The 72,089-nt window shown below is 49.1% G+C and overlaps 2 protein-coding genes across 2 annotated transcripts; both read left to right on the forward strand.

The window, feature by feature from the left end:
- The first annotated feature begins 3,401 nt into the window (after positions 1–3,401).
- Positions 3,402–39,629, forward strand: LOC116969004 (oocyte zinc finger protein XlCOF6-like). Its single transcript, XM_033015979.1, has 7 exons — positions 3,402–3,451; positions 8,354–8,651; positions 10,029–10,523; positions 10,599–10,889; positions 10,971–11,058; positions 12,672–12,877; positions 38,280–39,629. Exons 1-7 carry the CDS (start codon positions 3,402–3,404, stop codon positions 39,426–39,428), a joined length of 2,577 nt encoding a protein of 858 aa, XP_032871870.1. The 3' UTR covers positions 39,429–39,629.
- Positions 39,630–41,873: 2,244 nt separating this feature from the next.
- LOC116969005 (zinc finger protein 239-like) lies at positions 41,874–42,600 on the forward strand. Its single transcript, XM_033015980.1, has one exon. The coding sequence runs from the start codon at positions 41,983–41,985 to the stop codon at positions 42,598–42,600; it is 618 nt and encodes a 205-aa protein (XP_032871871.1). The 5' UTR covers positions 41,874–41,982.
- Positions 42,601–72,089: the final 29,489 nt, after the last annotated feature.

The raw sequence follows: 72,089 nt of genomic DNA on the forward strand, positions 1-72,089 counted from the left end.
TTTTTCAAAACTCTTTAGATTCTGGAGTAGTTCCTGAGGATTGGAGGGTAGCAAACGTAACCCCACTTTTTAAGAAGGGAGGGAGAGAGAAAACGGGGAATTACAGACCAGTTAGTCTAACATCGGTAGTGGGGAAACTGCTAGAGTCAGTTATTAAAGATGGGATAGCAGCACATTTGGAAAGTGGTGAAATCATTGGACAAAGTCAGCATGGATTTACGAAAGGTAAATCATGTCTGACGAATCTTATAGAATTTTTCGAGGATGTAACTAGTAGAGTGGATAGGGGAGAACCAGTGGATGTGTTGTATCTGGACTTTCAGAAGGCTTTCGACAAGGTCCCACATAAGAGATTAGTAGTACAAACTTAAAGCACACGGTATTGGGGTTCAGTATTGATGTGGATAGAGAACTGCCTGGCAAACAGGAAGCAAAGAGTAGGAGTAAACGGGTCCTTTTCACAATGGCAGGCAGTGACTAGTGGGGTACCGCAAGGCTCAGTGCTGGGACCCCAGCTATTTACAATTTATATTAATGATCTGGATGAGGGAATTGAAGGCAATATCTCCAAGTTTGCGGATGACACTAAGCTGGGGGGCAGTGTTAGCTGTGAGGAGGATGCTAGGAGACTGCAAGGTGACTTGGATAGGCTGGGTGAGTGGGCAAATGTTTGGCAGATGCAGTATAATGTGGATAAATGTGAGGTTATCCACTTTGGTGGCAAAAACAGGAAAGCAGACTATTATCTAAATGGTGGCCGATTAGGAAAAGGGGAGATGCAGCGAGACCTGGGTGTCATGGTACACCAGTCATTGAAAGTAGGCATGCAGGTGCAGCAGGCAGTGAAGAAAGCGAATGGTATGTTAGCTTTCATAGCAAAAGGATTTGAGTATAGGAGCAGGGAGGTTCTACTGCAGTTGTACAGGGTCTTGGTGAGACCACACCTGGAGTATTGCGTACAGTTTCGGTCTCCAAATCTGAGGAAGGACATTATAGCCATAGAGGGAGTGCAGAGAAGGTTCACCAGACTGATTCCTGGGATGGCAGGACTTTCATATTAAGAAAGACTGGATAGACTTGGCTTATACTCGCTAGAATTTACGAGATTGAGAGGGGATCTTATAGAAACGTACAAAATTCTTATGGGGTTGGACAGGGTAGATGCAGGAAGATTGTTCCTGATGTTGGGGAAGTCCAGGACAAGGGTTCACAGCTTAAGGATAAGGGGGAAATCCTTTAGGACCGAGATGAGAAGAAACTTTTTCACACAGAGAGTGGTGAATCTCTGGAACTCTCTGCCACAGAGGGTAGTTGAGGCCAGTTCATTGGCTATATTTAAGAGGGAGTTAGATGTGGCCCTTGTGGCTAAAGGGATCAGGGGGTATGGAGAGAAGGCAGGTACGGGATACTGAGTTGGATGATCAGCCATGATCATATTGAATGGCGGTGCAGGCTCGAAGGGCCGAATGGCCTACTCCTGCACCTATTTTCTATGTATTTATGTATCTATGAGATCTATTTTGAAGTTAACAGCTGATGACGTCACAAGGTGAGCTGCGCAGTTTTCAACGCGCCACCCGCTGCGCGCTGTTTTCAGGAGTGACGTCATTACCCTCCCCCTCCCCCCCCTCGGTTCTTCAAAAGATGCAGAAAGAACGAGCAAGTCGGCTCTGTTCTGCAGATCCCGACGGCTTCCGAAGGCGCTTCCCTGACTTTCCGAGCGCTTCTGAGGTCAACACATGCTAGCCTCAACTCGGCTTTCCGGAGAGTTGTTTACTAGAGTTGGGCCCTGTACTTGAGCTCTCTCTCTCCCCGGGCTCTCTCCGCTTTTCGCAGCACCCTCGCTCGCCCGGCTTCCATTCTCCTCTCCCCCTTCCTCTCCAGCCTCCTCTCTACCCCACTCCTCGCTCCCCTCCTCTCTTGCCCCCTCTACCCTCCTCTCTCTCCCTTCTCCCTCTGCCCCCCTCCCCACTACTCCCCCACCCCCTCCTTCACACCCCTCCCCGTCCCCCCCAACCTCCTCCCTTTCCCCCTCCTCTCTCCCCTCTACTGTCTCTCCCTTCCCTTCCCTCCCCTCAACCCCCCTTTTATCTCCCTCTCCCCCATCCCCTCTGCCCCCCTCTCTCTCCCCATCCCCCTCTGTCCCCTCCCACTACCCTCTCCCCACTCCCCCCTCCTCTCTCCCCCTCCTCTCCCATCTACTCTACCACCTTCCCCTCCCCCTCAAACCCCCCTCACTCCCCACTCTCTCCCCCCCTCAACCTCCCTCACCCCTCCTTTGTCTCCCTTTCCCCTCCCCCCTCTGCCCCGCTCCCCAAGACCCCCCTCCACCCCCTCACCCCTACTCCGCCCCATTCCACTCCCCTCCCTTCCCGCCCTCTCCCACTCCCACCTCCTCTCTACCTCTCTCCCCCCTCCTCCCTCCTCTACCTCTCTCCTGTCTCCCGCCACCTCTCTCCCCTCTACTCTCTCGCCCTCCCTCCCCCTCCCCTTCATTTCCCCCCTCTCCCACTCCTCTCCCTCCCCTCCTCTCTACCCTCCTCCTATCTCCCCTCTACTCTCTCTCGCCCCCCCCTCCCCTTTCCCCCTCCCCCTCTCTCCCCCTCCCTTCCCCTCTCCCCCCTTTCCCACTCTCCCCCTCACCCGCTTTCCCCCTCTCTCCCCCTCCCCTCTCGCCACTTCCCCCCTCTCTACACCGTCCTCTCCCATCCCTCTCACCCGCCTCCCCCCCCTGTGTGTGTGGGGGGTGGTTAGTGTGTGTGTGACGCCGCTGCCCCCTCCCCCCGGTATGTAATTTATTGTGCGTTTGTATGTAATTTTTGTATGTAATCAACCTCTCTCCCTCTCACTCTTTCCCCTCCTCCCCTCTCTCCAGTCTCTCCCTCCCCCACCTCTCTCTCTCTCCCTCTTTTTTTAAATGTACCAACATTTTTTGTACAGCATGATGTCCCAAGCCTTGTACTCAATGCTCTGACTGATGAAGACAAGCTTGACAAACTGCTTCTTCATCACCCTGTTTATCGCTTTCAGACAATCATGCACTCGTACTATTCGGCGGTCTCTGTGTCCACCTACAACATTCTCTGGGGCTCTGCTGCCATTTACAGTGTAAGTCCTGCTGCTGCTGCTGCTGCACTGATTTAACTTCCCACTTTGCACTTGTCCAAGTTCAATTCAACCTGCCATTATTCCTTGGCCCACATTTCCAATTGATCCAGATCTGCTGCAATTTCAGAGAGTAAGTCAATCGCTTTAAAGTCCTGTACATCACCAACTTTGCTGCTGCTGCTGTCTACAAACTTACTGAGAGAGAGGGGGGGGGGAGAGTGAAAATAGTACGAGTGCATAATTCTCTGAAAGCGATAACACACAGAGAGACAGACAGACAGACAGACGGGGTGATGAAGAAGCAGCAGCAGCAGTTTGTCAAACTTGCTCGCCTTCATCATCAGTCAGAGCATTGAGTACAAGAGTTAGTTGGGACATACATCATGTTAGAGAGAGCTGTACGAAAGATGTTGGTGTGTGTGTGTATGTGTGTGTGGGGGACAATACTTGGGGAGTGTGGTGTGCTATTCTGGTCCCGAAACTACTAGAAGCATTCATTGTGAGAAGCGGTGGCAAAAAGATTCATATTAGTGCTGGAGTGAGTGAGCGCTTCTGTGTGAGTTTCTTAACAACGGGAACCTGATACCAGTAGATCGTCCTTCGCAACAGAAGCCTGTTGGCATTAGGCCTTCCTTGACACAGACTAGGCCTTCTCTAGGAACAGAAGCCTGACTCCAGTAGGCCTTTACTTGCCCATAACTTAGGCTAAAGCCCAGAGGTTAGGCCCGAGGCCTATTACATTGCCATGAGGCCTACAAAACACAGGCTCTGAGGCCTAGAACATAGGCCAAAACAAACAACTCAGGCCCATGGTAAAAAAATACAGGCCTGGAGCCTATAAAACAGGCTAGGAGCCCACAACACAACCCTGAAGCCTACAAAACAGGCTTGGAGGCCCAGAACGTAGGGCAAAGCCCACAACTACACTGAATGGACAGTGAACACCATCACTCTCGTGAAGAAGTCACAGCAGCGGCTATATTTCCTGAGGTCTCTGCGGAGAGCAAACGTTTCACGGCAGCTGCTGATGTCCTTCTACCGGTGCGCCGTGGAAAGCATCCTCTTGCTTGCCCCCTCCTACATTAAAGTCTTCTCACTCACCACTCCACCTCCAGGTCCCTCAGATCGGCCGACTTGGGGCAGCTGAATATCCCGCGGTCTAGGCGTAAGCTTAGGGGCGACCGCGCCTCTGCGGTTGCAGCTCCTAGACTGTGGAACAGCATCCCCCTTCACATCAGAACTGCCCCCTCCATCGACTCCTTTAAGTCAAGACTAAAAACTTATCTATACTCCCAAGCCTTTCCTAACATCCACTGAGCGAGGGCTATATGTATGTAGTTTGTTTGTTTATACTATTCTTATAACAAATGTAAAGCACTTTGGCCAACGAGAGTTGTTTTTTAAATGTGCTATATAAATAAATGTGACTTGACTTGACTTGACTGGCTCTCCTATGGCATCCTGGTGTGTTTTGCTAGCTGCACTGTGGCTGAAAGGAAGGCACTACAGAGAATTATTAAAACTGCACAGAGCATCACAAATGCTCAACTACCCTCCCTGGAAGACATTTACAGGGCCCGATGTTTATGCCGAGCCACAAACATCAAACAGGACACATCCCACCCTGCCAACCACCTTTTCACTCTGCTGCCCTCTGGGAGGCGATACAGGTCTCTGAAGGCCCGCACTTGTAGACTAATTAACAGTTTCTACCCATGTGCCATTAAAGAACTAAACTCAGATAGATAACACTGCGGGCAACACAACACTATTCGTGGTGCAATATAAAAATTTGTTTGTTGCAGTGTGCAATATAATGTGCAATATTTTTATATTTCTATTATCTATTTATTCATTTCATTCATTGATCTTGCCGGTATATGAGAGTTAATGGCTGTTTGTGTTTTTGTTCTTTTAAATCTTTTATCCCGTGTCTTAATAAAAATAATAATAAATTTTATTTATGGGCGCCTTTCAAGAGTGTCAAGGACACATTACAAAAATTTAGCAGGTAGAGCAAAAACATGTAAGGGGAATGAAATAAATAGTAGAGACATGACTAGTACACAAAGTAAAGACATAATTCAATATGAGGCAATTAATGCACAGATGAGAAGGGAGGGGGACGTGGGGCTAAGGATAGGCAGAGGTGAAGAGATGGGTCTTGAGGCGGGACTGGAAGATGGTGAGGGACACGGAATTGCGGATCAGTTGGGGGAGGGAGTTCCAGAGCCTGGGAGCTGCCCTGGAAAAAGGCTCTGTCCCCTAAACTGCGGAGGTTGGACTTGTGGATGGAGAGGAGACCGGCTGATGTGGATCTGAGGGACCGTGAGGGTTGGTAGGGGGAGAGGAGGTCAGTGAGATATGGGGAGGCCAGATGGTGGAGGGCTTTGTTGGTGAGGATCAGGATTTTGTAGGTGATCCGGTGGGAGATGGGAAGCCAGTGAAGTTGTTTGAGGACAGGAGTGATGTGATGCCAGGATTTGGTGTGGGTGATGAGTCGGGCGGCTGCGTTCTGGACCAGTATGTAGACCACTGAAGGAGATGCAATGACATTTAGTTATACAGTATGACAATAAAACGTATTTGATTTGATTTGATTTGAACTAGGCCTGGAGCCTACAACACAGCCCTGAGGCCCACAACACAGGCTTTGAAGCCCAGAACTTAGGCCAAACTTCCTGAATTCCCTGAGGGGATCAATAAAGTATTTATTATTATTATTATATTTTTTTTACAAAGCCCACAGGTTAGGCCAAGGCAAAAAACACAGGCCTGGAGCTTATAATACAGCCCTGGGGCCTACGAAACACAGGCTCGGAATTTCCAGAACTTAGGGCAAGCCCACAACACAGGCCTGGGGCCTAAAATACAGGCCCTGAGCCCTTAAAATAGCCTTGAGGCCTACGAAACACAGGCCCGGAAGACCAGAACTTCGGGCCAAGCCTTTAACACAGGCCTGGGACCTAAAACGCTTAGCCGACAGCAACGTACTAAACCTCTGAATCAAAGAGCATTATTGCGAGATATTTTTGTGGGTGCTTAGTGACAGATTATAATATATTTGCGTATTTATGCTTGGGTCTAAATGTTTTAGAGTGAAGCTTTTTGTGCCTGCATCTAGCTGTGTTAGCTGTGAGGAGGATGCTAGGAGGCTGCAAGGTGACTTGGATAGGCTGGGTGAGTGGGCAAATGCATGGCAGATGCAGTACAATGTGGATAAATGTGAGGTTATCCACTTTGGTGGCAAAAACAGTAAAGTAGACTATTATCTGAATGGTGGCCGATTAGGAAAAGGAGAGATGCAAAGAGACCTGGGTGTCATGGTACACCAGTCAGTGAAAGTAGGCATGCAGGTGCAGCAGGCAGTGAAGAAAGCGAATGGTATGTTAGCATTGAATAGCAAAAGGATTTGAGTATAAGAGCAGGGAGGTTCTACTGCAGTTGTACAGGGTCTTGGTGAGACCACACCTGGAGTATTGCGTACAGTTTTGGTCTCCTAATTTGAGGAAAGACATTCTTGCCATAGAGGGAGTACAGAGAAGGTTCACCAGACTGATTCCTGGGATGGCAGAACTTTCATATGAAGATAGACTGGATAGACTCGGCTTGTACTTGCTAGAATTTAGAAGATTGAGGGGGGATCTTATAGAAACGTACAAAATTCTTAAGGGTTTGGGCAGGCTAGATGCAGGAAATTTATTCCCGATGTTGGAGAAGTCCAGAACAAAGGGTCACAGTTTAAGGATAAGAGGGAAGTCTATTAGGAACGAGATGAGAAAATCATTTTTTACACAGAGAGTGGTGAATCTGTGGAATTCTCTGCCACAGAAGGTAGTTGAGGCCAGTTCATTGGCTATATTTAAGAGGGAGTTAGATGTGGCCCTTGTGGCTAAAGGGATCAGGGGATATGGAGACAAGGCAGGTACAGGATACTGAGTTGGATGATCAGCCATGATCATATTGAATGGCGGTGCAGGCTCGAAGGGCCGAATGGCCTACTCCAGCACCTATTTTCTATGTTTCTATGTGCCAAAAATCAGCAATTAGACTACAAAATGCATTAATAAAGGCAAAATATCGCATGATTGTGTTAAATGTCCCTCTCTCTCTCCCCCCCTTCCTCTCCCCCTTTTTCTCCCTCCCTCTCTCTGTCTCTCCCTTTCTCTCAGTTCCCCCTCTCTCCCCTCTCTACACTGTGCCAAACGCTCTAAATCCACACTCCACAAGATAATGCTGCTCTCTCTCTCTTCCCCCCTCACTCCCATTCATTTCTCTTGCCTCTTTCTACCTCCCTCTCTATTTATCTCTCCCCTCACGTTTCCCCACTTCCCCTTTCTCTCTTTCTCCCCCCTCTATCTCGGTCTCCCCCTCTCTCCACCCCCTCGCTCTCCCCCCTTTCTCTCTCCACCCACTCTCTCTCCCCCACCTACGGTGATCTCTCCAATATCTCCAACGACGTAACAGAATAGCCAAACCAGCAACTGTAAGTTTTCCTGAATTATCACCACTATTCGAGTTACGATGAGAGAATGGTTTGACAAGACCATAGGTCTCGTTCGAGGGAGGACATTCTTGCTATTGAGTGAGTGCAGCGTAGGTTCACCAGGTTAATTCCCAGGATGGAGGGACTGACAGACAATGAATGAATGGGTCGACTGGGCTTGTTTATTCACTTCAATTTAGAAGGATGAGAGGGTATCTTATAGAAACATATAAAATTATTAAGGGATTGGACAGCCTAGATGCAGGAAACATGTTCCCCATGTTGGGGGAGTCCAGAACCAGGGACCACAGTTTAAGAATAAGGGGTTGGCCATTAAGGACTGAGATGAGGAAAAACATTTTCACCCAGAGAGTTGTGAATCAGTGGGATTCTCGGCCACAGAAGGCGGTGGAGGCCAATTCACTGGATGTTTTCAAGAGAGAGTTGGATTTAGCTCTTGGGGCTAATGGAATCAGGGGATATGGGGAGAAGGCAGGAACGGGGCAATGATTGTGGATGATCAGCCATGATCACATTGAATGGCGGTGCTGGCTCGAAGGGCCGAATGGCAACTCCTGCACCTATTGTCTATGTTTCTATGTAAATGCTTTTCACTCCACATCACCGTCTACATCTCTCCTGCGACTCTCAGCCTGAGGAAGGGTCTCGACCTGGAAACGTCGCCCATTCCTTCTCTCCCGCTGAGTTCCTGCAGCATCTTGTTGTCTGGCCCGGCCGCGTCCTGGCAACCGTTGCTAGGGCGGGATGGGCGGCTCCGATTGGCGGCGGGGGCTGTCCATCCGTGGGGCGGGGCTACGACCCGACCTATAGGATAAAGGGGCGGGGACGCGGCTCCGATTGGTTGGAAGCGAGGAGGGGGCGGGAGCTGGTGCTTTGTGACGCCTTCCCTGGACCCGCGCCCTGGACCAGTTCCTATTGGTCGCTGGCGCTGCCCGTCAATGAGCGGAACAGAGGGAGCGGGCGGGACCTGGTGCTTTGTGACGTCAGCCCGGTGGGGCGTTGCTGGATCCGCTCCCATTGGTCGCTGGCGCTGCCCGTCAGTGGTTGGGACAGAGGGAGGGGGCGGGACCTGGTGCCGGTCACGTGAGGCGGGGCCTCCTCTCAGCGCCGGGAGCTCAGGTGGGAAAAGCAGCCGCCGCCGCTGCCGCTCGGCCCCGCGTCCTTTCCCCACCCACCCCCTCCTCCCTCCGTTCCCCAGGACGATCCCACGGCTTGTGTTAACCTGGCGGCGCCGTCATTGTGTCTCTGTGGCAGCGCCTCTGGTCCTCCCAGTGCAGCGCCCCCTGGCGGCGGGAGGCCACGCTGCACCTGTCCACGTTCCCCGCTGAGTGACTCCAGCACTCTGTGACCTTCTTCCCATGATGCATGCGGCCTCCCATGTGACTGGGCGCCAATCACTGGCGGGGAGGTGCCTGCAGCCCCCCCTCGGTTTGGGGGTGACGTCAGGGGCGACGGTCGTGCGCGCCGTGCGTGTTGCAGACGTCACAGCGCAGGGCGTCTGGCTGGCGCACGGGCTGGCGGCTCGATGCGGTGCCACGTTGCTCAGCGCCCCCCCCTTTCTCCCACTTGCTTCCTCATCCCCCCCCTCACCCCCTCCCCTCACTTACACCGTCCTCATCCCCCTTCACCACTTCCGCCCTTCCCTCCATACCATCTCTTCCCCATCCCTTCTCCCGCTCCCCCCTCATCCTCACCGCCTCATCTCTCCCCCCTCACTTCCGCCCTCTTCATCCCCTCCTCCCCCCCGTCTCCCCCCCCGCCCCGGTCACTCCCCTGCCCCCTCCCCCCTTCAAGCACGAGTAATGTTCACGCGTTAGTAATGTCCTGTTTGCCAGCTTGTTGACCCTCTGTGTTCCCCTCCTGCAGGGTTTAGGAGTCGTTGCTGTGGACGTAGAGACGGGGACGTGAGCGGCCATTGAGGGGCGGCCAGGGTGCCGGTGAGCCCCTGCCCCCATCTGCTCGGTGTGCCGGCTGAGCTTCGAGGGGCTGAGCTTCGATACAGGACTACATGACGGGGCACAACAAGCAGAAGCATTATGAGTGCGACGTGTGTGGCAAGGTCTATCGGAGCCCTTGCCTGCTAGAGACCCACCGGCGGGTGCATACGGGAGAACGCCCCTTTGACTGCACAGAGTGCTGCAAGAGCTTCAACCGCTATGACACCCTGCTGCGGCACAACCTCATACACTCCGGTGAGAGGCCATTCGGCTGCTCCACCTGCGGCAAGAGCTTTGCCCAGTTGTGGGGGCTGCGGGAGCACCAGCGGGTGCACAGTAGTGAGCGGCCCTTCACCTGCGCCGACTGTGGCAAAGGCTTCAAGTTGTCCTCGAACCTGAAGGTGCACAGGCGCGTGCACACCGGGGAGCAGCCCTACACCTGCAGCTACTGCTGCAAGAGCTTCACCCACTCCAAGAGCCTGCTGTCCCACGAGCGCACCCACACCGGTGAGCGCCCCTTCACCTGCACCAAGTGCGGCAAGGGCTTCTCCCGTTCCGACAACCTGCTGGATCACCAGCGGACCCACACCGGCGAGCGCCCCTACACCTGCGCCCAGTGCGGCAAGGGCTTCACCCGCTCCAACAGCCTGCTGGAGCATCAGCGCACCCACACCGGCGAGCGCCCCTACACCTGTGCCCAGTGCGGCAAGGGCTTCATCCGCTCCAAGAGCCTGCTGGAGCACCAGCACACCCACACCGGTGAGCGCCCCTTCACCTGCGTCCAATGCGGCAAGGGCTTCACCCGCTCCGACAACCTGCTGAAGCACCAGCGCACCCACACCGGCGAGCGCCCCTTCACCTGCGCCCAGTGCAGCAAGAGCTTCACCCGCTCCAACAACCTGCTGGAGCACCAGCAGGTGCACACCGGCGAGAGGTCCTTTGGTTGCTCCGACTGCGGCAAGAGCTTCAATACGACATAAAAGCTAAAGATCCATTGGCGGGTGCACACGGGCGAGATGCTCTTCGGCTGCTCCACCTGCGGCAAGAGCTTTGCCGAGTTGTCAGGGCTAAGGCGGCTCCGGCAGGCGCACAACAGTGAGCGGCCCTTCACCTTCTCCGACTGCGGTAAAAGCTTCAAGTCGACGCTGGAACTCAAGGTACACAGGTGCCTGCACTCCGGGGAGCAGCCCTACACATGCAGCGACTGCGGCAAGGGCTTCACCAGTTCTAAAAAGCTGTTGGAGCACCGGCGCACCCACACTGGCGAGCGCCCGTTCACCTGCGACCAGAGCAGCAAGGGCTACACCCACTCCAACAGCCTACTGTCCCACGAGCGGGTGCACGCCGGTGACCGTCCCTTCCCCAGCCCGGTGTGTGGAGAGCGCTTTGCCATGGCCAACCACACCCTGTCTCACCAGCATGTGCACACCAGTGACCAGCCCTACGACTGCCCGTACTGCGGGGGTTACGGCAACACCAGCGGATATACAGACTGTGATGGAGAAGGTGAGGACAGACTCTACGATGGCAGTATAAAACTGGACCACCATTGCCTGTGGCAGATTGTGTTTCCTCAGCTGCCGCAGGAAGTACATCGTCAGTTGGGCCTTTTGAGACATAGAAAACATAGAAAATAGGTGCAGGAGTAGGCCATTCGGCCCTTCGAGCCTGCACCGCCATTCAATATGATGATGGCTGATCATCCAACTCAGTATCCTGTACCTGCCTTCTCTCCATACCCCCTGATCCCTTTAGCCACAAGGGCCACATCTAACTCCCTCTTAAATATAGCCAATGAACTGGCCTCAACTACCTTCTGTGGCCGAGAATTCCAGAGGTTCACCACTCTCTGTGTGAATTTTTTTTTTCTCATCTAGGTCCTAAAAGCTTTCCCCCTTATCCTTAAACTGTGACCCCTTGTTCTGGACTTCCCCAACATCGGGACCAATCTTCCTGCATCTACCCTGTCCAACCCCTTAAGAATTTTGTAAGTTTCTATAAGATCCCCCCTCAATTTTCTAAATTCTAGCGAGTACAAGCCAAGTCTATCCAGTCTTTATTCATATGAAAGTCCTGACACCCCAGTAATCAGTCTGGTGAACCTTCTCTGCACTCCCTCTATGGCAAGAATGTATTTCCTCAGATTAGGAGACCAAAACTGTACGCAATACTCTAGGTGTGGTCTCACCAAGACCCTGTACAACTGCAGTAGAACCTCCCTGCTCCTATACTCAAATCCTTTTGGTGAACCTTCTCTGTACTCCCTCTGCGGCTTTTTGACTGTGGTGTCGATGGTGACCTCCCATTGATGTATCTAACAATGATCTATTCTACATTTTCCTTGAACTCTATTCCCTTTCTCCTTTTCACTCCTTACACTTCCTTATCTCTGCACCTCCCATCAGACTGAAGAAAGGTATTGACCTGAAACGTCATGCATTCCTTCTCTCCACCGACACTGCCCGAACCGTTGATTGACTCCAGCACTGTGTGGCCTCTTCCCATGATGCATGCCGGCCCACCCCCCCATGTGACTCTACGCAATGGCAGTGGGCGGGGCCAGTAGTCCCCCTCGGATTGGCGGTGATGTCAGGGCATCGTTTGTGAGCGCCATCCGTGCATGCGGCTGACATCACGGAGCAGGGCGGGCAGACGGTTCAACGTAGTTCCCGCATACTCGGCACCCAGTTCCCCTCTTTCCCCTCACCCTCCTGATCCTCTTACCCCCACCCTCCCTCACCCCATCACCCCCCTCCTCCCCCCCAGACCCACTCTTCCCCCTTCAAGCACTGGTAATGTTCACACCTTAATAATAACCTGTTTGCCAGTTTGTTGACCCTTTGTGTTCCTCTCCTGCAGGGTTTAGGAGCCGTTGCTGTGGGCGGAGAGGCGGGGTCGTGAGCGGCCATTGAGGGCGGCCAGGGTGCCGGCGATCCCCCCTCTCATCTGCTCGGTGTGTGGGCTGAGCTTCGAGGGGCTGAGCTTCGATGGAGGACCACATGATGGGGCACAACAAGATGAGTTATGAGTGCGATGTGTGTGGCAAGGCCTGGCAGAGCCCGAGCCAGCTGGAGACCCACCGGTGGGTGCACACGGGAGAGCGCCCCTCAAACTGCCAGAGTGTGGCAAGAGCTTCACTTGCTACGACAGCCTGTTGCGGCACAACTGTGTGCACTCCGGCGAGTGTCCCTGCGGCTGCTCCGACTTCGGAAAGAGCTTCAAGATGACACATGAGCTGAAGATGCACCAGCGGGTGCACTTGGGCTGGAAGCCCTTCGACTGCTCCACCTTTGGCGAGACCTTTGCCCGGGCGTCGGGGCTGTGGGTGCACCGGCGGTGTGGAAGAAATATTAATGTCCTTGGCTTAATTGTGACTGGAATGGATGTTTTGTATGTGACAACTGGCAGCTCTCGCTTGACCAGGTGCAGAAGAGGTTGTGGATATCGACAAAGTAAATTAGACGTATTACCTCTTGTCTGGGAATGTGTTGAAGGGTGGATGGTAAATGTAAACATGAAATGGTAGAGAAGAAAATGAAGCTTGTTTTCCCTTCTGTGAGGAATTACAATAGATCACCCGCGTCCCCTTTTGCGAGTAGCGTAGATACATTGCAGTAATTGAGAGGCTTATGATTGGCTTGGAGAGGGGATGGAGGCGTGGGCCACCTGAACGGTGAGATAGCATAATGTCAATATGCCCTTGTATTGTGTTTGACTTGTATTAACCATCTGCTGTTGAATAAGATTAACATAAGATTCACCACTCTCTGTGTGTAAAAGGTTTTTCTCATCTCGGTCCTATTGTGAGCATTCATAGCAAAAGGGTTTGAGTATAGGAGCAGGGAGGTTCTACTGCAGTTGTACAGGGTCTTGGTGAGACCACATCAGGAGTATTGCATATAGTTTTGGTCTCCTAATCTGAGGAAAGACATTCGGGGATTTAGAAGATTGAGAGGGGATCTTATAGAAACTTACAAAATTCTTAAAGGGTTGGACAGGCTAGATGCAGGAAGATTGTTCCCGATGTTGGGGAAATCCAGAACAAGGGGTCACAGTTTAAGGATAAGAGGGAAGTCTTTTAGGACCGAGATGAGAAAATCATTTTTTACACAGAGAGTGGTGAATCTGTGGAATTCTCTGCCACAGAATGTGGTTGAGGCCAGTTCATTGGCTATATTTAAGAGGGAGTTAGATGTGGCCCTTGTGGCTAAAGGGATCAGGGGGTATGGAGAGAAGGCAGGTACAGGATACTGAGTTGGATGATCAGCCATGATCATATTGAATGGCGGCGCAGGCTTGAAGGCAATCTTCCTGCATCTAGCCTGTCCAACCCTTTAAGAATTTTGTAAGTTTCTATAAGATCCCCCTTCAATCTTCTAAATTCTAGCAAGTACAATCCGAGTCTAGCCAGTCTTTCTTCATATGAACGTATCCACATCAATACTGAACCCCCAATACCGGGTGCTTTAAGTTTGTATACTAATCTCTTATGTGGGACCTTGTCGAAAGCCTTCTGAAATGTAGATATAACACATCCACTGGTTCTCCCTTATCCACTCTACTAGTTACATCCTCGAAAAATTCTATAAGATTCGTCAGACATGATTTACCTTTCATAAATCCATGCTGACTTTGTCCAATGTTTTCACCACTTTCCAAATGTGCTGCTATCCCATCTTTAACATCTATCCCATCTATCCCAACTCTAGCAGTTTCCCCACTACCGATGTTAGACTAACCGTTCAGTAATTTCCCGTTTTCTCTCTCCCTCCCTTTTTAAAAAGTGGGGTTACATTAGCTACCCTCGAATCCTCAGGAACTACTCCAGAATCTAAAGAGTTTTGAAAAATTATCATTAATGCATCCACTATCTCTGGGGCTACTTCCTTAAGTACACTGGGATGCAGCCTATCTGGCCCTGGGGATTGATCGGCCTTTAATCCATTCAATTTACCTAACACCACATCCCGGCTAACCTGGATTTCACTCAGTTCCTCCATCGCATTTGACCCCCGGTCCCCTGCTATTTCCGGCAGATTATTAAGTGGATAGGGCCGGTATGGGGTAAAAGGAGCAAATCAATTCACCTGTTTCTGATTGCAAGGGACCTACATTTGTTTTAACTAATTTGTACGCTTCATCTTTTGTTTTGATACTATCCCTGATTTTGCTTGTTATCCACGGATGCACTACCTTCCCTGATTTATTCTTTTGCCAAACTGGGATGAACAATTGTTGTAGTTCGTCCATGCAGTCTTTAAATGCCTTCCATTGCATATCCACCATCAACCCCTTAAGAATCAATTGCCAGTCAATCTTGGCCAATTCACGTCTCATACCCGTTATCCACATCAACTCTGTCTATCCCTCTCATCATTTTAAAGACCTCTATCAAGTCCCCCCTTAACCTTCTGCGCTCCAAAGAATAAAGACCTAACGTGTTCAACCTTTCTCTGTAACTTAGGTGCTGAAACCCAGGCAACATTCTAGTAAATCTCCTCTGTACTCTCTCTATTTTGTTGACATCTTTCCTATAATTTGGCGAGGAGAACTGTACACCATACTCCAGAATTGGCCTCACCAATGCCTTGTACAATTTTAACATCACATCCCAACTTCTATACTCAATGTTCTGATCTATAAAGGCCAGCACACCAAAAGCTTTCTTTACCACCCTATCTACACAAGATCCCCCTTCAGGGAACTATGCACAGTTATTCCTGTCCGTTCGTATTCCGTTCAACTGCATTCCTCAATGCGCTACCATTTACCATGTACGTCCTATTTTGATTTGTCCTACCAAGATGTAGCACCTCACACTTATCAGCATTAAACTCCATCTGCCATCTTTCAGCCCACTCTTCCAAATGGCCTAAATCTCTCTGTAGACTTTGAAAATCTATTTCATTATCCACAACCCCACCTATCTTAGTATCATCTGCATACTTACTAATCCAATTTACCACACCATCATCCAGATCATTGATGTATATGACAAACATATACAATTCTTAAGTGATTGGATCGGATAGATGCAGATTTTTTTTGCAGATGTTGGGGGAGTCTAGAACCAGGAGTCATAGTTTAAGAATAAGGGGTAGGCCATTTAGCACTGAGAAGAGGAAAACCTATTTCACCCAGTGAATCTGAGGAATAATCTGCCAGAGAAGGCAGTGGAGGCTAATTCACTGGATGTTTTTCAAGAGAAAGTCAGATTTAGCTCTTCGGGCTAATGGAATGAAGGGCAATGGGGAAAAAGCAGAAACGGGTTACGGATTTTGGATTATCAGTCATGATCATATTGAATGGCGGTGCTGTCTTGAAGTGCCGAAATGGGTACTCCTGCTCCTTTTTCTACGTTTCTATGTTTGTATATCGGTTATCGTGTGTCTGTGCACTGTGAACGGCATCACGAGAATTGCGTATTGTCTATTCATATAACCATATAACCATATAACAATTACAGCACGGAAACAGGCCATCTCGGCCCTACAAGTCCGTGCCGAACAACTTTTTTCCCTTAGTCCCACCTGCCTGCACTCATACCATAACCCTCCATTCCCTTCTCATCCATATGCCTATCCAATTTATTTTTAAATGATACCAACGAACCTGCCGCCACCACTTCCACTGGAAGCTCATTCCACACCGCTACCACTCTCTGAGTAAAGAAGTTCTCCCTCATGTTACCCCTAAACTTCTGTCCCTTAATTCTGAAGTCATGTCCTCTTGTTTGAATCTTCCCTATTCTCAAAGGTAAAAGCTTGATCACAGCAACTCTGTCTATCCCTCTCATCATTTTAAAGACCTCTATCAATTCCCCCTTAACCTTCTGCGCTCCAGAGAATAAAGACCTAACTTATTCAACTTATCTCTGTAACTTAGTTGTTGAAACCCAGGCAACATTCTAGTAAATCTCCTCTGTACTCTCTCTATTTTGTTGACATATTTCCTATAATTTGGCGAGGAGAACTGTACACCATACTCCAGAATTGGCCTCACCAATGCCTTGTACAATTTTAACATCACATCCCAACTTCTATACTCAATGTTCTGATCTATAAAGGCCAGCACACCAAAAGCTTTCTTTACCACCCTATCTATATGAGATTCCACCTTCAAGGAACTATGCACGGTTATTCCCAGATCCCTCTGTTCAACTGTATTCTTCAATTCCCTACCATTTATCATGTATGTCCTATTTTGATTTGTCCTGCCAAGGTGTAACACCTCACATTTATCAGCATTAAACTCCATCTGCCATCTTTCAGCCCATTTTTCCAAATGGCCTAAATCACTCTGTAGACTTTGGAAATCCTCTTCATTATCCACAACACCCCCTATCTTGGTATAATCTGCATACTTACTAATCCAATTTACCACCCCTTCATCCAGATCATTGATGTACATGACAAACAACAAAGGACCCAACACAGATCCCTGAGGCACCCCACTAGTCACCTGCCTCCAACCCGACAAACAGCCATCCACCATTACCCTCTGGCTTCTCCCATTCAGCCACTGCTGAATCCATCTTGCTATTCCTGCATTTATACCCAACAGTTTAACCTTCTTAACCAACCTTCCATGAGGAACCTTGTCAAAGGCCTTACTAAAGTCCAAATAGACAACATCCACTGCTTTACCCTCGTCAATTTCCCTAGTAACCTCTTCAAAAAATTCAAGAAGATTAGTCAAACATGACCTTCCAGGCACAAATCCATGTTGACTGTTCCTAATCAGACCCTGTTTATCCAGATGCTTATATATATTATCTCTAAGTATCTTTTCCATTAATTTGCCCACCACTGAAGTCAAACTAACAGGTCTATAATTGCTAGGTTTACTCTTAGAACCCTTTTTAAACAATGGAACAACATGCGCAGTACGCCAATCCTCGGGGACTATTCCCGTTTCTAATGAGATTTGAAATATTTCTGTCATAGCCCCGGCTATTTCTACACTAACTTCCCTCAATGTCCTAGGGAATATCCTGTCAGGACCTGGAGACTTATCCACTTTTATATTTTTCAAAAGTGTCAGTACTTCTTTTACTTTGAAACTCATAGTATCCATAACTACTTTACTCGTTATTCTTACCTCACATAATTCAATATCCTTCTCCTTGGTGAATACCGAAGAAAATAAATTGTTCAATATCTCCCCCATCTCTTTTGGCTCTGCAGATAGCTGCCCACTCTGTTTCTCCAATGGACCAATTGTATCCCTCGTTATCCTTTTGCTATTAATATAGCTGTAGAAACCCTTTGGATTTACTTTCACCTTACTTGCCAAAGCAACCTCATACCTTCTTTTAGCTTTTCTAATTTCTTTCTTAAGATTCTTTTTACATTCCTTATACTCCACAAGCACCTCATTTACTTCATGCTGCCTATAATTATTGTAGATCTCCCTCTTTTTCCGAACAAGATGTCCAATTTCCCTTGAAAACCAGGGATCTTTCCAATTTTTACTGTTTCCTTTCAACCGAACAGGAACATAAAGATTCTGTACTCTTAAAATTTCCCCTTTAAATGTCCACCATTTCTCTTCTACATCTTTCCCATAAAACAAAATGTCCCAGTCCACTCCTTTTAAATCATCTCGCATCTCATCAAAGTTAGCCTTTCTCCAATCAAAAATCTCAACCCTAGGTCCAGTTCTGACCTTCTCCATAATTATATTGAAACTAATGGTATTGTGATCACTGGACCCGAAGTGCTCCCCAACGCATACCTCCGCCACCTGTCCCGTCTCATTTCCCAACAGGAGGTCCAGCACTGCCCCTCCTCTAGTAGGTACCTCTATGTATTGCTGCAAAAAACTATCCTGCACACATTTTACAAACTCCAAACCATCCAGCCCATTTACAGAATGTGTTTCCCAGTCTATGTGTGGAAAGTTGAAATCTCCCACAATCACTACCTTGTGCTTACTACTAATATCTGCTATCTCCTTACATATTTGCTCTTCCAATTGTCGTTCCCCATTTGGCGGTCTTTAATACACCCCTATAAGTGTTGCTACACCGTTCCCACTTCTCAGTTCCACCCAAATAGCCTCCCTAGATGAGCCCTCCAATCTATCCTGCCAAAGCACTGCTGTAATATCTTCCCTGACTAGCAATGCAACACCTCCACCTCTTGCCACTCCAATTCTATCACACCTGAAGCAACGAAATCCTGGAATATTTAGTTTCCAATCACAGCCCTCCTGCAACCATGTTTCACTGATCGCCACAACATCATACTTCCAGGTGTCTATCCAGACTCTAAGCTCATCCACCTTTCTTACAATGCTCCTAGCATTAAAATATGCACATTTAAGAAACCCCCCCGTCTCTTCTTCTCTGTTTATTTCCTTTTTTCTTTCTCCTCTTGTGTCTGAGTGCTTCCCTTTTCTGCTTCCTGCCTCCCATTCTGTCTACTAGCTTTCTCTATTTGAGTCCCTCGCCCCAACCATTCTAGTTTAAAGTCTCCCCAGTGACCTTTGCAAATTTCCCCGCCAGGATATTGGTCCCCCTCGGGTTCAAGTGCAACCCATCCTTTCTGTACAGGTCCCACCTTCCCCAAAAGAAGTCCCAATGATCCAGAAACTTGAATCCCTGCCCTCTACACCAGTCTTTCAGCCACGCATTTATCCTCCACCTCGCTCCATTCCTACTCTCACTGTCGCGTGGTACAGGCAGTAATCCTGAGATTGTTACCTTTTTGGTCCTTTTCCTTAACACTCCTCCCAACTCCCTAAATCCTACCTTCAGGACCTCTTCACTTTTTTTACCTATGTCATTTGTACCAATATGTACCACGATCTCAGGCTCCTCTCCCTCTGATTTCAGGATATCTTGGATGCGTTGAGACACGTCCGAGACCTTGGCACCAGGGAGGCAGACCACCATCTTGGTCTCCCGACTGCGTCCACAGAAACGCCTATCCGACCCCCTAACAATAGAGTCCCCAATTACAATTTCCCTCTTGTTTTTTTCCCTACCTTTCGGAGCAACAGGGCCGGTCTCTGTGCTGGAGGCCCGTCCGCTGTTGCTATCCCCGGGTAGGCTGTCACCCCCATCCGTACTCAAACAGGAGTACTTATTTGCAAGGTGTACTGACATTGGAGTACTCCCTCGTTCCTGCCTCTGCCCCTTGCCCTTCCTTAGCGTGACCCACATGTCTCTCTCCTGTGGTTTTGGAGTGACCACCTCCCTATAACTCCCCTCTATGACCTCGTCACTCTCCCTGACCAGACAGAGGTCATCGAGCTGCTGCTCCAGGAACCTAATACGGTCCCTTAGGAGCCCCATCTCTCTGCACCTGGTGCAGATGTGGACGTCTGGAGGGCCATCCGACACCATGACCTCCCACATCTGACATCCAGAACAGTACACTGCTCTGACTGTCATTCTCTCGCCTTACCCTGGATCCGATACCAGTATAATACAATAGAAACTGCTGGGAGAAATCAGCAGGTATCTGACACATACAGCTGCTCCCTCTTGCCCTTTAAACTGCACCTTTATTATATAAACAAAAAGCACTGTACCTTTAGCCCACTGTACCTTCACTAAAGCACTGTACCTTTAGCCCACTGTACCCTTGGCTCACTGTACCTTTAACCAGAAAGCAGAAATGCTAACCTGAGGTTGCACCCAATCAGCTGCTTCCTCTAGTCTGCTTCCACCAATCAGCGGCTTCCACCAGAAACCCTCCCTATGGAGTGTGGAACGTTACAGACTTTGGTAAAAGTCCTGACCCTCCTCCACTGTCTCCAACGGTCCCGGGCCTCTATGAAAACAAGACCCGCGCCCGATTTAAGTACTCACCGCCCTGACCCTCCTCCACTGTCTCCAACGGTCCCGGGCCTCTGTGAAAACAAGCCCCGCGCCCGATTTAAGTACTCACCGCCCTGACCCTCCTCCACTGAATATTCGTTGACTATTTGTTAAGTGTACCGAGGTAATAGAAAACTAAACTAAATTGATCTAAACTGAATCATCTGATTTCTTATCCTTGGTATTTGATGGCAACGGCTTATTTTTTCTATATTTCTGCATTAATTTGCGGTAATTTTGATTAGTTTGGTATCTTCCTTTTTACCGACGTACAACATTTTTAACGGTATCTCTTAGGCGCCTTTTCAATCAACGTCTTAGGGACACATGCCCTTCAGCCCACTTAGTACAGGCCCGATCAAGTGGGCCTGCTGAGCTAGTGTCATTTACCAATCACTGCAATTATCCACAGACTCCTTAACTCTTCACAACCTGCATCTGACCAACTGACTTTTAAAAATAGGAAACTAGACTGGCATCCTCTTCAGTAACTTCCTCTGAAAACTCATTCCAGATTTGGTTCTATCTCCGAAATGAGATGTTGGTCTGAGATTCATTTTAAATCTCAAACTGATCACCGTAATCCTATGCACTGGTTTTACGGGGAAATCTTTTAGGACCGAGATGAGAAAAACATTTTTCACAGAGATTGGTGAATCTGTGGAATTCTCTGCCACATAAGGTAGTTGAGGCCAGTTCATTGGCTACATTTAAGAGGGAGTTAGATGTGGCCATTGTGGCTAAAGGGATCAGGGGGTATGGAGAAAAGGCAGGTACAGGATACTGAGTTGGATGATCAGCCATGATCATATTGAATGGCGGTGCAGGCACGAAGGGCCGAATGGCCTACTCCTGCACCTATTTTCTATGTTCCTATGTTTATAATACTACTAGACTAAGTGGGACCCGTTGGGTCCCAGTCACACGGGAGGCCTGGTCCACCAGTACAACCCATGGGGAAGGGGGATGTGGAAGGGTGTGTGTGTGGGGAGGAGGGGAGTGGGGAGGGGGAAAGGGCGTATGGGGTGTGGTGTGAGGGGGTGGGGTGGTGTGGGGGTGGGGTGGTGTGGGGGGAAGGGAGGAGGAATGGGGAGGGGCAAAGTGGGTGTGGGGGGAGTGGGGCTGTGTGGGGGAAGACAGATATTTCATTTTGTGTTTATTTCTTCACCTAATCACGCATTTGCCCCTAATGTACCTCTAAATTACATTCGGATTTATCTGAATCCCACCAGTGATTGACAACTTCTTCACTCCCCTTGTCCCTGGTTTTATTTTACGATGAACCGGGCAGTCATTTATGGTCTTCCCCTCTTCTACAGCGAATGATGTGTCTTTGTCCCAAACATTATGGAGGGCACTGTATGTGGATAAATGTAAGGTTATCAATTTTGGTGGCAATAACAGGGAGGCAGATAATTATCTGGGGGTATGGAGAGAAGGCAGGTATGAAAGGGTTATTGGGAAGAAAGAGCTACTTTAAATTTAGTTGCATCTGGTTGGGTAACTATAGTAGGGTGGATATTATTCCATGCTTTAATTGTGCGGGGGGAGAACGAATTGCTGTACACATCTGTCTTTGTAGCTGGGATCACAAATTGGATCGAATGCCCTCGTCTGCTCCTAATAGGTTTCGGTTTGGTGCAGGTCTTGTAATCTATGTCAAGCTGACCATTTAACATTTTGTAAAAACAGGTCAAACGGTGAGCTTCGCGTCTGTCTTGGAGAGGGTTCCACCCCAGAGTGGGGAGGGAGGTGGAGAGGGGTAGGGGGAGTGATGGAAGAGGGACAGAGGGGTAGGAGGAAGGGGGCGGGTGGAGAGAGGGAAGGGGGTGGCGTAGAGAGGGAAGGGGGGTGGGGGAGAGAGGGATGGGTGGGAGAGGGAGAGGGGTGAGGAGAGGGAAACATAGAACCATTGAAATTATGTGCAGGAGTAGGCCATTCGGCCCTTCGAGCCTGCACCACCATTCAATATGATCGTGGCTGATCATCCAACTCAGTATCCTGTACCTGCCTTCTCTCCATACCCCCTGATCCCTTTAGCCACAAGGGCCACATCTAACTCCCTCTTAAATACAGCCAATGAACAGGCCTCATTACCTTCTGTGCCAGTGAATTCCAGAGATTCACCACTCTCTGTGTGAAAAATGTTTTTCTCATCTCGGTCCTAAAAGATTTACCCCTTATTCTTAAACTGTGACCCCTTGTTCTGGACTTCCCCAACATCTGGAACAATCTTCCTGCATCTAGCCTGTCCAACCCCTTAAGAATTGTGTACGTTTCTATAAGATACCCCCTCAATCTTCTAAATTCTAGCATGTACAAGCCGAGTCTATCCAGTCTTTCGTCATATGAAAGTCCTGACATCCCAGGAATCAGTCTGGTGAACCTTCTCTGTACTCCCTCTATGGCAACAATGTATTTGAACATTGGGCATTGTGACATCACACGATGGAACGTTCACCAAGTGCTTGTGCTCCTGCAAAGGCATATGTAAATGAATCCATTCCGATTGGACATCTGTGAGCATCGGGCATTGTGACATCACACGATGGAACGTTCACCAGGGGCTGGGGCTGGTGCTGCTTCTATGGGTGAGAAGCCAGTTTATTTTTGAAATATTGGGGGGGGGGAAGGATTTGATTAAAAACGTGTACTTAAACACGACGAAATGTAATGAGGTGCGGATACTTAGAAAGAAACGTGAAATCTCTACCGAAATGGAAAAGATGTCGGCGATTCTGCGTCTGGTTTCGGAGTTGCAGGGAATCAAAGGAAGAAATGCGGCCGGAAGCCGTACATGTAAATGGATCCATTCCGATTGGACGTCTGCGAGCGTCGGGCATTGCGATTGGACATCTGCGAGCATCGGGCATTGTGACATCGCACGGCGGGAACGAATCGAAAGGCAGAAAGGGTGCCGGACGCCAGCCGGTCGGATGGGACGAGAGTTTTATATATTAACTAGACCATGTGCAGACCCGTTGGGTCTGTTTCCCCAACGGCGTTTGCGGGGGGAGGGGGGTGAGAAGAGGGGAGAGGAGGAGGAGGAAACGGGATAGATTTGGGAGAGAGGAGAGCGGGGAAGGGGGTGAGAGAGGGGGATGGGGCGAGAGATGTGGGGGAGGGGGGAGTGTGGGGAGGGAGGGGAGGAGGGGGAGAGGGGTGGGGGAGAGAGGGCAAAGAGTGGGGAGGGAGAGTGGAGGGGGAAGGGGGAGAGGTGGAAGAGTGGGGAGGGAGGTGGAGAGGGGTAGGGGGAGTGATGGAAGAGGGACAGAGGGGTAGGAGGAAGGGGGCGGGTGGAGAGAGGGAAGGGGTGACGTAGAGAGGGAAGGGGGGTGGGGGAGTGAGGGATGGGTGGGAGAGGGAGATGGGTGAGGAGAGGGAAACATAGAACCATAGAAATTAAGTGCAGGAGTAGGCCATTCGGCCCTTCGAGCCTGCACCACCATTCAATATGATCGTGGCTGATCATCCAACTCAGTATCCTGTACCTGCCTTCTCTCCATACCCCCTGATCCCTTTAGCCACAAGGGCCACATCTAACTCCCTCTTAAATACAGCCAATGAACAGGCCTCAACTACCTTCTGTGCCAATTAATTCCAGAGATTCACCACTCTGTGTGAAAAATATTGGGGGGGATTTGATTAAAAACGTGCACTTAAACACGACGAAATGTATTGAGGAGCGGATACTTAGAAAGATAAGTGAAATCTCTACCAAAATGGAAAAGATGTCGGCTATTCAGCTTTCTCCCTTATCCTTAAACTTTGACCCCTTGTTCTGGTCTTCCCCAACATCCGGAACAATCTTTCTGCATCTAGCCCGTCCAACCCCTTAAGAATTTTATACGTTTCTATAAGATACCCTCTTAATCTTCTAAAATCTATCGAGTACAACCCGAGTCTATCCAGTCTTTCTTCATATGAAAATCCTGACATCTCAGGAATCAGTCTGGTGAACCTTCTCTGTACTCCCTCTATGGCAATAACCATATAACCACAAGGGCCACATCTAACTCCTTCTTAAATACAGCCAATGAACAGGCCTCAACTACCTTCTGTGCCAGTGAATTCCAGAGATTCACCACCCTCTGTGTGAAAAATGTTTTTCTCATCTCGGTTCTAAAAGATTTACCCTTATCCTTAAACTGTGACCCCTTGTTCTGGACTTCCCCAACATCTGGAACAATCTCCCTGCATCACACGATGGAACGTTCACCAGGGGCTGGGGCTGGTGCCGCTTCTATGGGTGAGAAGCCAGTTTATTTTTGAAATATTGGGGGGGTGGAGCGGGGGAGAAGGATTTGATTAAACACGTGCACTTAAACACGACGAAATGTAATGAGGAGCAGATACTAAGAAAGAAAAGTGAAATCTCTACCGAAATGGAAAAGATGTCGGCGATTCTGCGTCTGGTTTCGGAGTTGCAGGGAATCAAAGGAAGAAATGCGGCCGGAAGCCGTACATGTAAATGGATCCATTCGGATTGGACGTCTGCGAGTGTCGGGCATTGCGATTGGACGTCTGCGAGCATCGGGCATTGTGCATCGCACGGCGGGAACGAATCGAAAGGCGGAAAGGGATCCGGACGCCAGCCGGACGGATGGGGCGAGAGTATTATATATTAATAGATAGATAGATAGATAGATAGATAGATAGATAGATAGATAGATAGATAGATAGATAGATAGATAGATTCAATTCCTTCCATCTGGGATATAAATTCATGACAGTGAGATTTTAAAATCATGTTATATTGTGAATTCTTGTGTGAATGGGATTAGTTTGTTATTTGGATACTTAGGCTATTTTTAAAAATATCCTTTTCTGAAGAAATATAATCTACGGGACATTGTTAATGGGAAAGTAGTGGGCAGAAAGGCATGCCATGCGTGGTTTGAAGAGCAAAAACTTGTAGTTTACAATGCCAAAATTGAAAAGTTGAGGAAAAACAAGGTGGGACAGGAGGGAGGGAAAGAGAGAGAGACAGAGAGAGAGATATAAGGGGAGAAGAGAGACACACAGACAGAGACATAAAGAGACATAGAGAGAGAGAAGGGGATAGAGAGGGAGGCAGAAAAAGAGGGATAGAGAGAGAGAGGCAGAGAGATAGAGAGATAGAGACACAGAGAGAGCGGGAGGCAGAGAGAGAGAGATAATGGGGGAGAGAGAGAGAGAGACACACACACAGACAGATAGGCCCAGGGGTAGAGAGAGAGGGAGAAACACACACAGAGGCAGAGATAGACAGAGAGAGAGGGGGGGGGGAGAGACACACACACAGCCACAAAGACAGAAAGAGGGGAGAAAGAGAGAGAGGGATAGAGAGAAATGGAAAGAGCGGGAGGGAGGGAGAAGGAGACAAATAAAGACAGAGGGGTAGAGAGAGACACACACACAGACGTGGGGAGGAGAGAGGGAGAGATACAGAGAGAGAGAGAAGGGGAGAGAAACACACACACACACACACAAAGAGACAGAGAGGGAAGGGGAGAAAGAGAGAGAGGGATAGAGAGCAATGGAAAGAGGGAGGGGGGAGAGGGAGACAGAGAGAGCGAGAGAGGGAAAGAGGTAGATAAAGGGAGAGAGAGACACACACACACAGACACACAGACAGAGAGAGAAGGGGAGAGAGGGATGCAGAAAAAGACAGAGGGACAGACACAGAGAGGGAGTGAGAGATAGAGACGAAAAGAGAGAGAGAGGGAGGGAGAGAGAGAGGGGGGAAGGGGAGAGAGAGAGAGGGAGACAGAGAGATAAGAGAGAGAGGGAGGGAGAGAGATATGAGGAGACACACACACACACACAAAAAGACGGAGAGAAGGTGACAGAGAGGGAGAGAGAGGGATAGAGCGAGAGAGAGAGACACAGAGAGAGACACACACACACTCATACAGAGGGAGAGAGAGAGTGAAGGGGAGAGATAGGGAGGGAGAGAGACAGAGATAGAGGGGGAGGGAGAGCGAGACAGAGAGAGAGAGAGGGGGGGAGGCAGAGAGATGGAGAGAGACACAGAGGGGGAGGCAGAGAGATAGATAGATAGATAGATAGATAGATAGATAGATAGATAGATAGATAGATAGATAGATAGATAGATAGATAGATAGATAGATAGATAGATAGATTCAATTCCTTCCATCTGGGATATAAATTCATGACAGTGAGATTTTAAAATCATGTTATATTGTGAATTCTTGTGTGAATGGGATTAGTTTGTTATTTGGATACTTAGGCTATTTTTAAAAATATCCTTTTCTGAAGAAATATAATCTACGGGACATTGTTAATGGGAAAGTAGTGGGCAGAAAGGCATGCCATGCGTGGTTTGAAGAGCAAAAACTTGTAGTTTACAATGCCAAAATTGAAAAGTTGAGGAAAAACAAGGTGTACAGAGTTGCATATTGGTTACAATCTGAGGAGTATGATGATGCTACTGATTATGATATGCCAATGTACCAGCTAGCAACTGATCTTCCCCATAAAGACGGGCTATTGTTAGAAATTGTAATTTATTTACCTATCTGTTCAGACTCACAGCATATTATACAATAATATTAAAGTTCTGATCTTGAGTCACATTTTTCAAGGCAGTCTGGGTGTTTATTACTATTTCCGTCATCCAATTATGTAATTAGCTACAATTAGGTAATTAACTAATTATATGCTTTAATTTCAGGTCATCCAAGTAAGATGTTTTATATTTGTTTCAGAATGCTTCAATCTATAATAACTGAAAATTTCACTCAGTTCTCTTAATTTTTAAGGAAGTTATGGGCTTTTGACTGTCCTCGATCACAGCTTTTGTGTTAAGTCAATGGAAAAACAATAGGGAACAAGATGCTAATTTCCGAGGATGAAAATGGCCATATCTTTTTTAATACTGAAGATATGAAAATGAATTGGGTGACAAATTAAACTTTTTGTTATGCTTTATCTGATGGGATAAAATTGCAGACGATGGTGACGGGGGCGGGGCCGAGCGCTGGTGACGGAGGCGGGGCCGAGATGATGCCGGGGGCGGGGCCGAGATGGTGACATGGGCGGGGCCGAGCGCGGGAGGCGGAGGCGGGGCCGAGCGAGGGTGAAGAGGGCTGGGTCGAGCGCTGTTGATGGGGGCGGGTGACGGGGTCGGGGTTGTCCCACTTGGGCGTCATTTGCCCGTCACGCAGATGGCGCGCAAAGATTTTCCACATCCCGAAATCCTGGGCGACTGCCTACGTCACCACGCGCCGTGTGCGCTTGTCGTGACGCGTAAATGATCTCGCGTAAATGACGCCCAAGTGGGACAGGCCCTCTGCTGTCTGTCGGTGACGCGAGCGGGGTTCGATGACGCGGGCGGGGGGCGGGGTTCGGTGACGCGGGGGGGGGGCGACGGAGAGCGGGTCTGGGACACAAGATGGAGGCGAGACTGAGACAGAGACAGAGACAGAGGGCCGGGGCCGGGGCCGCACTGGACGGTGAGCGGGCGGGCGGGGAGAGGATGAGGAGGAGGAGGAGGCCCCGTGGATGCAGGGGAACAGCATCTGCAGCACCTTCTTAAACAAAAGGGGCCCAGGGGTGGAGAGAGAGAGGGAGAGATAAAGGGAGGGAGACACACACACACACACACACACACACACACATACACACTCACACACACACACACACACACACACACACACACACACAGATGTGCACACACACACACACACACACAGACACACACATACACACACACACACACAGACACGCACACACAGATGTACACATACACACACACACACACACACACACACACACACAGATGTGCACACACACACACACACACACAGACACACACATACACACACACACACACACAGACACGCACACACAGATGTACACATACACGCACACACACATACCCACACACACATACACATACACACACACACACACACACAGACACACACACACACACATACACACACACACACACACAGACACACACACACAGATGTACACACACACACACACACACACACACACACACATACACACACACACACACACAGACACACACACACACACACACATACACACACACACACACACACACAGAGGGATAGAGAGAAATGGACAGGGAGGGAGAGAGGAGGCAGAGAGAGAGGAAGGGAGACAGAGAGAGAGAGAGGAAGGGAGACAGAAAAATACAGAGAGAGATAGAGAGACAGAGAGAGATACAAGGGGAGAGAGAGACACACACACAGACAGAGAGAGAAAACGAGAGAGAGGGAGAGACAGACAGACAAAGAGAGAGAGAGAGAGATAAGGGGAGAGATAGACACACAGAGAGGGTAGGAGTGGGAGTGAGAGGAAAGGGGAGAGAGATGGACAGGGAGACAGAGTGAGATAAGGGGGGGAGAGAGACACACACACACCGACACAAAGAGACAGAGAGAAGGGGAGAAAGAGAGAGAGGGATAGAGATAAATGGACATAGAGGGAGACAGCAAAAGACAGAGAGGGAGAGAGAGACACACAGAGAGAGAAGGGGAGAGGGGGGTAGAGAGAAATGGACAGGAGGGAGGGAAAGAGAGAGAGAGACAGAGAGAGAGATATAAGGGGAGAAGAGAGACACACACAGACAGACATAAAGAGACATAGAGAGAGAGAAGGGGATAGAGAGGGAGGCAGAAAAAGAGGGACAGAGAGAGAGGCAGAGAGATAGAGAGATAGAGACACAGAGAGAGCGGGAGGCAGAGAGAGAGAGATAATGGGGGAGAGAGAGAGAGAGACACACACAGACAGATAGGCCCAGAGGTAGAGAGAGAGGGAGAAACACACACAGAGGCAGAGATAGACAGAGAGAGAGGGGGGGGGGGGAGAGACACACACACAGCCACAAAGACAGAAAGAGGGGAGAAAGAGAGAGAGGGATAGAGAGAAATGGAAAGAGCGGGAGGGAGGGAGAGGGAGACAAATAAAGACAGAGGGGTAGAGAGAGACACACACACAGACGTGGGGAGGAGAGAGGGAGAGATACAGAGAGAGAGAGAAGGGGAGAGAAACACACACACACACACACAAAGAGACAGAGAGGGAAGGGGAGAAAGAGAGAGAGGGATAGAGAGAAATGGAAAGAGGGAGGGGGGAGAGGGAGACAGAGAGAGCGAGAGAGGGAAAGAGAGGTAGATAAAGGGAGAGAGAGACACACACACACAGACACACAGACAGAGAAGGGGAGAGAGGGATGCAGAAAAAGACAGAGGGACAGACACAGAGAGGGAGTGAGAGATAGAGACGGAGAGAGAGATGGAGGGAGAGAGAGGGGGGGGAAGGGGAGAGAGAGAGGGAGACAGAGAGATAAGAGAGAGAGGGAGGGAGAGAGATATGAGGAGACACACACACACACACAAAGAGACGGAGAGAAGGTGACAGAGAGGGAGAGAGAGGGATAGAGCGAGAGAGAGAGACACAGAGAGAGACACACACACACTCATACAGAGGGAGAGAGAGAGAGTGAAGGGGAGAGATAGGGAGGGAGAGAGACAGAGATAGAGGGGGAGGGAGAGCGAGACAGAGAGAGAGAGAGGGGGGGAGGCAGAGAGATGGAGAGAGACACAGAGGGGGAGGCAGAGAGAGATAGATAGATAGATAGATAGATAGATAGATAGATAGATAGATAGATAGATAGATAGATAGATAGATTCAATTCCTTCCATCTGGGATATAAATTCATGACAGTGAGATTTTAAAATCATGTTATATTGTGAATTCTTGTGTGAATGGGATTAGTTTGTTATTTGGATACTTAGGCTATTTTTAAAAATATCCTTTTCTGAAGAAATATAATCTACGGGACATTGTTAATGGGAAAGTAGTGGGCAGAAAGGCATGCCATGCGTGGTTTGAAGAGCAAAAACTTGTAGTTTACAATGCCAAAATTGAAAAGTTGAGGAAAAACAAGGTGTACAGAGTTGCATATTGGTTACAATCTGAGGAGTATGATGATGCTACTGATTATGATATGCCAATGTACCAGCTAGCAACTGATCTTCCCCATAAAGACGGGCTATTGTTAGAAATTGTAATTTATTTACCTATCTGTTCAGACTCACAGCATATTATACAATAATATTAAAGTTCTGATCTTGAGTCACATTTTTCAAGGCAGTCTGGGTGTTTATTACTATTTCCGTCATCCAATTATGTAATTAGCTACAATTAGGTAATTAACTAATTATATGCTTTAATTTCAGGTCATCCAAGTAAGATGTTTTATATTTGTTTCAGAATGCTTCAATCTATAATAACTGAAAATTTCACTCAGTTCTCTTAATTTTTAAGGAAGTTATGGGCTTTTGACTGTCCTCGATCACAGCTTTTGTGTTAAGTCAATGGAAAAGCAATAGGGAACAAGATGCTAATTTCCGAGTATGAAAATGGCCATATCTTTTTTGATACTGAAGATATGAAAATGAATTGGGTGACAAATTAAACTTTTTTTTATGCTTTATCTGATGGGATAAAATTGCAGACGATGGTGACGGGGGCGGGGCCGAGCGCGGGTGACGGAGGCGGGGCCGAGATGATGCCGGGGGCGGGGCCGAGATGGTGACATGGGCGGGGCCGAGCGCGGGAGGCGGAGGCGGGGCCGAGCGAGGGTGACGAGGGCTGGGTCGAGCGCTGTTGATGGGGGCGGGTGACGGGTTCGGGGTTGTCCCACTTGGGCGTCATTTGCCCGTCACGCAGATGGCGCGCAAAGATTTTCCACATCCCGAAATCCTGGGCGCGGGCGGGGGGCGGGGTTCGGAGACGTGGGCGGTGTTCGATGACGCATGTGGGGGGGGCGGGGTCCGGTGACGCGCAGTCCGGTGACGCGGAGGGGGGGGGGGCGGGGTCCGGTGACGCGACGGGGGAGCGGGGTCCGGTGACGCGGGGGGGCGGGGTTCGGTGACGCGAGGGGCGGGGTTCGGTGACGCGGGCGGGGGGGGCGGAGTTCGGTGACGCGCGGGGGGGGCGAGGTCCGGGGACGCATGGGTCCGGTGACGCGGAGGGGGGGCGGGGTCCGGTGACGCGGGCGGGGAGCGGGGTCCGGTGACGCGGGGGGGCGGGGTTCGGTGACGCGGGGGTGCGGGTCTGGGACACAAGATGGAGGCGAGACTGAGACAGAGACAGAGACTGGGCCGGGGCCGCACTGGACGGTGAGCGGGCGGGAGGAGGAGGAGGAGGGGGAGGAGGAGGAGGCCCCGTGGATACAGGGGAACAGCATCTGCAGCACCTTCTTAAACAAAAGAGGCCCAGGGGTGGAGAGAGAGAGGGAGAGATAACGGGAGGGAGACACACACACACACACACACTCACACACACACACACACACACACACACACACACACACACACACACACACACACACCCACACACACACACACACACTCCCTCCCACACACACACACACACACACGCACACACACACCCACACACACACACACACACCACACACACACAGACACACACACATCACACACACACACACACTCACACACATCACACACAAACCACACCACCACACACACACACACACAGCACACACACACACCACACACACACACAACACAACCACACAACACACACACACACACACACAAACACCACCACAACACACACACACACACACAACACACAACCAACAACACAACACACACACAACACAACACACACACACACACACACACACAACCACAACACACACACACAACCACGCGCAAACACATCACACAAAAACCCACAAAGCACAACTGACAACACACCACACCAACCACACGCAAACGCACACACACCATCACACAACCACACGCACAAGCACCCCCACACAAACACACAAACACACACACACACGCGAACCGCCCACACACACACCCCACACACACACACACACACACGCCCCACGCCATCACCATCAAACACAACACACACACCACACACACACTAACACACACACGCCACACACTACACACACACACTCACACCACACTACAACCACTACACACACTACACACGCACACACACCACACACACAACACACACACACAACACACACACACACACACACACACTCCCACACACACACAGACACACACACACACTCACACACACACACAGACACACACACTCACACACACACACAGACACACACACACACACACAGAGACACACACAGACACACACACACACACACACACACACACACACAGAGGGATAGAGAAATGGACAGGGAGGGAGAGAGTGGAGGCAGAGAGAGAGGAAGGGAGACAGAGAGAGAGAGAGGAAGGGAGACAGAGAGAGATAGAGAGACAGAGAGAGATACAAGGGGAGAGAGACACACACACAGATAGAGAGAGAAAACGAGAGAGAGGGAGAGACAGACAGACAGACAAAGAGAGAGAGAGAGAGAGATAAGGGCAGAGAGAGGCACACAGAGAGGGAAGGAGTGGGAGTGAGAGGAAAGGGGAGAGAGATGGACAGGGAGACAGAGTGAGATAAGGGGGGGAGAGAGACACACACACACCGACACAAAGAGACAGAGAGAAGGGGAGAAAGAGAGAGAGGGATAGAGAGAAATGGACAGAGAGGGAGACAGAAAAAGACAGAGAGGGAAAGAGAGACACACAGAGAGAGAAGGGGAGAGAGGGGGGTAGAGAGAAATGGACAGGAGGGAGGGATAGAGAGAGAGAGAGATAGAGAGAGAGAGAGACAGAGAGAGAGATATAAGGGGAGAAGAGAGACACACACAGACAGAGACATAAAGAGACATAGAGAGAGAAGGGGATAGAGAGGGAGGCAGAAAAAGAGGGATAGAGAGAGAGAGAGAGGCAGAGAGAGAGAGATAGAGACACAGAGAGCGGGAGGCAGAGAGAGAGAGATAATGGGGGAGAGAGAGAGACACACACACACACAGACAGATAGGCCCAGGGGTAGAGAGAGAGGGAGAAACACACACAGAGACAGAGATAGACAGAGAGAGAGGGGGGGGAGAGACACACACACAGACACAAAGAGACAGAGAGAGAAGGGGAGAAAGAGAGAGAGGGATAGAGAGAAATGGAAAGAGCGGGAGGGAGGGAGAGGGAGACAAATAAAGACAGAGAGGGGTAGAGAGAGACACACACACAGACGGGGGGAGGAGAGAGGGAGAGATACAGAGAGAGAGAGAAGGGGAGAGAAACACACACACATACACACAAAGAGACAGAGAGAGAAGGGGAGAAAGAGAGAGGGATAGAGAGAAATGGAAAGAGGGAGGGGGAGAGGGAGACAGAGAGAGAGAGAGGGGAAAAGAGAGGTAGATACGTGGAGAGAGAGAGAGAGACACACACAGACACACAGACAGAGAGAAGGGGATAGAGAGGGATGCAGAAAAAGACAGGGACAGACACAGAGAGGGAGTGAGAGATAGAGACGGAGAGAGAGAGAGGGAGGGAGAGAGAGAGGGGGAGACAGAGATAAGAGAGAGAGGGAGGGAGAGAGATACGAGGAGACACACACACACACACAAAGAGACGGAGAGAAGGTGACAGAGGGAGAGAGAGGGATAGAGCGAGAGAGACAGACACAGAGAGAGACACACACACACTCATACAGAGTGAGACAGAGACAGAGAGTGAAGGGGAGAGATAGGGAGGGAGAGAGACAGAGATAGAGGGGGAGGGAGAGAGAGACAGAGAGAGACAGAGGGGGGGAGGCAGAGAGATGGAGAGAGACACAGGGGGAGGCAGAGAGCGAGAGAGAGAATGGGAGACATACACAGACACACAAAGAGACAGAGAGAGAAGGTGACAGGGAGACAGAAAAAGAGAGAGGGATAGAGAGAGTGACAGAGACACACACACACACAGGGAGGGAGAGAGGCAGAGAGAGAGATAAGGGGAGAGAGAGACACACACACCCTGACAGGGAGAGAGAGACAGAGAGTGAAGGGGAGAGAGAGGGAGGGAGGGAGATAAGGGGAGAGAGACAGACATACAGAGACAGAGCGAAGGGGAGAGAGAGAAGGAGAGGGAGGGAGAGAGGCAGAGAGAGAGGAGAGAGAGAGACACACACAACAGAGGGAGAGAGACGGAGCAAAGGGAAGAGAGAGAGAGAGTCAGAGAGAGAGAGAGATAAGGGGAGAGAGAGACACACACAGATAGACGGAGATAGAGTGGGAGAGATAAAGAGGGGGAGAGATGGGGAGAGGGGGAGAGAAAGAGAAAGAGAGAGAGAGAGAAACAAAAGACACGAGAGAGAGGGAGGGACAGAGACATAGAGAGAGGCACACAAAGAGAGAGACAGAGAGAGACACACACACGGAGATAGAGAGGGAGAGTGAGATAAGGGGAGAGAGACACACAGACACACAAAGAGACAGAGAGCGAAGGGGAGAGGGAGGCAGAGAGAGATAGAGAGGCAGAGAAAGAGAGATGGGAGAGAGAGACACAAACATGGAGAGAGAGGGAGCAAAGGGGAGAGAGAGGGAGAGGGACGGAGGGAGAGAGAGACACACACACACAGACAGGGAGAGGCGAGAGAGAGAGAGAGAGGGACGGAGAGGCAGAGAGAGGGAGAGAGAGGGGGAGAGAGGAGAGATAAGAGAGAGGAGGAAGGGAGAGAAGGAGACAAACATAGAAAACAGGTGCAGGATTAGAGGCCATTCGGCCCTTCGAGCCTGCACCGCCATTCAGTACGATCATGGCTGATCATCCAACTCAGTATCCTGTACCTGCCTTCTCTCCATACCCCCTGATCCCTTTAGCCACAAGAGCCGCATCTAACTCCCTCTTAAATATAGCCAATTAACTTGCCTCAACTACCTTCTGTGGCAGAGAATTCCAGAGATTCACCACTCTCTGTGTGTGAAGAAAAATGTTTTTCTCATCTCGGTCCTAAAAGATTTCCCCCTTATCCTTAAACTGTGTGACCCCTTGTTCTGGACTTCCCCAACATCGGGAACAATCTTCCTGCATCTAGCCTGTCCAACCTCTTAAGAATGTTGTAAGTTTCTATAAGAACCCCCCTCAATCTTCTAAATTCTAGCGAGTACAAGCCGAGTCTATCCAGTCTTTCTTCATATGAAAGTCCTGACATCCCAGGAATCAGTCTGGTGAACCTTTTCTGTACTCCCTCGATGGCAAGAATGTCTTTCTTCACATTAGGAGACTAAAACTGTATGCAATACTCCAGGTATGGTCTCACCAAGACCCTGTACAACTGCAGTAGAACCTCCCTGCTCCTATACTCAAATCCTTTTGCTATGAATGCTAACATATCATTCGCCTTCTTCACTGCCTGCTGCACCTGCATGCCTACTTTTAATGACTGGTGTACCATGACACCCAGGTCTCGTTGCATCTCCCCCTTTCCTAATTGGCCACCATTCAGATAATAGTCTACTTTCCTGTTTTTGCCACCAAAGTGGATAACCTCACATTTATCCACATTATACTGCATCTGCCATGCTTTTGCCCACTCACCCAACCTATCCAAGTCACCTTGCAGCCTCCTAGCATCCTCCTCACAGCTAACACTGCCCCCCAGCTTCGTGTCATCCGCAAACTTGGAGATGTTGCATTCAATTCCCTCGTCCACATCATTCATATATATCGTAAATAGCTGGGGTCCCAGCACTGAGCCTTGCGGTACCCCACTAGTCACTGCCTGCCATTGTGAAAAGGACCTGTTTGCTCCTACTCTTTGCAGAGAGAGAGAGACACAACAGAGGGAACGGGTGAGGACCAGAGGGGGGAAGAAGGGGAGGCAGAGAGAGAGAGAGAGGAGAGAGAGAGTTATGGAGGAGATAGAGACAGAGAGAGAGAGAGACAAGACGAACGAGAGAGAGAGAGAGAGAGAGACGAGATAGAGAGAGAGGAGAGAGAGAGAGAGGAGAGAGAGATGAGGGGGGGTGGAGGCTGAGGGGCAGGAATAAGGGGAGAGTCAGACAGAGGAGAGAGTTGGGAGGGAGGGAGGGGGCGAGAGTCTGGGGGTTGGAAAAAGGGTGAAGTGAGTAGCGGGGGGAAGCAGGGAGCACAGGGAGGGGGGAGGGATTCAAGGGTAAGTGGGTTTATTGCCGAGGGGGATGAATGGGGGGTGGCAGGGAACGGGGGGAGAGAGAGGGGTCAAGTGAGTCAAGGAAAGGGGTAGGGAGCCTGGTGGAGGTTCAAATTGTTTCAGGGTGGGGAGGAGGGGGGAGGGAGCAAAGGGGTAAGGAGCAGTAGGTGGCAGGGGTAAGGGGCAGGGAGCCACAGGGAGGAGGTCACATTGTTTGGGGTTGGGGAGCATGTTGCAGTTTAGGAAATCAAACCAGGGCAGGATCTTAACTGTGAATGGCGGGGTGCTGGGGAATGTGTGGAGCCGGAGGGATCTAGGAGTGCAGATACGAGTTGGGCCGAAGGGCCTCTTTCCAACGCTGTATCACTCTATGACTCTTATGACAAAGTGTTGGAGTAACTCAGCGGGTCAGGCAGCATCTGTAGAGAAGATAGGCACAAAGTGCTGGAGTAACTCAGCGGGTCAGGGAGCATCTGTGGGGAGGTGTGAGGTGCTACATCTTGGCAGGACAAATCAAAATAGGACGTACATGGTAGATGGTAGGGAATTGAAGAATGCAGGTGAACAGAGAGATCTGGGAATAACTGTGCACAGTTCCCTGAAAGTGGAATCTCATGTAGATAGGGTGGTAAAGAAAGCTTTTGGTGTGCTGGCCTTTATAAATCAGAGCATTGAGTATAGAAATTGGGATGTAATGTTAAAATTGTACAAGGCATTGGTGAGGCCAATTCTGGAGAATGGGGTACAATTTTGGTCGCCTAATTATAGGAAGGATGTCAACAAAATAGAGAGAGTACAGAGGAGATTTACTAGAATGTTGCCTGGGTTTCAGCAACTAAGTTACAGAGAAAGGTTGAACAAGTTACGGCTTTATTCTTTGGAGCGCAGAAGGTTAAGGGGGGACTTGATAGAGATCTTTAAAATGATGAGAGGGATATACAGAGTTGACGTGGATAAGCTTTTCCCACTGAGAGTAGGGAAGCTTCAAACAAGGGGACATTACTTGAGAATTAAGGGACAGAAGTTTAGGGGTAACATGAGGGGGAACTTCTTTACTCAGAGAGTGGTGGCTGTGTGGAATGAGCTTCCAGTGAAGGTGGTGGAGGCAGGTTCGTTTTTATCATTTAAAAATAAATTGGATAGTTATATGGACGGGAAAGGAATGGAGGGTTATGGTCTGAGCGCAGGTATATGGGACTAGGGGATAATACGTGTTCGGCACGGACTAGAAGGGTCGAGATGGCCTGTTTCCGTGCTGTAATTGTTATATGGTTATATGGAGAGAAGGAATGGGTGGCGTTTTGGGTCGACACCCTTCTTTGGTTTAGTTTAGTATAGAGATGCAGTGCGGAAACACAGGTTTTTTGGCCCGTGGAGTCCGTGCCGACCAGCGATCACCCCGTACACTAGCACTATCCCACGCACATTAGGGAAAATTCAGCAATTTTGCTGAGGCCGATTAATCTACAACCCTGAACGTCTATGAAATGTTGGAGGAAACTGGAACATCCGGAGTAAAAACCCACGCAGGGCAAGGGGAGAATGTACAATCTCCGCACAGACAGCACCCGTAGTCAGGATCGAGCCCGGGTCTCTGGCGGTGAGGCAGCATCTGTACCGCTGCGACAGTGTGCCGCGCAGAATTATATAACGTTTTCCTCCGCCATAAACACACTCAATATGTGCTAGTAATGTCCTGTTTGCCAGCTTGTTGACCCTCTGTGTTCCCCTCCTGCAGGGTTTAGGAGCCATTGATGTGGACGGAGAGACAGGGACGTGAGCCGCCATTGAGGGCAGCCAGGGTGCTGGTGAGCCCCCATCTGCTCGGTGTGTGGGCTGAGCTTCGAGGGGCTGAGCTTCGATGGAGGACCACATGACGGGGCACAACAAGGAGAAGCATTATGAGTGCGACGTGTGTGGCATGGCCTGGCAGTACCCAAGCGAGCTGGAGACCCACCGGAGGGTGCACACGGGGGAACGCCCCTTCGTCTGTTCGGAGTGCAAAAAGAGTTTCAAGACGGCCAATGTCCTGGAGGCCCACCGACGGATTCACACGAGCGAGATGCCCTATGGCTGCTCCACATGTGGCAAGAGCTTTACCCAGTTGTCGGGGCTGTGGGAGCACCAGCACGTGCACAGCAGTGAGCGGCCCTTCACCTGCTCCGACTGCGGCAAAGGCTTCAGGTCGTCCAAGGACCTGAAGGTGCACTGGCGCCTGCACACTGCGGAGCGCCCTTACACCTGCAGCGACTGCGGAAAGTGCTTCATCCAGTCCAGCCGCCTGCTGAAGCACCTGCGCACGCACACCGGCGAGCGCCCCTACACATGCGCCCAGTGCGGCAAGGGCTTCGCCCAATACAGCAACTTGCGAGAGCACCAACGCACCCACACCGGCGAGCGCCCCTACACCTGTGCCCAGTGCGGCAAGTGCTTCACCCAGTCCAGCAGCCTGCTGACGCACCAGCGCACCCACACCGACGAGCGCCCCTACACCTGCGCCCAGTGCGGCAAGGGTTTCACCCAACACAGCAACTTGCTGGAGCACCAACGCACCCACACCGGCGAGCGCCCCTATACTTGTGCCCAGTGCGGCAAGGCTTTCATCAATTCCAGCAACCTGCGGAATCACCAGCGCACCCACACCGGCGAGCGTCCCTACACCTGTGCCCTGTGCGGCAAGTGCTTCATCCAGTCCGGTCACCTGCTGTTGCACGAGCGTGCCCACACCGGCGAGCGCCCCTACACCTGTGCCCAGTGTGGCAAGGGCTTCACCTGCTCCTCCAAACTGCTGTCCCACCAGCGGGTGCACGCCGGCAACAGTCCTGTCCCCAGCCCGCCGTGTGGAGAGCGCTTTGCCATGGCCTCGCACACCCTGTCTCACCAGCACGTGCACACAAGTGGCCCGCCCTACGACTGCCCGGACTGTGGTGAGTCGTTTGACAGCTCGCGGGGGTTGCAGCCGCACCGGCAGGCCCACGTCGGCGAGCAGCTGCTCCCATTGTGACAAGAGAGCATGGGGGTGGCGTGAGCAACAGTGGAGAGAGATCCTTTGTGTGCGCTGCGTGTGGCAAGAGTTTCACTCGCATGTCCAGCCTGTGGCAGCACCGGCGTACCCACAGCGGTGAGCGTCCCTTCCCCTGCCCGTCCTGTGGTAAGGGCAACACACGCCTTGACCACCTGCTGGAGCACCGGCGAGTCCACACCGGCCAGTGCCCCTTCACCTGCCCGCTCTGTGGCAAGGCCTTTGCCCGACCTCCAGCCTGCTGGCACACCGCCACATGGATAGATAGGCGCTGTTTAGGTAAACACAAAATGCTGGAAAGAATGGGTAATGTTTCTGGTCGAGACCCCCCTCAGTCTCGACCCGAAATGTCATCCAGTCCTTCTCTCCAGAGATGCTGCCTGTCCCTCTGAGTTACTCCAGCATTTTGTGTGTTTTTTTGTAAACCAGCATCTGCAGTTCCTTGTTTTTAAACCATTCTGGGTAACCATCTCTGCACCTTCCCCAAAGCCTCCACATCAGTCCTGTAATGGAGTCACCAGAACTGTATGCAATACTCCAAATGCTACCTGAACAATGTCCCTTAAAGCAGCACATATACATTCCTCTCTCCTTATCTCACATCCTTTTCTCTCATTATTTTCCCTCGCCTCTGTCACTTACTTCACTCATCTGCCGATCACCCACTCATCTGTCAACATAGTGTCAGTCTGAAGAAGGCTCCTGACCCGAAATGTCACCTATCCATGTTCTCCATAGATGCTGCCTGACCCACTGAGTTACTCCAGCACTCTGTGAAACGTCACCTATCCATGTTCTCCACAGATGCTGCCTGACCCGCTGAGTTACTCCAGCATTCTGTGAAATGTCACCTATCCATGTTCTCCACAAATGCTGCCTGACCCGGTAAGTTACTCCAGCACTCTGTGAAACGTCACCTATCCATGTTCTCCACAGATGCTGCCTGACCCGCTGAGTTACTGCATTACTTTGTGTTATAAACATAGAGTGATTCAGTGTGGAAACAGGACCTTCGGCCCAACTTGCCCACACCGACCAACATGTTCCGGCTACACTAGTGCCACCTGCCTGCATTTGGTCCATATCCCTCCAAACTTGGCCTATCTATGTACCTGACTATAACTGTTTCTTAAACGTTGGGATAGTCCCAGCCTCAACTACCTCCACCGGCAGCTTCTGCAGTTTCTTGTGTCTCCCTCACCCATATCCACCTATCACTTCTGAAGAAGGGTCTTAACCTGAAACATCACCCATTCCTTCTCTCTAGAGATGCTGCCTGTCCCGCTGAGTTACTCCAGCATTTTGTATCCACCTATCACTTGCCAGGCTTTGTCCAGCCCCCATCTCTCTTTTCCAGCTTCCTCCCCCCACCCTCTCCAATCAGTCTGAAGAAGGGTCGTGACTCAAAACGTCGTCTGTCCATTCATAGAAACATAGACAATAGCTGCAGGAGTAGGCCATTCGGCCCTTCGAGCCTGCACCGCCATTCAATATGATCATGGCTGATTATCCAACTCAGTATCCTGTACCTGCCTTCTGATCATATTGAATGGCGGTGCTGGCTCGAAGGGCCGAATGACCTACTCCTGCACCTATTTTCTATGTTTCTTACCCCATAAAAATGTTGTAAGTTTCTAAAGCGGTGGAGGAACTCAGTGGGTCAGGCTGCATCTGTAGAGCAGTGTGAAGAAGGGTCCTGACTTAGAATGTTGCCTGTCCATGCTCTCCAGAGGTGCAAGTTACTCCAGGAGATTGTGTCTCTTTTTGTAAACCAGCATCTGCTGCTCCATGTATCTAGACTAGGCGTGCATTACACCCTACACTTGCGCTCGGTCCACCAAGACCTGCTGGATCTCCCAGTTACCAACCATTTTAACCAAAGATTATAGAAGAGCAAGATAGACCGTGTGCTTTAAGTTTGTATACACGTCGCGCAGAGCGGTCGTTCGTCATGACGCAGGGCGACTCGCTGGCGGGCGAGTGGCTCGATGCAGTGCTAGTCGCCCCAAGTCGGCGCGACCTCACCCCCTCTCCCACTTGCCTCCTCCCCTCCCCCTCTCCGCTCTCCCCCTCACCCCCTCCTCACGCCCCCTCTCCCCTCACTCTCCTCATCCATTCTCCCCCTCCCCTCACTTCCGCTGTCCTCACCCCCCTTCCTCACTTCCCCCCCTTGCCTCCTCACCATCTCTTCCCTCCTTCCCCCTTCCCTTCTCACCCACAATTCCTCCTCTCCGTCCCCTCTCTCCCCTTCACTGTCTGCTCCACTCCCTCTCCCTCCCCCCACTCTCACTCCATCCCCCTGTTCCCCTTCCTCCCCCTTTCAAGCACTAGTAGTGTTCACACGTTAGTAATGTCCTGTTTTTCAGGTTGTTGACCCTCTGTGTTCCCCTCCTGCAGGGTTTAGGAGCTGTTGCTGTGGACGGAGAGACGGGGACGTAAGCGGCCATTGAGGGCGTCCAGGTGAGCCCCCCTCCCTCCCCCATCTGCTCAGTGTGTGGGCTGAGCATCGAGAGGCTGAGCTTCGGTGGAGGACCACATGGCGGAGCACAACTGGCAGAAGCGTTATGTGAGTGACGTGTGTGGCAAGGCCTGGCAGCTCCCTAGCCTGCTGGAGATCCACCGGCGGGTGCACATGGGAGAACGCCCCTTCGACTGCTCGGAGTGTGGCAAGAACTTCACCCGCTACGACAGACTGCTGCGGCACAACCACGTGCACTCCAGCGAGAGGCCCTTCACCTGCTCCGATTTCAGCAATAGCTTCAAGACGACGCATGACCTGAAGTCCCACCAGCGAATACACACACGCGAGACGCCCTATGGCTGCTCCACCTGTGGCGAGAGCTTTGCCTGGTTGTCGGGGCTACATCGGCACCGGCGGACTCACAGCAGTGAGCGGCCCTTCACCTGCACCGACTGCTGCAAAGGCTTCAAGTCGTCCACGGACCTGAAGATGCACAGGCGTCTGCACACCGAGGAGCGGCCCTACAGCTGCAGTGACTGCGGCAAGGGCTTCACCTGCTCCAACGACCGGCTGGTGCACCAGCACACCCACACCGGCGAGCGCCCCTTCATCTGCGCCGAGTGCGGCAAGCGCTTCATATGCTCCACCAGGCTGCTGTCCCACAAACGAGCACTCCGGCGAGAAGCCCTTTAGCTGCCCCGACTGTGGCAAGGGTTTCAAGGGGGCGAAAGAGTTGAAGAACCACCGGTGGGTGCACACGGGCGAGAAGGCCTTTGGCTGCTCCACCTGTGGCAAGAGCTTTGCCTGGGTGTCGGCACTACAACGGCACCGGCGGGTGCACAGCAGTGAGCTGTCCTTCACCTGTTCCGACTGTGGCAAAGGCTTCTAGTCATCTATCAACCTGAAGGGGCACAGGTGCCTGCACACTGGGGAGCGGCCCTACACCTGCAGTGACTCCGGCCCTACACATGCAGCGACTCCGGCACCCTCTCCAGCAACCTGCTGTCGCAGCAGCGCACCCACACCGGCGAGCGCCCCTTCACCTGTTCCCAGTGCGGCAAGGGCTTCACCCGCTCCGGGGTTGCGGAGCACCAGCGTATGCACGCCGGCGACCGTCCCGTCCCTAGCCCAGTGTGTGGAGGCCCTGTCTCACCAGTGCATGCACACCAGTGGCCAGCCCTACGACTGCCCGTACTGCAGAGAAGCGTTTGTCTGCTTGCGGGGTCGCGGCAGCACCAGCGGGCCCACGCCGGCAAGCAGCTGCTCCCACTGCGGCAAGCGTTTCAAGAGAGCACCGGGGCTGCGGGAACACCAGCAGTTACACACCGGAGAGAGACGCTTTGTGTACACTGAGTGTGCAAGGGTTTCAATAACTGAAATATCACATGTACATTAGTATTCAGACCCTTTATTCAGCACTTTGTTGAGGCACCTTTCGCAGTAATTACAGCCTCAAGTCTTCTTGGGTGTGACGCTACACCTGTATTTGGGTAATTTCTCCCTTACCGCAGACCCTCTCAAGCTCGGGTTGGATGGGGAGTGTTGATGCACAGCTATTTTCAGGTCCCTCCAGAGATATTCAATCGGGTTCAACTCCAGGCTCTGCCTGGGCCACTCAAGGCCATTCACAGACTTGTCGACCCCACTCCTGCATTGTCTTGGCTGTGTGCTTAGGGTCGTTGTCCTGTTGGAAGATGAACCTCCGCCCCAGTCTGAGGTCCTGAACGCTCTGGAGCAGGTTTTCATCAGGGACCTCTCTGTGCCCCGTTCATCTTTCCTTCGATCCTGCCTAGTCTCCCAGTTCCTGCCGCTGAAAAACATCCCCACAGCATGATGCTGCCACCACCATGCTTCACCGTAGGTTTGATATTTGCCGGGTGATGAGCGGTGCCTGGTTTCCTCCAGGCGAGACACTTGGCATTCAGGCCAAAGAGTTTAATCTTGGTTTCATCAGACCAGAGAATCTTGATTAGGTGTCTTTTGGAAAACTCCAGGCGGGCTGTCATGGGCCTTTTACTGAGGAATGGCTTCCAACTTGCCACTCTAACATAAAGACCTGATTGGTGGAGTGCTGCAGACCTTCTGTGATGCAGTGCTGCTGTTGTCCTTCTGGAAGGTTCTCCCATCTCCACAGAGGAACTCTGGAGCTCTGTCAGAGTGACCATCGGGTTCTTGGTCACCTCCCTCACCAAGGCCCTTTCCCCCCGATTGCTCAGTTTTGGCCGGGCGGCCAGCTCTATGAAGTCCTGGTGGTTTCAAAGTTCCTTCATTTAAGAATGACGGAGGTCACTGTGCTCTTCGGGACCTGCAATGCTGCAGAAATTGTTTTATACCCTTCCCCAGATCCGTGTCGCGACACAATCCTGTCTCGGAGCTTTTCGGACAATTACTTTGTCTTCATGGCTTGGTTTTTGCTCGGACATGCACTGTCAACTGCGGGACCTTATATAGACAGGTGTGAGCCTTTCCAAATCATGTACAATCCATTTAATTTGTGGACTCCAATCAAGTTGTAGAAACATCTCGAGGATAATGAATGGAAACAGGATGCACTGAAGCTCAATTTTGAGTGTCATAGCAAAGGGTCTGAATACTTATGTAAATGTGATATTTCAATTATTTCTTTTCAATTGCAAAACTTTCTAAACACCTGTTTTCGCTTTTATATTATGAGGCATTGTGTGCAGATGGATGATAAAAAAATGAATTTAATCCAATTTAGAATAAGGCTGTAACGTAACAAAATGTGAAAAAAATGAAGGGGTCTCAAAACTTTCTGAATGCACTGTAAAATGGAAGGAATTGATGATATTGCAGGTCAAGACCCTCTTCATTTTCGACCTAAAACGTCACCCATTCCTTCTCTCCAGAGATGCTGCCTGTCCTGCTATGTTACTCCAGCATTTTCTGTCCTTTTTTTATAAACCAGCATTTGCAGTTCCTTTCAATTCTGTTTAACCATCTCTGCACCTTCCCCAAAGCCTCCACATCAGTCCTGTAATGGAGTGACCAGAACTGTATGCAATACTCCAAATGCTACCTGACCAATGTGCCATAAAGCTGCACATATACTGTACATTCCTCTCTCCTTATCTCACACCCTTTTCTTATCCTAATTTTCTCTCACCTCTGTCACTTACTCCACTCATCTGCCGATCACCCCCTCATCTGTTAACATAGTGTCAGTCTGAAGAAGGGTCCTGACCCGAAATGTCACCTATCCATGTTCTCCATAGATGCTGCCTGATCCGCTGAGTTACTCCAGTACTCTGAATCGCACCTATCCATTTTCTCCACAGATGCTGCCTAACTCGCCAAGTTCCTGCAGCACTTTGTGTTAAAGTCATTCAGTGTATTAGAGTGATACAGTGTGGCAACAGACCCTTCTGCCCAACGTGCCCACACTGACCAACATGTCCCAACTACACTAGTCCCACCTGCCTGCATTTGGTCCATATCCCTCGAAACTTATCCTATCCATGTACCTGTCTGACCTTTTCTGAAATATTGGGATAGTCGCAGCCTCAACTACCACCTCTGGCAGCTTGTTCCATACATCCAGCACCCTCCGTGTGGAAAAGTTACCCCACGGATTCCTAGTCAATCATTTCCCCTTCACCTTGAACCTCTGTCCTCTGGTCCTCGATTTCCCCAACTCTGGGCAAGAGATTCTGTGCATCTAACTAAATTGGGTTTTATGTAAGATTCCAGCATCTGCAATTTCTTGTGTCTCCCTCACCTATATCCACCTATCACTTCTGAGAAAGGGTCTCAACCTGAAACATCACCCATTCCTTCTCTCTAGAGATGCTGCCTGTCCCGCTGGGATACTCCAGCATTTTGTGTCCACCTATCTCTGGAGCTTTAGCAAGGGGGGATAAAGACTTTCCTCCAGCAGCCGCACAAGTTGCCCACCAGAAGCCTTATCCATCAGTGGAGAAACTGCCTGTTTCACATCAGGTCAATCATTCCATCCACCAACCTCGCAAGTAGAGAGCCCAACCCTTGAAATGAATATACAGATGTTGGTGCCGATCAGTAACCCTATGGGAGATATCAAACCATTAAGTGGTTTCCTAACGTCGAAGATATTTGAAGCAATTTTCTTTCTCTTTAATTTTGCATCACAGCCCCATCTCTCGTTTCTAGCTTCCTCCAATCAGTCTGAAGAAGGGTCACTTGGTTACTTTACTTACTAACCAATGTGGTGCTGTATTATTATTATAAGCTCCGCCTACTACTACTACTAATAATAATAATAATAATATATTGTATTGCCATTGCACATAAGTGCAACGAGATTTGGTATGCAGCTTCCATCCGATGTCATGACTTAAGTAACTAATACAATTTAGATTTGGATACCCCGAGAACATAGTTTGTAAAAAGAACATTACAACAGTAAAATAGTTAAAACAGTTCAGACAGACTAAAGTGCAGGTGTGTCAGTGCGACTTGACCATGAGAGGGAGACAGTCCATAGGGGTGGGGGGCACTCAGCAGGGCCGGTTTAGAGCCGCTATAGCCCTGGGAAAGAAGCTGTTCCTGAGCTGGAGGAGCGGGAGAAGAAGGCCTTGTAACGTCTGCCGGAGGGAAGTACTTTGAACAGTCTATTACAAGGGTGTGAGGAGTCTTTATGGATGCTAACGGCCTTCCTGAGGCACCGTGTGTGGTAGATGCCCTCCAAGGTTGGTAGCGGTGGCCCATGGCTGATGGGTTAACAGCATTAAAGTACTTATGAGATAGAGACAATAGGCAATAGGTGCAGGAGTAGACCATTCAGCCCTTCGAGCCAGCACCGCCATTCAATGTGATCATGGCTTGTCACACCCAATCAGTACCCCGTTCCTGCCTTCTCCCCATTTCCCCTGACTCCACCATTTTTAAGAGCCCTATCAAGCTCTCTCTTGAAAGCATCCAGAGAACCTGTCTTCACCTACCTCTGAGGCAGATTATTCCACAGACTCGCCACTCTCTGTGAGAAAAAGTGTTTCCTCGTCTCCGTTCTAAATGGCTTACCCTTTATCCTTAAACTGTGGCCCCTGTTTCTGGACTCCCCCAACATCACTTACGTGTTTCCAACCTCTAGCGTATCCAACCCCTTAACAATCTTATATGTTTCAGAGAACAGCTCCACGGTGTTAGAGTCGGCAGGCCCAACACTCCGGAGCTCCAACACGGCGATCCCGGTAAGGCATCGCCCGTTCCGCGATGGAATTCAGTGCTGCGCCGCCGCTGAAGCTCTGGCCAGTCTCCGGCAGGAAAGCCCGCACCAATCCAGATGGTAGGTCGCGAGGGGGGGGGGGGGGGGGGGGGTGTTGGTGCGGCCAGGTGAAAAGATGCATCCTCGACCAGGTAGTGAGTGAGAAGATGGTTTCCCCCTAACCCCCCCAACCCCCCACATAGAAAAGGCTAAAAGACTTCGACAAACAAACCTTTAGACAAACTAATAATATCAAAAAGGATGAAAGGACAGACAGCTGCTGGCGAGGCTACCACACTCGATGGCGCCACCACTCGACCTAGATAGGGCTCTGAAAGATAGGGCATATGGGGAGATGGCAGAAACGGAGTACTGATTGTGGATGATCAGCCATGATCACACTGAATAGCGGTGCTGGATCGAAGGGCCGAATGGCAACTCCTGCACCCATTGTCTATGTATCTATGTTAATGCTTTTCACTCCACATCACCGTCTACATCTCTCCTGCGATTCTCAGTCTGAGGAAGGGTCTCGACCTGGAAACGTCGCCCATTCCTTCTCTCCAGAGATGCTGCCCGTCCCGCTGAGTTACTGCAGCATTTTGTAGTTTGGCCCCCCTTGAGGTGTTATCTCAGGTTTGCAGCCTCTGCAGCTGCTGTCATTGTTTCCCCTCCCCCCACCACGTGGTTTAGGAGCCGCAGAGGCGGGGCCGGCCTCGCCTTGACAACCGTCCGCCATTTCCGCCACCTCCTCCGCCGATCCTCCGCCATTTCCGACACCTCCAACGTGACCCCACCACTCGCCACATCTTCCCATCTCCCCCTGTGTCTGCCTTCCGCAAAGACCGCTCCCTCCGCAACTCCCTCGTCAATTCTTCCCTTCCCTCCCGTACCACCCCCTCCCCGGGCACTTTCCGTTGCAACCGCAAGAAATGCAACACCTGTCCCTTCACCTCCCCCCTCGACTCCATTCAAGGACCCAAGCAGTCGTTCCAGGTGCGACAAAGGTTCACCTGTATCTCCTCCAACCTCATCTACTGCATCCGCTGCTCTAAATGTCAGCTGATTTACATCGTGGAGACTAAACGGAGGTTGGGCGATCGTTTCGCCGAACACCTCCGCTCAGTCCGCTATAACCTACCTGAACTACCGGTGGCTCAGCACTTCAACTTCCCCTCCCATTCCCAATCCGACCTCTCTGTCCTGAGTCTCCTCCATTGCCAGAGTGAGCAACACCGGAAATTGGAGGAACAGCACCTCATATTCCGCCTGGGTTGTTTGCGTCCGGCTGGCATGAACGTTACATTCTCCCAATTTTGCTAGCCCTTGCTGTCTCCTCCCCTTCCTTAACCCTCGAGCGGTCTCCTCCCATCCCCCCGCCCTCGGGCTCCTCCTCCTCCCTTTTTCCTTCCTTCTCCCCCCCACCCCCCATCAGTCTGAAGAAGGGTTTCCGCCCTAAACACGCCCATTTCCTTCGCTCCATAGATGCTGCTGCACCCGCTGAGTTTCTCCAGCATTTTGTGTACCTTCGCCGTGACAACCGTTGCTCCGATTGGTGAAGGGCGCTGTCAGTCAGAGGGGCGGGGCTACAGCTCGACGTATAGGACGCGGCTCGGATTCATCGGACGCATGGAGGGGCGGGACCTGGTCCTTCGTGACATCGGGGCCGGGGGAGGCGTGACGTGACGCAGCCCGTCATTGAGGGAGTGGGGCGGGACCTGGTCCTTTGTGACGTCGGGGCCGGTAGGCAGGCGTGACGTGCTGCTGTCCGTCAATGGCGTGGGGTGAGGGGCGGGACCTGGTCCTTTGTGACGTCAGAGCCGGGGGAGATGTGACGTGCTGCTGCCCGTCATTGGTGGGGGGTGAGGGGCGGGACCTGGTGCATTGTGACGCAAGGAGGACGCGTGACCTGGCCCTTTGTGACGCATGAGGGGGCAGGTCCAGGTCGCCGCGATGGTCGACGGGAGGAGGCATCTGCTCATCGCCGGGAGCTCATGTGGGAACAGCCGCCGCCGCCGCCGCTCGGCCCCGCGTCCTTTCCCCACCCCCATCCCCTCTCCAAGGACGATCCTGCGGCCGGCGCCCCGAGGCGTGCGGGCGGCGGGGGGTGGGGGGGGGGGGGGGGGGGATTTTCGATCACTGGTCTCCGAGTGTAGCGCCCCCTGTCTGCGATAGGTGGTAATGCAGCGTCTCTGGTCTACCAACTGTAGCGCCCCCCACTCGGCGGGAGGCGGTGGTGCAGCGTCCCTGGTCCTCCGAGTATAATGCCCCACCTGTCGGCGGGAGGCCGAGCTGCACCTGTCCACGTTCCCCACAGACGCTGCCCGACCCGCCGAGTGACTCCAGCACTTTGTCACCTTCCTCCCATGATGCACGTCGCCCCCCACCCAGGTGACTCAGCGCCAAATACCGGCGCCCCCCTCGGTTTTGGGGATTACGTCAGGGCGCCGGTTAGAAAACAGACAATAGGTGCAGGAGTTGCCATTCGGCCCTTCAAGCCAGCACCGCCATTCAATGTGATCATGGCTGATCATCCCCAATCAGTTCCTGCCTTCTCCCCATATCCCCTGACTCCGCTATCTTTAAGAGCCCTATCTAGCTCTCTCTTGAAAGCATCCAAAGAACTGGCCCCCACCACCCTCTGAGGCAGGGAATTCCACAGACTCACCACTCTCTGTGTGAAAAAGTGTTTCCTCGGTTCTAAATGGCTTACTCCTTATTATTAAACTGTGGCCCTTGGTTCTGGACTCCCCCAATATCGGGAACAAGTTTCCTGCCTCTAGTGTGTCCAAGCCCTTAACAATGTTACGTGTTTCAATGAGATTCCCTCTCATATTTCTAAACTCCAGAGTATACAAGCCCATCTGCTCAATTTTCTCAGCATATGACAGTCCCACCATCCCGCGAATTAATCTTGTAAACCTAGGCTGCACTCCCTCAATAGCAAGAATGTCCTTCCTCAAATTAGGGGACCAAAATTGCTCACAATACTCCAGGTGTGGTTGTGGGTGTGGCAGATGCTGGAACATTGTTCCCGATGTCGGGGAAGTCCAGAACAAGGGGTCACACAGTTTAAAGATAAGGCGGAAATGTTTTAGGACCGAGCTGAGAAAAATATTTTTCACACAGAGAGTGGTGAATCTATGGAATTCTCTGCCACAGAAGGTAGGTGAGGCCACAATTCATTGGCTATATTTATGAGGGGGTTAGATGTGGCCCTTGTGGCTAGCGGGATCAGGGGGTACGGAGAGAAGGCAGGTACAGGGTACTGAGTTAGATGATCATATTGAATGGTGGTGCAGGCTCGAATGGCCGAATGGCCTACTCCTGCACCTATTTTCTATGTTTCTATCTACCAATCAGCAGGTATTTGAGATGTTTGACGGAACAGGAACATCTGGGAGAAACGCATCTTCTCACAAAGATAAATTGCAAACTCCACAAGGGCAGCAGCCGAAGTCAATACTGAACAGGGTCAGTGTTGCCGTGAGGCAGCAGCTCTAGGAGCTGTGAGGCTGTGGTAGACAGCAGAGGTCAGTTTGCAGCCGGCGCTGATGGTCCGGGCTTTAAGTGTAAACAAACTCTCTGGCCCATCAGTGGCAGTGGACACCTCTGTACAGTACCGAGAGAGAAATGCGGGCAGATAGAAACACAGAAAATAGGTGCAGGAGTAGAGGCCATTCGGCCCTTTGAACATGCACCGCCATTCAATATGATCATGGCTGATCATCCAACTCAGTAACTTGTACCGGCCTTCTCTACATACCCCCTGATCCCTTTAGCCACAAGGGCCACATCTAACTCCCTCTTAAATATAGCCAATGAACTGGCCTCAACTACCTTCTGTGGCAGAGAATTCCACAGATTCACCACTCTCTGTGTGAAAAATGTTTTTCTCATCTCAGTCCTAAAAGACTTCCTCCTTATCCTTAAACTGTGACCCCTTGTTCTGGACGTCCCCAGCATTGGGAACAATCTTCCTGCATCCAGCCTGTCCAACCCCTTAAGAATGTTGTAAGTTTCTATAAGATTCCCCCTCAATCTTCTAAATTCTAGCACAAGCCGAGTCTATCCAGTCTCTCTTCATATGAAAGTCCTGACATCCCAGGAATCAGTCTGGTATTCTGGATCAGATGGCACACCATCTGTCAGCCCAGATGGATGAGAAGGATCCCAAAGTACACAGTATCAAAAACGTGAAGTACTTCTCAGTAAAGACGGGAAAATATAATCTGCTCTGCATTTCCCGACATCACCCTTTTCCGACCGAATTTCCACCAACGAGATGATGCGAGTGTGAAGAGAGTAAACATATGATCCATGAAAGGCGCGGCCTTTTGCCGGCACTAGCAAAGTTGGATGATGCAACATCTCTTTCATTTTTTGAAACTTCATATCTCTCTGCTACACATATATATATTTCTGATTGTTGTTTTATCAAACATGGTCTTTGGTAAAAATTACGATCGCAATTTCCTAATTTGATGGAGCAAACTTCTATTAATAAATCACCGCTGATCATTTGCATCTTTTCACCTCAAACAGCAGCATCGCATATATATATATTGTTATTGCACCTCTAGAGTTCCCCTTGCTGTGGACAACGTGTATCCTATAACCATATAACCATATGACAATTACAGCACGGAAACAGGCCATTTCGGCCCTTCTAGTCCGTGCCGAACACTTATTCTCACCTAATCGCATTTACCTTCACTCAGATCATACCCCCCATTCCTTTCCCGTCCATATACCTATCCAATTTATTTTTAAATTATAAAATCGAACCTGCCTCCACCACTTCCACTGGAAGCTCATTTCACACAGCTACCACTCTCTGAGTAAAGAAGTTCCCCCTCATGTTATCCCTAAACTTCTGTCCATTAATTCTCAAATCATGTACTCTTGTTTGCATCTTCCCTACTCTCAATGGAAAAAGCTTAGCCACGTCAACTCTGTCTATCCCTCTCATAATTTTAAAGACATCTATCAAGTCCCCATTAACCTTCTGCGCTCCAATGAATAAAGACTTATCTTGTTCAACCTTTCTCTGTAACTTAGGTTCTGAAACCCAGGCAACATTCTATAAATCTCCTCTAGTACTCTCACTAGAACTCTCACTATTTTGTTGACATCTTTCCTAAAATTTGGCGACCAAAATTGTACACCATGTTCCAGAATTGGCCTCACCAATGCCCTGTACAATTTTAACATTACATCCCAACTTCTATACTCAATGCTACCCCTCGGCTTGTACTCGCTAGAATTTAGAAGATTGAAGGGGGATTTTATAGAAACTTACAACATTCTTAAGGGGTTGGACAGGCTAGATGCAGGAAGATTGTTCCCGATGTTGGGGAAGTCCAGAACAAGGGGTCACAGTTTAAGGATAAAGGGGAAATCTTTTAGGACTGAGATGAGAAAAACATTTTTCACACAGAGAGTGGTGAATCTCATGAATTCTCTGCCACATAATGTAGTTGAGGCCAGTTCATTGGCTATATTTAAGAGGGTGTTAGATGTGGCCCTTGTGGCTAATGGGATCAGGGGATATGGAGAGAAGGCATGTACAGGATACTGGGTTGGATGATCAGCCATGATCATATTGAATGGCGATGCAGGCTCGAAGGGCCGAATGGCCTACTCCTGCACCTATTTTCTATGGTTCTATCTTTCTATGCTCTGATGTATAATAATAATAATAATAATAATAATAAACTTTATTTATAAAGCGCTTTAAAGAACCGCAATTGCCACAAAGTGCTGTACATGAGAACTCATGGACAAAAAGTTATTACAAATCATTAAAATCCGTAAAACGAAGGACTAAAAACAGTAAAAAATTAAAAGATATTAAAAGCACTAAGAACAGGAGCAATTTCTCAGCCAGTGTCGAAAGCCAGAGAATAAAAATGAGTTTTTAGGGAGGATTTGAAGATGGACAGTGAGGGGGCCTGTCTAATGTGCAACGGCAAGGTGTTCCAAAGTGCCGGAGCAGCAACAGAAAAAGCTCTATCCCCTCTGAGCTTCCGCTTAGACCGTGGTACCTCAAGGAGCAGCTGATCAGCTGACCTGAGGCACCGGGCAGGAGCATATAGGTGGAGCAGCTCAGAGAGGTAAGGCGGGGCGAGCCCATTCAATGATTTGAAAACAAATAAAATAATTTAAAAATGAACTCGAAAGTGCACTGGGAGCCAGTGAAGGGAGGCCAAAATTGGCGTAATGTGCTCCCTCTTTCGAGTTCCGGTCAAAAGGCGAGCGGCAGCATTTTGAACCAGCTGGAGACGAGCCAATGAAGCTCGTGCGACTCCAGAGTAGAGTGCGTTACAGTAATCCAGCCTAGTAATAAAGGCATGGATTACTGTTTCAAAATGCTCCCGCTCGAGGATGGGCTTCACCTTTGCCAGCTTCCTCAGGTGAAAGAAGCTGGACTTAACCACCTTTGTTTATCTAGTTTAAAATCACCGTCCATCCTAAAACCCAGATTTAAAACTGTTGGCTTTACGGACAATGCCAGTGGACCCAAGTCAACAAAGGGAGGTTCACGGCAGCCATTGGGGCCAAACAAAATCACCTCTGTATTTTTTTCATTAAGTCCCAGAAAGTTTAAGGCCATCCAGGACTTAATGTCCTCAAGACAAGACAGAAGTGATTTTAGAGAATAGTCGTCTTCTTTCGTGAGTGGCATATATAACTGGCTATCATCTGCGTAAAAGTGAAAGGAGATGCCATGCCTTCTTAAAATTGAGCCCAGAGGAAGTAGGTATAGAGAGAAGAACAGGGGCCCTAAAATTGAGCCCTGTGGAACCCCATATGCCAAGGGAGTGGAGGAGGATTCAAAGCCAGCAAGGCTTACACGCATGGTTCTGTCTGCCAGCATAAAGGCCAGCACACCAAAAAACTTTCTTTACCACCCTATCTACACGAGATTCCACTTTCAGCATGCACCTACTGGAAATCACTTCATCAGAATACCGATGATTTGTAGTCGACATTCTCATCAACAGACCACAATCTGTTTGAATTGGCGAAACACGTCTTCCGTAATAACCATCAGTACGGAGGCACCTCGAGGCTGTGTGCGCAGCCCCCATGCCCTATCCACTCTAAGTTCATGAATGTGAAGGTTGACACAGTGCTAAATCCATCTTGAAGTTCGCCGACGATACTACCCTTGTTGGCCGAATTACAGATGATGATCAGTCAGAGTATTGAGATGAGATCGATCGACTGGCCAAGCAGTGCCAGCACAACAACCTGGTTCTCAATGTCAGTAAGACCAATGAACTGATTGTGGATGAGGAAGGATGAGGTCCCACAAATCTGTCTATATCGACAGGACAATGGTGGAGAGAGTCAAAAGCATCAAATTCCTTGGCGTGCATATGTTTGAAGATCTTTCCGGGACCCAACACTTAAAATGAATGTTATGCCTCTGTCCCACTTAGGAAACCTGAACGGAAACCTCTGGAGACTTTGCGCCCCACCCATGGTTTTCATGCGGTTCCCGGAGGTTGCAGGTAGTGGAAGCAGGTGGGGAGACTCACAAAAACTTCCGGGAACATCCGGGAACCGCACGGAAACCTTCGGTGGGGCGCAAAGTCTCCAGAGGTTTCCGTTCAGGTTTCCTAAGTGGGACAAGGGCATAAGCATGCAGGTACAGCAGGCGACGAAGAAAGGAAATGGCATGTTGGCCTTCATAACAAGAGGGTGTTGAGTATCGGAGCAAATAGGTCCTTCTGCAGTTGTACAGGACCCTAGTGAGACCACACCTGGAATATTGTGTGCAGTTTTGGTCTCCCAATTTGAGGAAGGACATTCTTGCTATTGAGGGAGTGCCGCGTAGATTCAACAGGATAATACCCGGGATGACGAGAATGCCATTTGTTGATAAAATGGAGCGGCTGGGCTTGTACACTCTTGAATTTAGAAAGATGAGAGGTGATCTTATTGAAACATATACGATTATAAATGCGTTGGATCTGCTAGAGGCAGGAAACATGTTCCCCAAGTTGGGCGAGTCCCAAACCAGGGGGCACATTTTAAGAATAAGGAGTAAAGCATTAGAAATGAGATGATGCAAAACTTTTCAACACAGAGAGTGGTGAGTCTGTGGAATTCTCTGCCTTCTGCTTCTCTGGATGCTTTCAAGATAGAGGTAGACAGAGCTCTTAAAGACAGAGGCGAAGAAGACTGCAAAAAGTTGTGAACACTGTCCAGTGCATCACTAGTTCCTTGCCTCCCCACCATCGAATGGATTTAGAAGAGTCGGTGCCACACATTCATTTCACCGCTGCCACCGGGAAAAAGATATATGAGCTTGAAAACTCTCACGTCAGGATCAGCCTATCCCATACCCGCCAGTAGTGTATTAAACTCCACAACCTCCATTAACCTCTGAAATTCATTGACTATTAATATTATTGTTGCATTATCATTGTTGTTTGTTTTTTATGATTACGTTTGTGTGCATGTGTGTATGTGGGGGAGGGGGGTGGTGGTGGGGGGGGGGGGGGGGGGGGGGGGGGGAGGTATGTGTATGTGTGTGTATGTTTGGGGGGGGGGTATGTGTGATTATGTGTATATATACACACACACACAGACACACACACACACTTTTTTGGCTTGTTTATTTCATTGTTTACAGGAGTCTATGTTTACATATTCTGTTGTGCTGCTGCAAGTAAGGATTTCATTGTTCTATCTGTTACATATGTCAATTTGACTCTTGACACTTGACTCTTAAGAATACCCTTCACTGACTTCTGGTAGGGAATGAATGTATCTAACACGAGGGAGTAATGAAGCATAACGGCGCCCCCTCCAGTGTAGGGGGCGGCGTCGAGCATGGCTGCCCTGCCAGCAGCTGTTAGTCTTTTCAGCACCCCCCCCCTTTTTTTTAGTTAGTTAAAAGTGTTTCTGTTGGAGTTCTTTTAGTCTTTTTATGTGGGGGGTGGGGGGAAAGGGGGGAAACTATTTTCTCAGTCCCTACCTGGTCGGAGAATCGGCTTTTCTCCGAGCCGTGTTTCCGCCCCTTCCTCGCGGCCTCCGGGCAGACTGGAGCGGCGTTTTCATTCCGGGACCGGCCAGGACTTCAGCCTCGGCGGCGGCTCAGCGCTGAGACACCATCGTGGAGCGGGCAATGCCTTACCCGGGTCGCCGTGCAGTAAGATCCGGAGTGCTGTGACCGCCGATTCCAACGTCGCGGAGCTGCGGTCTGTGGAGCTTCAAGCTGCGGGCGGCGCTGAGCTTTAAAAACCGCGGAGCCTGGATTCTCACGACGAGGTCGTCAGGGTCGGAGCTCCGACCAGCGCGGCCCGTGGACTTTGGGAGCCGCGGTCTCCGGGGATGAAGCGGCCGGGCTCCACACACTTCGAGCCGCTGAGAGTGGTCCCCAGACGCCAGAACTCCATCCTCCATCATCCGGCGAGACGGCCTGAAGCATCGGGCTGCCGTATCCGCGACTGCAGAGACCTCAATAGGCCCGACTATGGGTCAACAGTGGACGGGACTGAACTTTTGCTGCCTTCCCCCACAGTGGGAAACATTGTGTGTGGGGGGGGGGGGGGGGGGGGGTTATGTTTACTGTTAAATTATTTGATGTTGTGTCTTATCTTTATTTGTGTGCTGCAATGGCAAGTCAAATTTCACTACACCATTTGGTGTATGTGATAATAAATGTCCTTTGTATCCTTTGTATATAGGTACGGAGACGCTGTGATACGGAACGATAACTGATGATCATAAGGTATATCCATCTATAGTCAGTGTCAAACGCCTCGCCCTCACTTGACACTAGAGATGGGGCATATAAAACAGTATAATTCGGGAACAGGTCGGCCGGCACCCAAAATACATGCCGAGTATGGCTCCTACACAAACAAGATTAATGTAAACAAGATTAATACAAGGACACCGCTGGAACGTCTGGAATCTACAACTGCAGAAAACCTGTCCGGGAGAGGATCCACCATTATCACTCATCTTGCACAGCATTTCCAAAAAATACTCAAACCCTTCCAAAAATATGTGTGCAGCTGCGTAGAAATCAAACAATAAAATATACATTGTATGCCCCACTGGATCCCACAAATCTCTTCAAGGTGACTCCCCACATCTCGTAGATATCCTGACGATCTTCGCCATCACCAGCCACATATTCCATCATGGATAGTCTCCGTCACACACACATCTCGTCAATGGAGATAATAGAAAGGTTCGAATGAAACATGGGGTTGAGACGGATATATCAGCCATAATTGAATGGCGGTGTAGACAATGGGCCGAATGGCCGAATGCTAGTTCTATAACTTATGAACATGAATTCTGAACTCATGAAAAGGCCATAAAGACGTCTAACAATGCAGGGGAAGAAGCTGTGCTCGGGTCTAATTCAGTGCGTTTTCAAGCTTTTTTACACAGTTTTTTACACAGAGTGGTGGATCTGTGGAATTCTCTGCCACAGAATGTAGTTGAGGCCAGTTCATTGGCTATATTTAAGAGGGAGTTAGATGTGGCCCTTGTGGCTAAAGAGATCAGGGGGTATGGAGAGAAGGCAGGTACGGGATACTGAGTTGGTTGATCAGCCATGATCATATTGAATGGCGGTGCAGGCTCGAAGGGCCGAATGGCCTACTCCTGCACCTATTTTCTATATTTCTATATTTCTAGGTTCAGGATATTGGCGATAAGATTGGATGTGATAATGGCATTGAAGGCGGAGCAATATCCGATCAATAAGCAGGAATCCTTGTTATCTAAGTGTTCGAAAGATGTTTAGTGGTCAAGGAAGTGGCGGCGTTCTCTGTCGACCTGTTGGGACTGTAGGTAAATGCAACGGGTCAAGTTGTCTGGGAGGCTGGAGAGACTGGGCGCCATCACCAACATCTGGAAGTACTTGCCGGTGCTGGATGTCAGAGTAATAGGAGGATAGCAATGAAGGCACGCTACCTTTGCTTTCCCTTGCATTAGGATGAAGGCCGTCTTCTTCAAGTAGGTTATACTCATAATCGAGTGGAGAGTAAAGATGCATTTAATGCATTGATCCCATCCCGTGCAAGCCTTACCGCAAATCACCGACATCCGTGCAGTTGACTCGGGACTTCATCCTTGTCCGCAATAGCCTCGGGTTATTCTTAATAACTCTGCGAAGGACGTAAGTAGACATCTTGTACCGCTCAGGATCACTTGGGCTAAACGTTGCAGACATGAACATCACGTGGGAGTCGAGCTCGCGCTTTATCCGTATATTCTGTTATGGAACCAACTATCGCGGTTTGTGATGCACCATCCCCAATACACTTGCTGACGAGGTCTGTGACAACTGAGGCTTATTCATATAGGTCAGCCGCAAAGTTCTGGCATATGGACACGTCCATCGACTCACAACTGTCTGCTATATAGACCTTGCATACCTATAGAGTGCTCGTACTCAAGAGCAAACCCGTGTCCCCCCCTCACCTATCCCAGCGTCGTCATCCGCACCGGGACATGCATAACACTCGCAGTGTCCTAGCAACTTGAGGACTCGCATGTCTTTGCAAAATACATGCAGAAGACATGTATGTAAGACATGTTGGTAGGTGTGGGAGAGTTGGGCCGAAGGCCCTGTTTTCAAAACGTATGATTCTATGACTATACGACTACATTTGCTGCCATCCACTCCCAATATTGTAATTTACTGAACTCGCATAACTGTCCCGGCTTTACATGTATCGTTATTGTTCTAGTAGCCTCTAGCGAGTCGAAACTCATATTGATTCGAATCTAGTTGTATCACTGCGAGTCTAGCGAAACTTTGAAACTTTGTTACAGCTTGTTGAATTTCGTTTGAGCTTCGGCAGAGAAGCAGCGTTTTACAGAATAAGAGAAGCGAGGCCGCACTTGTTGAACGTGTTACTGTATAGCATTCAAATTTCGCAATTGGAATCAGAGTTAGAGGGAAATTACGTAAATATATAATCTTAAGTTCAGGTACTTCCACTTAGATAAAAACATCATTAGTGGTTATAGATCGTGTGGTGAAATCATAGCTGTGAATATTGTTGATACGATGTTCAGATACCATGAAGTGATGTTAATGTTCTTGTTTGTGTCTTCGTGATCCCAGGGGAAGACGATCTCGAGTAGATATGAAGCCTTTCTCTGCAACGCGCTGTCAGTTGCATTCCAGCATCGAACTTTGAGCTTCTCTCTCACGTCTCTCCAGGATGAAAGTTGTATTCACCGATTATCCGTTTTTTCTGCTGCCTCCGATACTCCAGGCAGAAATGATTTATTACCCGATTATAGCAGTGCTTGGAATTCTTGGTAAGTAATTGGATCTATGCTATTTTTCCTACTCCATTCTTGGCAGATATGTGGCGTTTAGATGTCCCCAATCCATTGAAAGACGACTACAGCCGTGTTTCTGAAGGGCTGAACTCAGTATTACCTCGTTTCGGTCACCTGAAATGTACATTTTCAACAGCAACTGCTGCAGTTGTTTGAAATGATTTAATGTCTTTCATTAATTGTCTGTTTGACTGAAACTTACTGCAGTCAATAAAATATTTTGTGTTTACATTATAGTTTCCATTCATCAGCTAGACACCGCTCCTATCCGGTGACACCAGGTAACGTCTCGTCATTTACATGTGTAACAAACCTCGCTTCCTCATCGCCTCTGTGCACACATATGTCGTGAGCCGTTCGGTTCAATAGATACACTCTGGTTTTTGAGCAAACATGACCCCGGCTGCGGTGCCGTTGGCCAGAATATCTCCACTGCTTCAGACCCAGGTGAAGGATAGAAACATAGAAACATAGACAATAGGTGCAGGAGTAGAGGCCATTCGGCCCTTCGAGCCTGCACCGCCATTCGATATGATCATGGCTGATCATCCAACTCAGTATTCTGTACCTGCCTTCTCTCCATACCTCCCTGATCCCTTTAGCCACAAGGGCCACATCCAACTCCCTCTTAAATATAGCCAATGATCTGGCCTCAACTACCTTCTGTGGCAGAGAATTCCAGAGTTTCACCACTCTCTGTGTGAAAAATGTTTTCCTCGTCTCGGTCCTAATAGATTTCCCCCATATCCTTAAACTGTGACCCCTTGTTCTGGACTTCCCCAACATCGGGAACAATCTTCCTGCATCTAGCCTGTCCAACCCCTTAAGAATTTTGTAAGTTTCTATAAGATTCCCCCTCAATCTTCTAAATGCTAGCGAGAACAAGCCGAGTCTATCCAGTCTTTCTTCATATGAAAGTCCTGATGAATTGAATTGATGAAGTGAAAATAATTGATTTTATTGATTTACTGCGGGACGTTTCAGTCAAATAGAAAATGCTGGAAATAACTGCAATTAACTGTACCGATGTAATTCGATGCAAATAACTATATCGTTTACTGTAAGCATGTCATGTTAATGAAACGAAGCGTAAATGAGTTAAAGACGTAGAAAATCACGGCTAGATTTACAGATATCCATTATAAGTTGTCTGATGGTGTTTGATTTCACTATCTCCACAAATAAAACGCCGTGTCGCCTCGCTTCATTTTCAGATCACATATTTGTTCTCTAATACAGCCCCTGCCGCGAACATCATGTTTATCCGACCTGATAAAATATTATTCCGTGTAAATTCATTGTAAAATTATCATTATTTTCATTCACGCATCTATTGCGATTCCATTCGCCCGTCAACATTGGCGACAGTCCTAACAGTGGAAATGCTTTTCTTTCTCGTCGCCCAACCTCAAGTCGCTGCCTCAAAAAGGTTGGCAGTTTATCAAAGACCCACACCGTCCTGGCCACACACTCATCTCCCTGCTACCTTCAGGTAGAAGGTACAGGAGCCTGAAGACTGCAACAACCAGGTTCAGGAATAGCTACTACACCACAGCCATCAGGCTATTAAACCTGGCTCGGACAAAATTCTGATTATTAATAACCCATTATCTGTAATTTGCATTTGATCAGTTTATTTATGCATGTGTGTATAAATTTATATAATGGTATATGGACACACTGATCTGTTTTGTAGTAAATGCCTACTATGTTCTGTTGTGCTGAAGCAAGGCAATAATTTCATTGTCCTATCAGGGACACATGACAGGGACAATAAACTCACTTGAACTCAATGTCTATGCTCAACTCTAATCTTAATGTGAAATCGCGTGTTATATGGGGGGACTCTGTAACCTACACTGATAACGCACTTTGTCGATGTTTGATTCTTCCCTAACACAGCTAATGTAATATCCATTGTGATCCTGTCCCGGGGAAAGTGCGGTCTCTCCAAATGTGTATCACGCTATCTTGCGGCCATGGCTGCGGCGGATCTGTTGGTTGCTGTCATTGACGTTTTATTTTGTCGTATCAATGATCTATATTTCCCCACAACTTTTCTCATCATTACTCAAGTGTGCTCCTTCCACCGGGTCCTTAACCACGCAGTCGCAGACATCTCCGTGTGGTTAACCCTCTCGTTCACATTTGATCGATATTTGATGATTTGTTGCCACAAGCTGAGATCCAGATTTTGCACCGAGAAAACTGCAGCCAGGGTTATAGCAACTGTGTGTCCGCTGTTCTGCTGCAAAAACATCCCCTGGTACTTTGCATTCGAACCTTATATATCAGTACACAATGTAGGCTGGGGCTGTAAAGTAAAACAAGAATGGTACATTGAACCCACATGGATATTATTCACCTGGATTCACCGATGTTTCACCCCTATGCTCCCAATGTTTCTGATATTACTGCTCAACGCTCTAACAGTCGGGCACATTTTAAGGGCCAGTCAAGTCCGCAGGAATCTGAGAGGCAGCAAGAATGGTGCGAATCAGAATGATGCCGAGCTGGAAAGCAGAAGGAAGTCAATCATCTTGCTCTTTGCAATTTCCGGCAACTTCATTATGCTGTGGATGACGTATTTTATATATTTCCTCTGGACACAGATAACAAAGCGGTATTATTATACCGGTTTCAGTGACCCGGTGTTTGTCGCGGACGAAACCAGCTACATGCTCCTGCTTTTGAGTTGCTGCACAAACACGTGTATTTACGCGGTAACTCAGTCTAAATTCAGAGAGGAACTGAAGAGCGGGATAACATATCTGAGGAGAATTATGTCTAAATGTGTTAAGGGAGGAATCTAATGTAGAAACTATAATAAATAAATCACAGCAGCATTGTCTCTCCCATTTCATCGATGCCAGCAATATTCTCGGGTATATCTGACCTATCTCAGTGCAACATCCAAAATATCCTGAAGATTTCTACATTTTGCTTTAGTGAACAAGTCGGCAGATTTAGGCTGGGTTGGATACTGAGCGAGCTGATGGTCACGGGCTAAATCGTAATCACGCATGCACACAACTTAATTTAAAACCTTGGTTGTCGGGACGTTTATTTTAGAAAACAAAATATCTCTCCTCTCAACTTGTACATAATAAGGCGTGTTCCGTCTTCAAATATCCACAGATGAACCTCTGCACAGAAAGACGGGTAATAATCAAGCTTCGGTTGACGTTCAGCTTCTTGCACTCGCATTCCTCGTAGGAGCGCCCGTTGTTCAGCCACGCTGGTCATAGCCAGAAACTAGACATTACTGTGAAGCTGGGAGCAATTACTTCAATGTTGAATGCCGTATGTGAGTTAACAAGCCCTGTCCCACGGTATGAGTTCGTTCCTAAAATTCTCCCGAGTTTGCCCTGATTCGAACTCGGAGATTTACGGTAATGGCCACTCGTCGTTACTCGGAGCTCTCGCGGACATTTTTCATCACGTTAAAAAATCTTCACGAGTCTTATCGTGCTTACCTTCCGTTGGAGAGTCTTCCCGAGCACCTGCCGTTAGCGCTCAGGATCGTCCCCGAGCTCCGACGCACCCGCTACGTTCATTCTCCGTGCTTACCACGAGTTGATTTTATTTTTAAACTCGGGAGAGCTCTTGGAATGAACCCGGACCGTGGGACAGGGGTAGGCTGCAGGAGTGCAGTCCAGGGATTTAGGTCAGGAATAACATCTCAGCCTGGATCCGCTCCGACTGTCAAAGGTCATGTCCACACTTACGACATCAACTCGCTTTTATATTCCCGCTTTCAAATCAACCGTCCCAGATTCCCGCCGCTTATCTGTACAGTGGGGGTAAAGCTAATGGACAATTCACTAATCGGCAGGTTCACATGATTCCAGGTCACCCGTGGAACCAATTTGTGATTATTAGCCTCACTCTAAAAATAGAGAAAACCGAATGGTCTGGCTAGGATTGGGAAGGAAAATTAAAGCATGCAGCAAGCTGGAGATCAGGTTGGGTCACGCGGGCTGAGCGAAGGTGTTCCGCCAATCGATCGCCCAATCTGCGTTTGGTCTCGCCAATGTATAAGCGTCCACATGTTGAACAACGGATACATTAGATGAGGTTGGAGAAGGTACAAGTGAATCTCTGTCTAACCTAAAAGGACTGTCGGGATACCTGGACAGAGTCGAAGGAGGAGTTATAGCGGATCTTCTGCGGTTGCACGGGAAGGTACCTGGGGGGGGGGGGGGGGGGGGGGGGGGGGGGGGGATTGGGTGGGAAGGGATGAGTTAACCAGGGAGTTGCGGAGGGAAATGTCCCAGCATCTAGTCTCCTAATTTGAGGAAAGACTAATTTGCATCCATCTTGGCCATTATAATGTTATATGTTTCTATAGGATCCCCCTCATCCTTCTAAACCAGTGAATACAAGCCTAGTCTTTTTAATCTCTCCTCATATGAGAGCCCTGCCATCCCAGGGATCAATCTTGTGAATTTACGCTGCACTGCCTCAATCACAAGGATGTCCTTCCTCAAATGAGGAGACCAGAACTTTACACAATACGCCAGAAGCTCCAGGATAAAGGGAATAGAGTTCAAGAAAAATGTAGAACAGATTGGTGTTCGATAGATCAATGGGAGGCCACCATCGATTCCACACTCAAAAAGGGGCACAGCTGAGATAACACAATCTGACACAGGCAATTCTGGTCCAGTTTTATACTGCCATCGCATAGACTGTCCTCACCTTCTCCAACACGGTCTGTGTATCCACATGTGATCCCGCAACCTCCGCGCTCTTGAAACGTTTGCCACAGTGGGAGCAGCCACTCGCCGGCCTGGGCCCGCCGGTGCTGCCGCAACCCCCGCGAGCTGTCAGACGCCTCACCACAGTACGGGCAGTCGTACGGCTGGTCACTGGTGTGCACACGCTGGTGAGACAGGGAATGGGAGGCCATGGCAAAGCGCTCTCCACACACCGGGCTGGGCAAGGGACGCTCGCCGGCGTGCACCCGCTGGTGGGACAGCAGCCTTGAGGAGTAGGTGAAGCCCTTGCCGCACTGGGCGCAGGTGTAGGGGCGCTCCCCGGTGGGCAGGCGCCTGTGCACCATCAGTTCCGACAGGGACGTGAAGCCTTTGCCGCTGTCGGAGCAGGTGAAGGGCCGATCACTGCTGTGCACCCGCCGGTGCTGCCCTAGCCCCGCCAAGTGGGTAAAGCTCTTGCTGCAGGTGGAGCAGGTGAAGGGCCTCTCGCCCGTGTGCACCCGCCGGTGGATATCCAGCTGTTGCGCTGTCTTGAAGCTCTCGCCGCAGTTGAAGCAGCCGAAGGGCCTGGTGAAGGGATGGTACCCGGTGGTATAGCAGATAGGCGGAGCGGGTGAAGCCCTTGCCGCACTGGTCGCAGGTGAAGGGGCGCTCGCCAGTGTGGGTGCGCTCGTGCTACAGCAGGCTGTTGGAGTGGGTGAAGCTCTTGCCGCAGTCGCAGCAGGTATAGGGGCGCTCCTCAGTGAGCAGGAGAATGTGCGCCTTCAGTTCCAGCGACGATTTGAAGCCTTTGCCGCAGTCTGAGCAGGTGAAGGGCCGCTCACTGCTGTGCACCCGCCAGTGGGCCTTCAACACCGACAACCGGGCAAAGCTCTTGTCGCAGGTGGAGCAGCAGTAGGGCTTCTCACCCGTGTGCACCCGCCATTGGGACTTCAGGTCATTCGTCGTCTTGAAGCTCTTGCCGCAGTCGGAGCAGGTGAAGGGCCTTTCGCCGGAGTGCACGCGGTTGTGCCGCAGCAGGGCCTCGTAGTGGGTGAAGTTCTTGCCGCACTCCGGGCAGTCGAAGGGCCGTTCTCCCGTGTGCACCCGCCGGTGTGTCTCCAGTCGGCTCGGGCTCCGGCAAGCCTTGCCACACACGTCGTACTCATAACGCTTCTGCATGTCATGCCCCGTCATGTGGTCCTCCATCGAAGGAGGACCACAGACCCGCAAGTGGATCCTGAGCTGTGTGAATTGATACTCAAGCACATGATTCATGGACCGTTCTGCAACCACGCCTCTCCATGTTGGTAGAAAGGAACAAGTAGTAGGAGATTCCCAAAGCCATTTATCGCCAGCAAAAGGTGTGGACGTAATTCATACGCTCTATACAGGAGAAGATCTCCAGACATGGGAGGATTTCAGGGATATCAAGAAGGACGCCAGCATCGACCTATCACTTCAGATTGGGTGGTGCCCTATAATGCTCCACTATTGAAGATGCTCAAATGTCACATCAACGTTGAGATATGCTGCTCTATAAAGTCAGTCAAATACGTCATCAAGTACACCATTAAGGGAAGTGATCAAGCATCATTTAGAGTGAACAGGGATGACGAAATTTCACAGTACTTGACTGGCAGATACATTGGTCCATCAGAAGCAGTGGCATTAATCCTTGGATTTACGACTCATGAGAGACACCCCGCGGTTTATCGACTCCAGGTACATCTTCCAGGACAACAACGAGTTGTTCTCAGAGTCCATGCTGCTGAACACGGGACCAATGGTCATATGGGGAGAACGACTTTAACTGAATTCATGGCATTGTCTTCTCTGGAGCCATTTCCAAGAACACTCAACTACGCTGATGTTCCCTGATTTTACACATGGAAGAACAAGAGATGGCAAAGAAGGAAGGCCGGCAAGAGAGTGCAAGATCATCCAGGTATTTTTGAATGTAACGTTCTTGGACGAGTGTATACCGTGTCTCCAAAATCTGGCGACCTCTACTACCTGAGACTGCTTCTGCATCACATAAAAGGGCCAGTATCCTTTGATTCATTGAAAACGCATGATGGACAAATGTATCCTTTCTTCAAAGTCGTCTGCAGACAAAGAGGTTTGTTGCAGACTGACGACCATTGGCAACAAACAATGGAAGATGCTGAGAATACAAGACTCCCCAGTGCAATGAGAGATTTGTTTGTTGTTTTGTTGACGAATACTGAGATCAACGATGCTCGACAATTATGGGATCACTTCAAGGATTCAATGTCTGAAGATTACCTTGAAAAAGACCGGAGAACATTGAATGATCCTAATATCGTGATTGAAGAGAAGCATCATGATCAGGCTGTGTTCTATATTCAAGACAAGCTGGAGAATTGCAACAAAATAATGGAATTTTTAATTTGCCACAACCAAGAAATGGAAGGATGCACCTTGATGGTGACAATCCAGAATTGCTGCAGGAATTGCAATATGATAAAAATGAACAACAGCAGTTTGTTGAGCAGAATGAGCCTCTCCTGAATGATGAACAGAGAGTAGTGTATGACCAGGTGTGCAACTCCTTGAAAAGGAATCTCCCTTCAATGTTTTTCATTGATGCACCAGGAGGAACAGGAAAAACGTTTATCACCAATTTGATCCTCTCCAAAGTTAGAGGTCGTGATGTGGCTATTGCTGTAGCATCGTCTGGGATAGCAGCTACGTTAATGCCTGGTGGAAGAACTGCACATTCTCGATTCAAGATACTCATCCAAGTGGCCGAGGATACATTGTGCAACATCGAGAAGAACTCTAAGACGGCACATTTCTTGAGGGAAGTGAAACTCATTGTTTGGGATGAATGTCCAATGATTAGGAGGGAAAGCTTTGAAGCGGTGGACAGAACTCTTCAAGATGTCTGCAGCAACACTAAGCCTTTTGGCGGCATTCTTATCGTTTGTTGTGGCGATTTTCGACAACTACTTGCTGTGGTGAAAAGGGGTAATGATGCTGATGTTGAAAATGCCTGCATCAAGAAATCCAACTTGTGGAGACTTTTCACCAAGTTTCAATTGCACACAAATATGCGATTGACAGAGGGAGAAGGCGACTATTCTAATTTTTTGTTGAAAGTTGGAGAAGACAAGATTTTAAAGAATGAAGACGATGAGATTGAAATCCCACAAGAATTGCTTCGATCAGCAGAAACACTGGAGGATTGTATTGATTTCATCTATCCCACATTTGACAATCCTGCAGAATTATTCTCCAACAATTGTATCTTGGTTCCTCACAACGAAACCATGAGAAGCATCAATTCTACATGCATCAAACGCTTCCCTGGAATTGTTAAGGAGTACATTTCTTTCTATGCTGTCACTGAGGGAGCACATGATACTCACTTCCCAACAGAATTCCTCGATTCACTCGAGCTCTCTGGATTACCACCACACAAATTGGCATTGAAAAAAGGATCTCCAATCATATTAATGAGAAACATGGAGCCACCAAAGCTATGCAATGGAACGTGGATGATTGTGGAAGAGCTACACAATAATCTGATCGTTGCAAGGATCAACATGGGAGCCTTCAAATGTGACATTGTTCTCATTCCTAGGATAGCACTTATTTTGACAGAAGGTGAAGACATTTCCCTTCAGCGGACCCAATTCCCCATTCAATCAAGTTTTGCTATGACGATCCATAAAGCACAAGGACAAACAATGCAGAAGGTGTTGATCTACCTCGACAAACCGGTATTTCAGCATGGACAACTGTATGTGGCTCTTAGCCGAGGAAAGATGAAGGGAAATGTCAAAGTTTTCCTGAAGGATGGAACATCGACCAAGAATGTTGTCATTAAAAGTGTGCTTCGTTGAATGATGACTTTGAGATAAATTCTCAGATTTTCCTTCTTAAAAGAGGCAGTGAGCAGCAGAACACAACATGAAAGAACTTTAATAATTCTCATCTTTAACATTTAAATTGTTCTTATATTTTAAGTCATTCACATTTTAAACGTTAATAAAACCTTTTTGCACTTTTAATGCCTGTGTGTTCTTTCATCACAATAGAACCTAATAGGCAGGAATGGCTGCTCAGTGGGAGAGCCACTAAGAGTGCATGGGGGGAGGGGGGTGGTGGTTGTGGGGAGATGCACTGAATGTGTGGGTGGGAGGGGAATGGCAAGGAGCAGAGGTGGGGGGGGGGGGGGGTGAAGGTAGGTGGGGTGACTGATTGAACTGCCAGCGTACCAGGCGTGAGTGACTGCACTGCCAGCCCACGAGCCGTGATTTAGTGAACTGCCAGCCCAATAATCCATTAAGTCCACCCTCTCCCCCTTCTCTCTCTTACTGTCTGTCACCTGTTTTGGGCACAATTTCTGGCAGTTTCTTAGCCGCCAGCCTGCCAGGTCCGAGTGACTGTACTGCCAGGCCTCAGTGACTGAGCTGCCAGCCCAAAAATCCATTCGGCCCACAAACTCCATACTAACCCTCTGGAAACCAGTACCTTTGCCCCACAACACTCATACTAGCGCAACAGAAAGTACGCCCCCCCCCCCCCCACTGAACAGCAATATTGTAATTGGTGCAGTGGAATATTGTGTTGGGTGCCCAGCCCTCCTGTGTAATGCTGGGACCCAACGGGTCCCTCTTAGTCTAGTAGAAACATAGAAATTAAGTGCAGGAGTAGGCCATTCAGCCCTTCGAGCCTGCACCACCATTCAATATGATCATGACTGATCATCCAACTCAGTATCCTGTACCTGCCTTCTCTCCATACCCCCTGATCCCTTTAGCCACAAGGGCCGCATCTAACTCCCTCTTAAATATAGCCAATGAACTGGCCTCAACTACCTTCTGTGGCAGAGAATTCCAGAGATTCACCACTCTCTGTGTGAAAAATGTTTTTCTCATCTCGGTCCTAAACGATTTCCCCTTATCCTTAAACTGTGACCCCTTGTTCTGGACTTCCCCAACATCTGTAACAATCTTCCTGCATATAGCCAGTCCAACCCCTTAAGAATTGTGTAAGTTTCTATAAGATCCCCCCTCAATCTTCTAAAATCTAGCGAGTGCAAGCCGAGTCCATCCAGTCTTTCTTCAAATGAAAGTCCTGACATCCCAGGAATCAGTCTGGTGAACCTTCTCTGTACTCCCTCTATGGCAACAATGTCTTTGAGCATTGGGCATTGTGACATCACACGATGGAACGTTCACCAGGGGCTGGGGCTCCTGCAAAGGCATATGTAAATGAATCCATTCCGATTGGACATATGAGAGCATCTGGCATTTTGACATCACACGATGGAACGTTCACCAGGGGCTGGGGCTGCTTCTATGGGTGGGAAGCCAGTTTTTTTTAAATATTGGGGGGGGGGGGGGGGGAGAAGCATTTGATTAAAAATGAGTACATAAACACGACGAAATGTAATCAGGAGTGGATACTTTGAAAGAAAAGTGAAATCTCCATACTAGCCCTCAGGAAACCAGTACCTTCGGCCACAACAATCATACTAGCGCAACAGAAAGCCCCCACCCCCCCACTGGCAAGCAATATTGGAATTGGTGGAGAGGTGGGATATTATGTTGGATGTCCAGCCCTCCCGTGTGATGCTGGGACTCAACGGGTCCCACTTAGTCTAGTATATATATATATGTGTGTGTATGAACATGCGTGTGTGTGTGTTTGTGTATGTGTGTGTGTGTGAATATGCGTGTGTGCGTGTGTGTGTGTGTGTGTGTGTGTGTGTGTGTGTGTGTGTGAGTGTGTGTGTGTGTGTGAATATGTGTGTGTGTGAATATGTGTGTGTGTGAATATATATATATGTGTGTCTGTGAATATATATGTGTGTGTGTGTGAATATATATATATATGTGTGTGTCTGTGAATATATATATATATGTGTGTGTGTGAATATATACATATGTGTGTGTGTGTGTGTGTGCATATATATATGTGTGTGTGTGTGTGAATATATATATGTGTGTGTGTGAATATATGTGTGTGTGTGTGTGAATATATATATATGTGTGAGTATGTGCGAATATATGTCTGTGTGCGAATATATATGTGTGTGTGTGTGTGAATATGTGTGTGTGTGAGAGAATATGTGTGTGAGAATATATGTGTGTGTGGATATATGTGTGTGTGGATATATGTGTGTGTGTGAATATATGTGTGTGTGTGAATATATGTGTGTGTGTGTGTGAATATATATATATGTGTGTGTGTGTGTGTGAATATGTGTGTGTGTGTGTGTGTGTGTGTGTGTGAATATATGTGTGTGTGTGAATATATATATATATGTTTGTGTGTGAATATATATATGTGTGTGTGTGTGTGATTATATATGTGTGTGTGTGTGAATATATATGTGTGTGTGTGTGTGTGAATATATATATGTGTGTGTGTGTGAATATATATATGTGTGTGTGAGTGTGTGCGATTATATGTGTGTGTGTGCGAATATATGTGTGTGTGCGAATATATGTGTGTGTGCGAATATATATGTGTGTGTGTGTGACTATGTGTGTGTGTGTGTGAGAATATATGTGTGTGAGAATATATTGTGTGTGAATATATGTGTGTGTGTGTGTGTGTGTGAATATATATGTATATGTGTGTGAATATATATATATATGTGTGCGTATATGTATATGTGTTTGTGTGTGTGAATATATATGTATGTGTGCGTGAATCAGTGTGTTTATGTGTGTGTGTGTGTGTGAATAGGGGGTTGCACGTAAGGTCACAAGGTCATAGGACTTGACGCACGGAGCCGCTCAATCCATCTGGAAGACATCCGTCACTTCCAGTATGTTATTAATGCAAGAAACGCGTACTTTCCTATCTGTTAAAAACCGCCAAAATGTTGAATTTGTGCTCTGAAAAAAGTTGTGGAAGTTGGGGTAAGTGTGAGAGACATGTACCCAACATTAGAATTCCAAACGTGAAATTAAATGAAGGTAAAGATAAGCGAGAATTGAAGGGACAACATCAGCTAAAGTGCTTGGTAAACATTGGCTGTGCAGATATCGTAATTGAAAATATTGGAAGTATCGCTTTGCTCACTGCATTTCATCAACAGTAAGGCATTATTCGTGTTTTTTCTTGATTCCTTTGGTATCTAAAAATTCTCAGAAGTGATAAATCTGGCTGTAAATTTTTCATCAGATGCGTTTTCATTTTGTACGTAAAACCCTACTTGAGAACCACGGGCGATTAAAAAAAAATACAGCCAGATTTATTACTTCTGAAACTTTTTAGTTGCCAAAGGAATCAAGAAAAAACACAAATAATGCTTTAGTATTGATGAAATACAGTGAGCAAACGGGCAATGTTCGCTAAGCATCTCCCTGGAAGATGGAGTTGGAAACAATGGTAAGTGCCTACCAGCAGTACATCGCGTGTAATCATTTGGTGTAGCGTGACCCGACTGCCGTGAATCCTCCCTATATGTGTGTGTGTGTGTGAATGTATGTGTGAATATATGTATATGTGTGTGTGTGAATATGTATGTGTGTGTGAATATGTATGTGTGTGTAAATATGTGTGTGTGAATATGTGTGTGTACATGTGTGTGAGTGAATATGTGCGTGTCTGTATATGTATGTGTGTGAGTAAATATGTGTGTGTGAATATGTGTGTGTGTGTGTGTGTATATGTCTGTGAGTGCATGTGAATATACTGTATATATGTCTGTGTGTGTGTGTGTGTGAATATGTGCGCGTGTGTATATGTATTTGTGAACATGTGTGTGTGCATGATTGTATGTGTGTGTGAATATGAGTGTGGGTGAGTATGCATATGTGTGTGAGTGCATGTGAATATGTATATGTGTGTGTTTGTGAAATAATATAGTATTTCGTAGTTCAGAGCTTATTTGATATGTTTAATAGCGTGATGGCTGTCAGAAAGAAACTGTTCCTCAATGTAGATGTTACAGTTTTCAG

The sequence above is a fragment of the Amblyraja radiata genome, assembly GCF_010909765.2.
Source record: "Amblyraja radiata isolate CabotCenter1 chromosome 42 unlocalized genomic scaffold, sAmbRad1.1.pri SUPER_42_unloc_1, whole genome shotgun sequence".
NCBI lineage: Eukaryota > Metazoa > Chordata > Chondrichthyes > Rajiformes > Rajidae > Amblyraja > Amblyraja radiata.

Coding starts and splice junctions, on each gene's coding strand:
- LOC116969005 (XM_033015980.1), top strand. CDS start 41,983: ATGGCGGAGCACAACTGGCAGAAGCGTTATGTGAGTGACGTGTGTGGC.
- LOC116969004 (XM_033015979.1), top strand. CDS start 3,402: ATGAAGAAGCAGCAGCAGCAGTTTGTCAAACTTGCTCGCCTTCATCAT. Junction 3,452..8,353: donor CTTGCTCGCCTTCATCATCA/GTCAGAGCATTG, acceptor AACCGTTGCTAG/GGCGGGATGGGCGGCTCCGA. Junction 12,878..38,279: donor CCCGGGCGTCGGGGCTGTGG/GTGCACCGGCGG, acceptor TCGAGGGGCTGA/GCTTCGATGGAGGACCACAT.